This window comes from Lepidochelys olivacea (genome assembly GCF_965140295.1).
Source record: "Lepidochelys olivacea isolate rLepOli2 genome assembly, chromosome: 4".
NCBI classification, from domain to species: Eukaryota; Metazoa; Chordata; order Testudines; family Cheloniidae; genus Lepidochelys; species Lepidochelys olivacea.
The window spans coordinates 81,861,742-81,933,830 of record NC_140414.1 but is presented as its reverse complement, the minus strand read 5'-3'; the positions used below and the strand labels follow the sequence as shown (position 1 = coordinate 81,933,830).

Below are 72,089 nucleotides of genomic sequence, written 5' to 3'. Positions count from 1 at the left end.
AGGTTGGCAGGTACAGAGGCCCAGATTCTCAAAGGTATTTAGCTTACTAAATTCCATTAAAATCAATGGAACTTAAGAACCTAAGTACCTTTTTGAGGATCTGGGCTACAGTCTTTATTTTAGGTGATGTGTCTAGCCCATATTGGTGGTGGCATTTCAGTTGAAGTGTAACTACACATTTCAAAGAACTAGTGTTGTTAGTGGACCTATTGTGTGTCTGATCCAGAATTCGCCATTGCTGTCTACTCTTAGCCAGAATCACTGTTTTTTGAAGTATTGTAGATGAAAAGGAAATACAAGTAGCTCTAAACTACAGTAAAGACAATATTTGCTGCGGGTCAGAGACTGCATCGGCTGTGGGCTGGAGGAAAGTGGTGAGGGACTAGAGGGAGTGGGAGATTTGTAGATGTCCTGATGTATTTTTTTCCCCCTAGCAGAGGTAGATTCACTAACCTCTATCATAGGGAACAAATGTCCTTTAAATGTTTTTACCTATTTACTTCCTCTTTTATAATCTTTGAATAAATACTGTCTTTGCATTGTTAATGTGATTTAAATCTGGTGAGCTAAGAACACCACAAATCTCACTAGTACTGGGGGACACTCAATAAAATGTATTAAGTAAAAAAGGCCTTTCATATCTCCAGTTCAGGAAGAAGATAGAGGAAAAATAGCTTGACTTAATTGCTCCTTTGTCAGAGCAGGGCTTTAGGACCAGCTGGTAGTTTTCTCTCCCTCCCACCCCCATGAAATTGTCCTGGAACAAGGTTGGCAAATGTTGGGGTCTAAAAGGCCACAAGCAGGTTCATCCTTTCAACTGAGCTGTATTGTCTCTCCCTTTAATCGCTTCTACATAAACTATATATAAACGACCCCAATGAGATAGAAATATTTAGAATGGTAAATAAGAATGGTATATTTTACATGCATATAATTCTCATATTTCCTGCAGGGTTGGGGAAGGAGAATAAGCCTGCTGTCCAGAGCTGGATTTTCCACTAATTGTGAGATCAAGCCCATCGTAATGTGTTTTAATGTGACTTTATACCACTGGCGCCAGCTTCTTCCTTTCCCCAGGGGTGTTCAACCCCTGCTCTGTTCCAGGCCTCCACTCCATCCCTCCTCCAAGGTCCCCACTCTGTCCCACTTCTTCCCACTCAGTTCCACGTCCTCCCTGGAGCCCAACCCACCTTCTCTCCCTCTCCCCAACACCAGCAGCACACCATGGAACAGCTGATGGTGGTGGGCAGGAAGCTTGGGACGGGGGGAGGGATGGGGAGGAGCTGGCTGCTGGTGAGTTCTAAGCAACCCCTAACTTTTTTTTTCCATGAGTGCTCTTGTCCTGGAGCATCCACGGAGTCAGCATCTATGCTATTTTCAAAAACAGGGCAAGGGCTCTAGGTGTAACTGGAGATTTCTGGATACACATAATTTTTTACGTGTTGCAGCTGTGGCCAAGGGTTTATGCAGCAAATGGGATTTTCAAAAGAGGTGCAGCTAAACCTACCATTTAGGCACCTGAACACTGAGTATGGTCAGGCTCTGCCTAACTCATTAAATACAAGTGTGCTCACAATGAGTTTCCATTGGTTGCTAAGGCTCTAGCACACTAAAAAACAGGTAGCAGAGGGATGGGAACCCTGAGGGCAGTGAGCTATTTGAGGCCATTGGCATTACCATTCCCAGTGAAGAATCTCACCTTTAACTGACAGTTCCTTGAAATAAATATAAAGGAAAGGGTAACCACCTTTCTGTATACAATGCTATAAAATCCCTCCTGGCCAGAGGCAAAACCCTTTCACCTGTAAAGGGTTAAGAAGCTAAGGTAACCTAGCTGGCACCTGACCAAAATGACCAATAAGAGGACAAGATACTTTCAAGTCTGAAGGGGGTGGGGGGGAGAAACAGAGGGTTAGTCTGTCTGTGTCACCTGTACAAATTGGTAAGAATTCTTATCAAGCCTTCCCCAGGAAAGGGGGTGTAGAGCTTGGGGGGATATTTTGGGGAATGACATCTCCAAGTGGGCTCTTTCCCTGTTCTTTGTTTAACACGCTTGGTGGTGGCAGCATAGGGTTCAAGGACAAGGCAAAGTTTGTACCTTGGGGAATTTTTTAACCTAAGCTGGTAAAAAAAAAAGCTTACAGGGTCTTCCATGCAGGTCCCCACATCTGTACCCTAGAGTTCAGAGTGGGGAAGAAACCTTGACATTCCTCATCAAAAATTCTTCAGTCAGTGGGTTTACACTGTCAGTAAACAGGGATTATACTCACTCAAATTGTCATTCAAAGATTCTTCCCTATCAGAGCCTGCTTAAGGGTAGTCACTGAAACATTGCCATGAACCCTGTGACTATTATTTTGGTCAAAGCAACTTAGTTTTGCTGGATTAATAGTGCTCTCACAGGGACTGATCTCTGATGACAAATCTCTATCTGAAAAGCTGTCAGTGCTGCATTCTCCATTTTTAAGAGAGTTTCACTGAAGGTAGTTACAGCGAAAATGGATGTATGTAAAATATGCCTTTTAATTGATTTAAAGTAGTATGTGTAATAAATACCAATTGAATATAAAAATAAGCAAAGAATCTCATGAAATCAATTAAAAATAAGGTAATCTACCCCATGCAATACATCACAGGCTTTACATTGGATTAATATGTATATAAAGGTCAAAAGACTTTCAGTGAAGAATTTGAAAAGAAAAGTTGCTTATTACATGTCTTTTAGAGCTGTACTACACCAAAGGAACGACAGTCTTCTAAACTCAGGGTACACTGACATAAGCAGAACAATGAAAATACAAACATGTCATACTAATTTTAAAAGTTCCATGTTCTTCCTATGTGCTTATCTACACCATACTATCTGAGCACCTCATAACCTTCTAGGTTTTACATTTTTAGTTTCTTTTTGACTTGTGGTAATTGTGTTTAAAACATCACACATGGATAAACTTTTAAAAATGACATTTTCCTACAACCTGAATGAGCTATTCTGGACTTGCTATGTTTCCCACTGCTGTTTATCCACAAAACATAGAAGTAAACAATTTTTTTTTTTTTGGATTAGCTACTTTTATCTTCCTGCATGATTCTTTTCACTAGAAAATTAAGTTGTGGTAGCACACAACCATGATCTTAAACATAACTTATTCCTGTCTATTCTGATGGCAAAGTCATATTAAGTAACAGTATTAAAAAACAAAACAAAACCCTCCTTGAGGTTATGTTCTACCCCATCCTAGTCAAACAAAAGTGCAGTGCTTGATACAAGTGCTTCTATGGTGAAAAGCTGCAGTGTCAAAACACTGGATCTTCACCAAGTAATTTGAAAAAAGAGAAGAGGAAAATGTAAGCAGGTGGAGAATAGAAGGGAAAAGATACTGTTTACACATGAATATACTGTAATGAACAATGATGAGAAAATACAAGATGTGCATTATATTTTTCTGAATCCTACAAAAATACTAAACGTTTTAAAAGTATGGCTGTGTTCCATCCTATTTCCAGTAAGCTTCAGTTCTCTCTCTAAACTCTATACTTTCTTTTGAAGTATCTCAAGTAACATGAACATGACTTCAAAACAGTCTTGCAAGAAGCGTACAGCATTTTAAAAATCACTTTTATACTGTTCATAGATTAAGCACAGAACATGCATAAGGAGTTTTTTATGGTTTTGATCAGAGTAAATTATACTTTTGCATTCAAGACTGTTTCAGCTGGAAGTACTGTAAGAAGTTGAAATCTACCACCTTTACCTTCAAAATTCCACTTGAAATAATTAACTTTTAACTGTCTATACAATGACTAAAGCATAATGTTAAAGTAATAAGTCACTTAAAATGTAAGGTTGTATTTTACAGCTTATGTTGCTTGTAAAGCACAGTGAGCAATCATTTCCATTTATGTGTGTGATATAATGTAAAAATAAGTTTTAATATGCAAGAGCAAAAGATTTACTCCTGTCTCATTCAAAAAACTGTGTTTGAATTTACATCATAGTTTTCCTAATTGTTCTTTTAAAATAACTTAATGACATTATTTGATGGTGGAAAAGTACTCATTATGTACACGGTACAGTGAAATGAATTACTGTATATGCAAATTTGTTTTGTTGTTCATCCCTTTTCTCCAGTTGTACCTGGCAACTTCCTATGCAGGAAATACAGCACCATCTATTAGGGAGTAGGAGGCAAAGATATATCAGTCATAGATGGTGTATAACTTGCAGTCTGCCTCCTTCCTCCCAGTTCTTTACCTTAGGCTGTGTTAAAGCAAACCTTCCATGAGGTATTACAGCCTTGGGTTCTTTTCTTCACACAGCTTCCTCCTACCCTCCTCTTACCACTGGGCATAGAAGTCCCTCCATTTCATTGTCTAGATAATGAGTGTCCCTTGAATAGATGTGTGGACAGAGTTGGCAACGGGCTTTGTTGCAAGGATAGGTTCCTGGGTTAGTGTTTCATTGAGACCACATCACACGATCCATTGTCTACAGCCAAGCTCTAAGATACAACCACATTTGCTCCAATCCCTCAGACAGAGACAAACACCTACAAGATCTCTATCAAGCGTTCTTAAAACTACAATACCCACCTGCTGAAGTGAAGAAACAGATTGACAGATCCAGAAGAATACCCAGAAGTCACCTACTCCAGGACAGGCCCAACAAAGAAAGTAACAGAACACCACTAGCCGTCACTTTCAGCCCCCAACTAAAACCTCTCCAGCGCGTCATCAAGGATCTACAACTATCCTGAAGGATGATCCCTCACTCTCACAGATCTTGGGAGACAGGCCAGTCCTCACAGACAGCCCCCCCAACCTGAAGCAAATACTCTCCAGCAACCACACAACAAAAACAGTAACCCAGGAACCTATCCTTGCAACAAAGCCCGTTGCCAACTCTGTCCACATATCTATTCAAGGGACACCATCATAGGACCTAATCACATCAGCCACACCATAAGAGGCTCATTCACCTGCACATCTACCGATGTGATCTATGCCATCATGTGCCAACAATACCCCTCTGCCACGTATATTGGCCAAACTGGACACTCTATGCAAAAGAATAAATGGATACAAATCAGACATCAAGAATTATAACATTCAAAAACCAGTTGGAGAACACTTCAACCTCCCTGGTCACTCAATTTCAGACCTAAAAGTTGCAATTCTCCAACAAAAAAGCTTCAGAAACAGACTCCAACAACAAACTGCAGAATTGGAATTAATTTGCAAACTGGACACCATTAAAGTAGGCTTGAATAAAGGCTGGGAGTGGATGGATAGTAAAAACTATTTCCCCATGCTAATTTTTCCCCCTACTGTTACTCACACCTTTTTGTCAACTGTTTGAAATGGGCCATCCTGATTATCACTACAAAAGATTTTTTTTCTCCTGCTGATAATAGCCCACCTTAATTGATTAGTCTCATTACAGTTGATATGGCAGCACCCATTTTTTCATGTTCTCTGTGTCTATATATATCTTCCTACTGTATTTTCCAGTGCATGCATCTGATGAAGTGGGTTTTCACCCACGAAAGCTTATGCCCAAATAAATTTGTTAGTCTCTAAGGTGCCACAGTAATTCTTGTTTGGGATAGTGTTTTGGAAGTTATAGGAGAGGTCATCAGCAACAATATGGCAGCAGTCAATTGCTTTTGTTTTTTTAGAGCAAAGTAAGTATATTTCCAACAGTAGAAAATATAAAAATTGCTTTTGATGTAGTATTGTTGGGTTTATGGTTTTTATCTCTTGCTTCCTACAGAACAAGTTACACAAAGGTTTTATTGAAAACACCTCTAATTGTAAGGCAAGTGACAGACATAAAATCAAAATTGGGAAAAGGGAGGTGGGCCAGAGACTCCATGATGTGAAACAGGGACTTCGCTCCCGCTTTTGATTTTAATTGAAAGGTGCTTGGATACAATGGGGATGGGCAGCTAACAGATAAAAGCATGCCCTCTTTCAAGGGTCTTAAGCCTTGAAACTGCACTCACAAATTTTCTCATCCTTGGGTTTACATGCTGAGTTCTCATGTACGTTTTTTAGATACAGAAAAACATTGAGCTACTTGTATTTTGCATGCAAAGTCATTTTTTAAAATATATAACTCAAACTTTAATCTCTCTGCAGTAGAATGGGGAAAAAAACCTTTTGTCACAATTATGCCTTAATAGTTTCTTAAATTTTGAATATATACTGTGGGTATCTTATGAGTTGCCTCTCTTACCTCTAATGAATTATGAATTTAAAGGCCATTCAGTACCCTCAATCCAGTTGTGGAATACCTATTAACATCAAATGAGAGTTATGTGTATGGACTGAAACAGTACATGGCCCTTTGATTTTATTACCATTTATTTTCTATCCAAATAAGAGGATAAAGGCCTGAGACTAAAGTATAAAATGTGTCCAGTATGTCATACACTGGAAACAAGTATTCCTTTCAAAGCCAAAGATTTACTTCCCTGTAAATTCAACTTGAAATAATAGAGAACATGCTAAAATAAAACAGGGATTGGGTATGACATTAGCATTTTCTGGGTTTAAACATTCTACTTCTCATTTCCAATGTGACCTAGCTCTTATCCTCAAACAATTTTACCCAGCATCTTAGCAAAGTTCACACTGCTTTACAAGGAAATCTGTGTGGCTATTAAAATGTGAAAAAGTAATATTTCCTGCACAAGGCTGAATGACTGGCCTTTAAGAGTGACACCGCCAGTCAAATCATTTGAAAAAATTAGTTACACTTCTGTTTACAGCATTACTGCAATAGAAGATCCCATCCATTGAAAAGGAAGTGTTTATTTAGAGGATCTTATATAATGGGCTAATAGTTATAACAACTTGATACACCATTTTCAGCATATCCCATTTTTCCTATCTGTATACAGATACAGGTTGAAACAGATTCCTCAGGGACTCCTAGTAAAGATGGCTATCCTTTCTTATTGTTTTCAGTGGGACTGAAGTCACAAGCTACCCTTGGGAAAGATGGCTCCCCTTTCACGCAAGGCTTTGCTATGATATTCTGCAACCTTCAAACCAGCACGTAACATAAGCAATCAAAATTTCTGATAAAGTACTAAAATCTAAAAAAAACTGTTTTGTTTCATGTTTTGCCATGACTGACATAGTAATAGGTTTCATAGTGAAAACCTGTTTAAGAAATACAATAAACCAGGTTAAATACCAGAAACACACTAATGCAAACATAAAAATCTCCCAAACGAGCTGTCAGCAGGGTATGAACCCTAGAAGGCCTCACTTTAGTGGTTTCAGAGAGCATTGTCAAGCATGTAAAATGTTTTCTGAGAGGCTGAAATTGGGGTGTACTATATTATGCACCTACATTTAATTCCTAGCTCTGCTAAAAATGACTGCAATCTGGTAGATATCCTGTTTGTTAAAAAGGGGTGCACCATACTTGACTGCCTCCTAAGGTGGGGCTTTTAAGTATTGTTGAGTAATAAGGGCTGTGAAACACACAAGGATGAACAGCACTGGAAAAAGAGTAGGTGGGATTAGAATTCATGCCCTAGTACTAGTTTCCCCTTCCTCACACTGCAAACATCTTCAATCCCTCCACTTGCCATAATACATACTTGGGAGGGTGTTGGGGAGGACAACATCCCTGCCCCATTACCCCCTCAAACCTTCCTGTGCTTGCCATTTTAAAAACCCAGGAAATTCCATGAACCAAAACTTTGTTTAAAAGAGATTCAGGTGATTTACACCAAGATACACCTCACCCCCACCACACACCCCCTAAAAGGCAAGGAAATAACTACCCAAATCCCCAAAACACTATTTCCACCAACAAGTACAGGCTCTGGAAACTTTAGTTATAAACTTCAACTAGTCAATTAAAGTATAAACAGCTTAAGTGTGTGGTATTTTTATGAGGCAAGCATGAGGTTGTAATTAAGGACTGGGGTTCTATTTAGAGAGATTAATGTGTTGTGCCTAAAGTTTCCTTATCAATGAGGGGAACAGTAGGAAGTTCCTTGTGATGATAGAGAATTGTCAGTAGGAACATGCTGTGTCAACATTAGAATAGGGTCAAGAGGTGGGTGTCTCACACCTTATTTAATTACTTTCAACGGTCTATGGAGGCAGTGGGGAAGTCATTTCTAAGTGAAGCTTTTGTATAAGGAATTAATGAAAAATAGGTATCTCAGTAGCATCCTTTTTACTGAAGACTAAATACATTTAGTTTGCATCTCTAATAGCCTATTTTCTTCAGTTGCTCCCATTTCTCACAGGTTTTCTGCTTCTGAGCTAAACAGCTTATTTTATGCCTTTGGCTATTTGCTCTTCACAGTACCTATAATACATTTTACCAGCCCATTTTTTTCTTTTTGATTGGCTTTACTTGAACTAGATTTCCATTTTCTATCAGATAACTCTTTGGCTCAAATAACAGTGTTGTATCAAAAATCACTTTAGTTCATAAGACTTCTGAAATTTCTTGCTAACTTGCTTGGAATTACCTGTTTTATTGAGCCTTTTCTAGTAAAAATCAAATATTATATAAAATCTCCCTTTTATGTGAAGTCACCCTCTTCTTTTTCCTTTATGCTGCTTTTCCTGGTGAGGGTTGCAGTGGCAGCATGTAAAGTAGGGAGGATCAGACCTCCTTTTCCTCTGCAACAGGTTCCAGCACTTCCTGGGGGATTCCCCAGTATTCCCAGGCCAGCTGGGAAATATAATCCCTCCAAAGTGTCCTGGTTTGGTCTCAGGGCTGCCACTCAGTGGGACATACCTGGTATAATTCCAATGGAAGCTTCCTAGGGCGCATCCTTATCAGGTGCCCAAACCACCTCAACTGTCTCCTCTCAATCTGGAGGACTAGCGGCTCTACTCCAAGACTCTCCCAAATACCTGAGCCCCTCACCTCATCTCAAAGAGTAAGCCCAGTAACCCTAAGGAGAAACCTCATTTCTGCCACTTGTACCCACGATCTCTTCCTTTCGGCCATTACCCTAAGCTCATGACCCTAGGTGAGGATAGGGATGGAGAGTGACCTGTAAATAGAAAGCTTTGTCTGAATTCAGCAGCACCACGGATCGGTACAGCAGCCGCATCACTGCTGCCGCCATACCAATCCGCCAGTTGATCTTACACTCCCGCTTGCCATCACTTGTGAACAAGACCCCTAGATACTTGAACTCATCCACTAAGGGCAGCTACTCCCCCATTAACTGGAGGGAAAAAGCAGTTATTCATCTTTTGTAATTTGTTCTTTGAGATGTGTTGCTCATATCCATTCCAATTAGGTGCACGCACGCTGTGTGCACGGCCATTGGAAAGTTTTTCCCCGAGCAGGATCTGTCGGGCTGGCAGTGGAGGCCCCTGGAGTGGTGCCTCCATAGCACTCAATATATGACCCTGCCGACCCAGCGCCCCTTCAGTTCCTTCTTGCCAGCCACTCCGACAGAAAGGAAGTGGGGGCAGGTTTGGAATGGATATGAGCAACACCCTAGAGCTGATGCATCTGTTACCCGGTACAAGGAAGGCTGGGGGCAGTGGAAGGGGATCCCCCCTCACACCACTTGGGATTCAAGCCACCAACAGAGGGAGGCGAGGACCTGCCCCACTACAGTGACCACTGAATTTAAGCTGTTGCACTCCAGGCGGTAGACTGAGGCAAGCCAGGCCTGCAACGGCCTGAGCCGGAGCCTGGTGTGTCGGGTCACATACGTGCATTAAACCATGTGGCTGAGGAGACTCATGCATCCTCATGCTGTTGAGGTCGGGAATTGCTGAAGGCCTTGAATGATGCCCGTGATAGCCCAGAAGCAGGAGTCCGGTAGGAGGACCTGTGGCTGAATAGAGTCCAGCACCACCCCGATGAATTCTATCCTCTGGGTCGGTTCCAGGGTCAATTCTCCATATTGAGAAGGAGACCCAGCTGTGACGATGTGACTCAGCAGGGAGGGGGGAGTGTTGACCTGGGAATGTGCCCTGGGGAGGGGAGACCTGAGAGCCTGTCACCTGAGCCAGGAGGGGGAGGGGGAGGTGACACCTCCGCCCAGGAATGTGAACAGAGGCTGCAGCAGGGAACCTGCTGGGTGGGGTTAGTTTCAGTTTGGGGCTGGGTGGAGGAACACAGGGAACCCCAGGGCTGGGGTCTAAGCTCCCTGCTCCCCCAGAAGGACGTGATTGAGGGGTCCTGGTTGTACCCACAAGCTCTGTTTGGGACTGTTCCTGTTGTCCAATAAACCTTCTGTGTTACTGGCTGGCTGAGAGTCTCAGTGGATCCCAGGAAGAGGGGTGCAGGGCCTGGACTCCCCCACACTCCGTGACAACTGGTGGCAGCGGTGGGATGTACTGCACCCCGTGAACGGCGCTTCCTGCAGTAAGTGACTGGGGAGCAGTAAAACGAAGGGGAATTGACGGGGACCAGGCGTGCTGAAGATTCAGAGAGAGACGGTTTCGGGGGGCGGTTAACCCCTGGGAATGTGTGACCAGAGAGAAAGACTTTTGCAGTAACAGGGTCCCCCAGGGGATTGCAGCGAGCGGTCCCAGGGGCGGAGGAGTCTGCAGCTCGACCCTGGCAAAGAGTCGGTGACCTCAAGAAGGACGGGCACACGAGGGGCTTTTCCTGGAAACCGTGGGAAGCTGCCCGGCCTGCGAGTGGCCAGCAGGGAGATGTACGCTAAACGCCTGAAGAGCGACCTGGTGGAGCTGTGCAGGCAGAGGGGGCTGCGCATCGGGAGGTCCACCAAGGAACAGCTGATTGCCCAGCTGGAGGAGAGGGATCGCTTGGATGACCCGATCCCTGTCCCTGAGGGAAGCTGCCCGGGGGACGCAGCGTGGGCCCTGGGGCCTGACCGGGCTGGGAGGGGTCAGACTGCTGCTGAGGACATCCCGAGACCCTTCCTACCTATGTCCGGGGGAGGGGTTGGGGGAAGCCCAGCGAATACCGAGGGCACCCTGACCCCGGCACCCAGCAGGGGATCCTCCCAGCGGAGCTCCCCATCCCTGGAGCGGAGGCGGCTGGAATGGGAGAGGGAGATGAAAATGAGGGAGCTGGAGGATCATGAAAAACAACGTCAACATGAGGAGAAACAACGTCAACATGAGCAGGAGGAGAAGGAGAAACAACGTCAACATGAGCAGGAGGAGAAGGAGAAACAACGTCAACATGAGCAGGAGGAGAAGGAGAGGGAACGTCAGGAGAAGGAGAAACAAAGGCAGCATGAACTGGAGCTGGCCAGGCTGAGGACCAGTGGGGCGCCGGCTGCGGTGAGTGAGGGGGGACCCAAGACTGCAAGGAACTTTGATAAGTGCTTCCTGGCCCAGCGGAAGGAGGGGGAGGACATAGATAGCTTCCTGACGGCCTTTGAGAATGCCTGTGAGCTGCACAGGGTTGACCCTGCAGACAGGCTCCAGTTCCTCACCCCCTTACTGGACCCCAAAGCCGTGGAGGTGTACAGCCGGATGACAGGGCCGGAGGCAGGGGACTATGAACTGTTCAAGCAGGCCCTGCTCCGTGAGTTTGGGCTGACCCCCGAGATGTACCGGAGAAGGTTCCGGAGTCAGCGTAAAACGCCTGAGGTCACCTACCTACAACTGGCCAACCGGATGCAGGGGTATGCCCGCAAGTGGACAGCTGGGGCCCGAGCTAAAGAGGACCTGCTGGACCTAATCGTACTGGAGCAGCTGTATGATCAGTGCCCGTCCGACCTGAGGCTGTGGTTGGTGGACAAAAAGCTAGAGAACCCCCAGCGCGCAGGGCAGCTGGCCGACGAGTTTGTGAACAGTCGGTCAGGGGGTAGCCGGGAGGAGCCCCAAAAGAACAGGCCCCCCCCGATGCAGAGAGAGAGTCACCAGGGGGCCTCCCAGCGGGGAAATAGGGAGAACCCCCTCCCAAGGGGAACGCCTGGCGTCGGGCCCCTCCGACCTGCTCGAGGGGACCAACGTGACCTGAGCTGCTATCACTGTGGCCAGAGAGGCCACGTACGGTCCCAGTGCCCCGGGCTCAGGGACAGACTGAGCAGACCCAACCTACCCAGGGTTAACTGGGTAGGGACCCAGCTGGACGAGGGGCAGACGACCCAGGAAAGGGGGCCTACCAGTTTACCACCTGCCCCGGAGGGAAGAGTACCCCAGGCCAGCTCCACCAGAGGGCTGGAGGCTCTGGACTCAGGGTGCTCAGTTTACAGGGTGGGCGCGGGGCTGTCCCTCCGGAGAGAGTGCCTTGTTCCCCTGGAGGTGGATGGGAGGAAGGTCAATGGATACTGGGATACGGGCGCGGAGGTGACGCTGGCCCGGCCCGAGGTGGTGGCCCCAGATCGGGTGGTGCCCAACACCTATCTGACCCTGACAGGGGTGGGCGGGACCCCATTTAAGGTGCCCGTGGCAAGGGTACACCTGAAATGGGGGGCCAAGGAGGGCCCCAAGGATGTGGGGGTACACCACCATTTGCCCACTGAAGTTTTGATGGGGGGAGACCTAGAGGACTGGCCAAGCAAGCCCCAGGCCGCCCTGGTTGTGACGCGTAGCCAGAGCCGGCGAGGGGCACTGCTCCCTGACCTCGGGGAGGGTATCACACCGGAGGCGCAGGACCCTACCCTGGTGGGGAGGGAGGGCCGAGGGGCACGGCTTAGAGAGGCGGAGGCCTCAGACCTGGCCAGCGAGAGGGAACCGGGCCCCGTCCCTGCCCCAGCTGCTGAGTTCCAGGCCGAGTTGAGGAAAGATCCCTCCTTGCGGAAGCTCAGGGACCTGGCCGACCTCAGGGTGGGACGGACCATGAGGAGAGGCTGCCAGGAGAGGTTCCTGTGGGAGAAGGGGTTCCTGTACCGAGAATGGGCTCCCACAAGGGAAGTAGAGTCCTGTGGGATCAGGAGGCAGCTGGTGGTCCCCCAGAAGTATCGCCGCAGGCTCCTGCACCTGGCCCATGACATCCCCCTCGCAGGGCACCAGGGAATCCGGCGCACCCGGCAGAGGTTGCTACAGAACTTTTACTGGCCCGGGGTCTTTACCACGGTCCGGCAGTATTGCCGATCCTGTGACCCCTGTCAGAGGGTGGGGAAGGCCCGGGACAAGGGGAAAGCGGCTTTGAGACCTTTGCCCATCATAGAGGAGCCTTTCCAGAAGGTGGCCATGGACATCGTGGGGCCTCTCAGCAAGACGACCCGGTCGGGGAAGAAATACATTCTGGTGGTGGTAGATTTTGCCACCCGCTACCCCGAGGCAGTGCCCCTAGCTTCCATTGAAGCCGACACCGTGGCCGATGCGCTCCTGACCATTTTCAGCCGAGTGGGGTTCCCCAAGGAAGTCTTGACAGACCAAGGCTCCAACTTCATGTCGGCCCTGCTCCGGTGCTTGTGGGAGAAATGTGGGGTCCGGCACGACTGGGCCTCAGCGTATCACCCCCAGTCCAATGGGCTGGTGGAGAGGTTTAACGGGACGCTAAAGATGATGCTGAAAACCTTTATGAACCAGCACCCGCAGGACTGGGACAAGTACTTACCTCACCTGCTGTTCACGTATAGGGAGGTGCCCCAGGAGTCTACCGGATTTTCGCCTTTCGAACTGTTATATGGCAGGAGGGTGAGGGGCCCCCTGGACCTGATGAGAGACGAATGGGAGGGGAAGGCCACTCCCGATGGAGAGTCAGTGGTGGAGTATGTCCTGATCTTCCGAGAGAGACTGGCTGAACTCATGGGCCTGGCCAGGGAGAATCTGGCCAGAGCCCAGAGGAAGCAGAAGGTCTGGTATGACCGCACGGCACGGGCCCGTGCCTACGCCACCGGGGATCAGGTGATGGTTCTCATCCCAGTGAGAAAGAACAAACTACAGGCCGCCTGGGAGGGCCCTTTCAAGGTCGTCAAGCAGCTCAATGAGGTAAACTATGTGGTGGAGCTGTCAAACCGGGCGCACCACCGCCGGGTGTACCATGTGAATATGATGAAGCCATATTATGCCAGGGGGAATGTGGTGTTGGCCGTGTGTGGACAGTGGGAAGAGCAGGGAGATGACCCTTTAGTAGATCTATTCCCTGGGACCAGAGCTGGTTTCCCCCTGGAAACAATTCCCCTCTCGGATCAGCTAACCCCTGCCCAGCAAGCTGAGGTCAGGGAGGTGCTGCATCCGTACCGACAGCTGTTTTCCAACCAGCCTGGACGCACTAATCTGACTGTCCACCGGGTGCAGACAGGGTCACACCCGCCGATAAGATGCTCCCCCTTCCGAGTCACAGGGAAAACTGCTCAGGACCTGGAAAGAGAGGTCCGGGACATGCTGGCTTTGGGGGTGATCCAGCCATCTGCCAGCCCTTGGGCCTCGCCGGTGGTGCTGGTCCCCAAAAAGGACGGGTCGGTCCGGTTCTGTGTGGACTATCGGAAGCTCAATGCCATCACTGTATCTGATGCCTACCCCATGCCCAGGCCGGACGAGCTCCTAGACAAGCTGGGAGGAGCTCGGTACCTCACCACCATGGACCTTACAAAGGGCTACTGGCAAGTGCCGCTGGATGCAGATGCCCGACTGAAATCGGCCTTTATCACCCCTCTGGGGCTCTATGAGTTCCTGACCCTGCCTTTCGGCCTCAAGGGAGCGCCGGCCACCTTCCAGCGCCTAGTGGACCAGCTCCTGAGGGGGATGGAGAGTTTTGCCGTGGCGTATATTGATGACATCTGTGTCTTTAGCCAGACCTGGGAGGACCACGTGTCCCAGGTTAGACAAGTGCTGGACCGACTCCAGGGGGCTGGGCTGACTGTAAAAGCGGAGAAGTGCAAGGTGGGGATGGCGGAAGTATCTTACCTGGGCCATCGGGTGGGGAGCGGCCGCCTAAAGCCGGAACCAGCCAAGGTGGAGGTGATCAGAGACTGGCCCGCTCCCCACACCAAAAAGCAGGTCCAAGCCTTTATTGGGATGGCAGGATACTACCGAAGATTTGTGCCCCACTTTAGCGCCATAGCCACCCCCATCACTGAGCTATGCAAGAAGGGAAAGCCAGACAAGGTGGTCTGGACCGAGCAGTGCCAGGAGGCTTTCCGGGCGCTGAAGGAGGCTCTGGTCAGTGGCCCAGTTCTGGCAAACCCAGACTTTGACAAGCCCTTTGTGGTGTTCACCGACGCCTCAGACACGGGACTGGGGGCGGTGTTAATGCAGGAGGATGAAAAGGGGGAGAGACACCCCATCGTGTACCTGAGCAAGAAGTTGCTACCCCGGGAGCAACACTACGCGGCCATCGAGAAGGAGTGCCTGGCCATGGTGTGGGCCCTCAAGAAACTAGAGCCCTATCTCTTCGGGCGACACTTCACTGTCTACACCGACCACTCTCCCCTGACCTGGCTGCACCAGATGAAAGGAGCCAACGCCAAGCTCCTGAGATGGAGCCTGCTCCTGCAGGATTACGACATGGACGTGGTCCACGTGAAGGGAAGTGCCAACCTGATAGCGGATGCGCTGTCCCGGAGAGGGGGCCCCGAACTTCCCCAGGTCACTGGTCAGCGTGACCCCGCTCAGTTCAGTCTCGAAGGGGGGAGAGATGTGACGATGTGACTCAGCAGGGAGGGGGGAGTGTTGACCTGGGAATGTGCCCTGGGGAGGGGAGACCTGAGAGCCTGTCACCTGAGCCAGGAGGGGGAGGGGGAGGTGACACCTCCGCCCAGGAATGTGAACAGAGGCTGCAGCAGGGAACCTGCTGGGTGGGGTTAGTTTCAGTTTGGGGCTGGGTGGAGGAACACAGGGAACCCCAGGGCTGGGGTCTAAGCTCCCTGCTCCCCCAGAAGGACGTGATTGAGGGGTCCTGGTTGTACCCACAAGCTCTGTTTGGGACTGTTCCTGTTGTCCAATAAACCTTCTGTGTTACTGGCTGGCTGAGAGTCTCAGTGGATCCCAGGAAGAGGGGTGCAGGGCCTGGACTCCCCCACACTCCGTGACACCAGCCATTCGAACGTACACCTGAACAGGTGGAGTTGGGACTGCACATGTTCTCTGATGCAGCCCCAAAGTAACAAGTCATTAAGGAAGGGATACAATTGCACCTGCCATTGACAGAGGAAGGCAGCCACGACCAACATGCATGGTAAATACTCGGGGGGCTGTTAAAAAGGCCGAACGGAAGGACTGTAAACTGGTAATGTTCGCGGTTGACCATGAAGTGCAGTAAGCGCCTATGCACCAGATGAATTGCTCTGTGGAAGTATTTGTCCTTCATGTCAAGGGCAGCATACCAGTCTCCAGGATCCAAGGAAGGGATAATGGTGCCAAGGGAGACCATGCGGAACTTAAACTTTACCATGAATTTGTTGAACTGTCCAGAATGGGCCGGAGGCTGGGGTAAGTCTGGTACGCCGTCCTCGGGCGTCTCTTCAAAAGGCCTGCTTGGAACCCAATGACTGTTTGGTCAGGCCCTGGCCTTGTCCAGGTGAGGGGTTGGAGGGCTTCCTTCTGCCATTCCGTCCCCATTGCCTGTAAAAGTCCTGCCTCGGCCGGGGAGGGTAGAAGCACTGCTGCGGCTGCTGGGGCTTGAAGTGTTTCCACTGGGATTACTGCGCAGTATACTGCGCAGTAGTCTTGGTGGATGCGGATGTCTATGTGGGGCGGCCCGGAAATGGAGGTGCCTGCGATGGCCTAGTCAGGGGAGGAGGACAAAGAGGCCAAGTGGGGGAGAGGGTCGTCCCGATCTCCCTGTTCCAAGGGGGCTTTCCAGAGTTGGAAGGGGTTCCAAGGTGGGGAGGGGGCACGACATCTCCTCCACACCCCAAGGAGCAGGCCGACTGGCCAAGGCTTCCGGCACCCTTGTTTTAGAGGTGGCCAACCAGGAAGCTCCAGACTGTGCACCCTGGGCCTGGTGGTACACTCACGGGGTCCAGAAGGGCCACTGGGGGGGGCCCTGTCCGTGCACCAGCCATGGTCCTGCCCCCACATCAGGGTGGCTACGGTCCAACTGGTGGCAGTCCCAACCTGAAAAGCGTGACTGTCTCCGAACCCAAGGAACGAGATCGGGACTGCGAGGGCCAGGGCGGCACCGAGGTAATATCCACCAATGAGCGGTGCCGCAAGGCTGGGGAGCGGTGCCAAGACCTGGATCAGTACCAGGACCTAGATCGGTGCCAGGTCTGGGACCTGCTCCGCAAAGGCAACTGGCAAGCGGAGCGGTGCCATGATTGGGAGCGCTGACGTGATCCGGAACGGTGCCGCGAGTACAACCTGCACCGCGATGGGGAGCAGTGCTGGGACCTCGAGGTGGTACCTAGGCTCGCCCAATGGAGCCAACAGATGGATCAACGCCAGCTTTCCTCAAGACAGTGCCATCTGCTGAGCCACCGGAGACTTGGCATGGAGCAGAGGAGACCTTAGTGCCGTCATGGTGATGAAGAACCTTGCATGGTGATGAAGAACCAAGGTGTCTGGGGTGGACGGCAGCTGAACTACCACAATGCCATGAAGTGGGGAGTCCAATGGCCCTGTACTCAATGTCTCCCCCAGCAGGGCCAAAGACAACAGTGCCGCAACCACAACCTTCTCTCTTGGGCGCTCCTTCCCTGGACGCACTACAGAGGCCAGCTCCAGGGGGGTGGGTCTCTGCAAAGGAGACCCCACCCTTCTCTGGCTGCCAGTGTCACTTCGGTGCCAGGGAGTGGGAGTGGTGCCGGGTTGATGTTGCCAGTTTCGGTGCTGCGGGTCTCGGCCAGAGTCCATCTGCGGTGCCACTTCCACCACCGTCACTGGGACGCTGCACACCAGAGAGCTTGGTGCCAGGTTCTGCCGCGCCGAAGGAGGCTGGGGTCTAAAAGCTGCCTCCATAAGGAGCTGCTTCAGGTGAAAGTTCTGCTCCTTCTTAGTCAGAAGACAAAATCCCTTGCAGATCCTGCACTTCTCGGCTCGGTGAGCCTCCCCTGGACACTTCAGAGAAGAGTATTGGGGGTCACCTGTTGGCATGGGCTTGGAGCAGGACTTGTAGGGCTTAAATCCCGGAGACCTGGGCATGGGACTTTGGGGATAGCTCAGTGGTTTGCGCATTGGCCTGCTAAACCCAAGGTTGAGTGTTCAATTCTGGAGGAGGGCATTTAGGGATTGGGGCTGTCATAAATACAAAGGGAAGGGTAAACACCTTTAAAATCCCTCCTGGCCAGAGGAAAAATCCTTTCACCTGTAAAGGGTTAAGAAGCTTGGATAACCTCGCTGGCACCTGACCAAAATGACCAATGAGGAGACTAGATATTTTAAAAGCTAGGGGGAGGGAGAAACAAAGCCTGTCTGTGTGTGTGATGCTTTTGCCGGGGACAGAACAGGAATGGAGTCTTAGAACTTAGTAAGTAATCTAGCTAGATATGCATTAATTATGATTTTTTAAATGGCTGAGGAAATAAGATGTGCTGAATGGTATGGATAGTCCTGTCTTTGTGTCTTTTTGTAACTTAAGGTTTTGCCTAGAGGAATTCTCTATGTTTTGAATCTAATTACCCTGTAAGGTAGTTACCATCCTGATTTTACAGAGGTGATTCTTTTTTACTTTTTCTTATATTAAAATTCTTCTTGTAAGAAACTGAATGCTTCTTTTCATTGTTCTCAAGATCCAAGGGATTGGGTCTGTGTTCACCTATGCAAATTGGTGAGGATTTTTATCAAATCTTTCTCAGGAAGAGGGGGGTGCAAGGTTTTGGTGAATATTTTGGGGTGAAAGACATTTCCAAACGGCTCTTTCCCAATAATAAACCCGGTAAGATGTTTGGTGGTGGCAGCGGAAGTCCAAGGGCAAAAGGTAAAATAGTTTGTACCTTGGGGAAGTTTTAACCTAAGTTGGTAAAAGTAAGCCTAGGAGGTTTTCATGCAGGTCCCCACATCTGTACCCTAGAGTTCAGAGTGGGGAAGGAACTTGACAGGGGCAAAAATTGGAGATTGGTCCTGCTTTGAGCAGGGGGTTGGACTAGATGACGTGATGAGGTCCCTTCCAACCCTGATATTCTATGAGAGCCCCAAAGACAGATAGTTGGGGTGCAGGGTAACCCCTGCCCCCAACCCAACTTTCACTAACTACAAGAAAGAACTATCAACAAAACCAGAACTACTACTATCTAACTAAAGGTAGGGAAACTTGGAGAATTTGCTGAGCAAGACGCCACAGTTCCAATGACCATCATGGACGGTAAGAAGGAACTGGAGGACCCTGGGTCAGCAGCGTCGTATATTGAGCGCCATGGAGGTGCCACTCCAGGGGGTTCAACTCCTGGCCCGACAGATGCTGCTAGGGAAAAACTTTCTGACGGCCATGCACGTGGCATGCACACACCTAACTGGAATCAATATGAGCAAATCACTCGAAGAAGAGCAGTCCACTTTCTTCCGGGAAAGGATCACAACCTCTGATTTGGAGGTGCTGATTCTCATCTCAGCCGCTTCACACTGAGCAGTGAAATGTTTGAGTGCCCATCGGAGATCACAGTCTGAAAAAGCAAGGACATCATCATCTGCAAACAGCAGAGATGCCACCTCCAAGTTCCCACACTGAATGTATTCCACAGCTCATGTGCACCTTGATATCCTGTCCATGAAAATCATGAACAGGAGTGGGGACAAGACATGCACTTGGCGCACCTGGAATGAACTTGACAACACCAAGAATATGAACGCAACTCTCATTCAGAGACTAGAGGGACCGGATAGTATGCAAAAGCAGCACCAGTACCTCAAACTCCTGCAGCATTTCCCACAAGACATCTCTGGGAATGCGGTCATATGCGTTCTCCTGGTCTACAAAACAAAGGTAGACTGGATTAGCAAACTCCCATGATCCCTCAAGTATCTGCGAGAGAGCAAAGAGCTGGTCCTTTGTTCCACAGCTGTGACAGAATCCACATAGATTCAGGAGGAACAGAGGTTCAACTAATGGGCATAACCTCCTCTTCAGCAACCTGGAATAGATTTTGCTGGGGAGGCTGCGTGTGATCCCCCTATAGTTGGAACAGGGTCTCCTTTCTTAAAGATTGGGACCACCACCCCAGTTTGCCAGTCCAGAGATACTGCACCTGCCTTCCACGCACCAATGAAAGTGTGTTAACCATGACACCCCAACATTGTCCAGGGTTTTCAACATCACCGGGCGAATCTTGTCCACCCCTGCTGCTTTACCATGATGAAGACACTTTTCCGCTGTATCAACCTCAGCATCAGAAATAGATCTGATCTCACTGGAGGTTTCCAGTGCTGCCTCCTAGAAGGGGAGCATGTCCATCGGGTTGAGTTCCTCAAAGTGCTTCTTCTACCTCTTGACGATCTCCTCAGTCAAGATCAGCATTTCACCTCCCTTACTGAGTACAACCTGTCAAACATCCCGCCGACCTCTCCTAAAGTGACAAATGGCTTGCTAGAACACCTTTGAGGCCACCCGATAGTCATTCTCCAGGGTCTCTCCAAATGCCTCCCAAGCCTGGGCTTTCACTTCAACAACTGCCACAGCCGCAGCCCTCTTAGTCAGCCGGTACCTCTCAACCGTATCAGGAGTCCAGTTCACAAGCACTGCTCGGAAGGCCTCCTTTATATGTGAGGAAAGCTCTCAAGTCAGAGTCCACTAGCAGGTTCTAGGGTTGCCACCATGACAGGCACCAACTGCCTTCAGGTCACACCTTTTCATGGCTGCCTCAACAATTGAGGCCCTGAACATGGTCCACTCGGACGCTATGTGCAAGACCTCCCCCGGAATGCAGAAGTTCTTCCGGAAGTGGGAACTGAAGTCTTTCCGCATAAGGTCTTCCACCAGACATTCCCAGGTGACCCATACTGATCGTTTGGGCCTCCTGTGTCTAACCAGCCGGTGTCCCATGAGTTGAATCCAACTCACCACCAAGTGGAGATCAGTTGCCAGCTCTGCCTCCCTTCATTCGAGTGTCCAGAACATATGGCCTTAGGTCTGACAAGATCATCAATCTTTGGCCCAAGATGCGCTGGTACCAAGTACATTTATGAGCAACTGTGTGTTCTAACATGGTGTTCGTTATGGACAATCCACGACTAGCACAGAAATCCAATAACAACTCACCTCTCGGGTCCAAGCCAGGGAGGCCATACCACCCAATCACTCCCCTCCAGGTATCTCCATTGTTCCCCTATGTACATAAGTGTTGAAGTCCCTCAGTAGAAACACAGAGTTGGTCGTTGTGAAGTCTCAGATTTAAAACAAAACTTGATTTTCTGCAGCTGTTCACAAGCTACTTATCTGCAGTCACTTCTGATTACTTAGTAGGCCATCCTAGGACATCCCTTTGATGCTACATTTGAGTCTATGCATGAGGCTTTCATGTGCTAATATGTTTAATTGTTATACTCACTGCTTCCTACTAATAGGAAAGTCCTGGAAATATGCTTTCAGCAGAGCTTGCTTTTTTATGATAATAAAAAAAATTAACTGCAAGCTTTGATACAAAATGTACCATTTACCATTTTAAAAGAATGCAGTTTTTTAATGCAGTAACTTATTTCTAATACATTTAAATTATTCAGGCTTTGTGAAAATTTATTATTAAAGAGATGAGCCAATAACCATGAAAACTATTTAGTTTAACATATTTCTTGCTCTGATTTCTAAATTGCTTTCTGCAATTTATAGCGAGAGACTTTTTCCAAATGTTGCCCAAATAGCAGTAACAGTGAATGCGTATTAAATGCCTAATCCAAAATCTACTGAAATCATTAGGAGTCCATTCATTGACTTCACTGGGTGTTGGATCATATCCTAAAAATCAGACGTTTTAAAGAGTAGAAGCTCCTTTTCTGATCTGCTGATGTTATGCCTGCTGCATATCATGCCCTGAGGTTACGCAGGACTGACCACTTGTTTCAATGGGGAATTCTGATTAAAAAGTAATTTAATATTTGATTGTCTTATATAGCTCACTGCTCTTTGATCAGATTGTTAGCCTTTCAAGTCTGATATATTTTTCTCTATGGATTCCCAAATTGCTGGAATAGGGCACAAAAAAACCTCTGCAATAAAGGCACAAACAGCTATAATCCTGTAACCTAAAAACGGCGAGATGCATTTGTTTCAGTTTGTATAGCTTAGCATTTAACAACTTGTTTGGCTTTAACAACTGGCTAAAAAGAATTCAAGAGTTTCCAAATTTTGCCCTTTTGTCAAAATTCATTTAATCATTTTTTTAAATTTTTGAATACTCTAGTTTCAAGGCCAACCCTGTTAGCAAGATGGACAGTGCCAAAAAGTAGTGTTTTGGGTTTTTTAAAGGAATTTAATATAAGCTAGTTTAAGCAACTATTTAAAAAAAATCTGAAAAATGTTTATTTTGAATTTAGTCATTTCCTTGAAGTGTTTACATCTCAAACATTGCAGAATTATGACTGTGCAGGAGAACCAAGAAAGTGACAAATGACTTGTTTTCATTTTGCACTTCAGTCAGGTTGCACAAAGTAAAATTGACAACAAAGCTTGAAAAACATGTAAAGGCTTTAGGTTTTACAATCTGAAGTGTTGTAAGGGGTAAAGGAGACTCTGTAAAATGAAGAGATTATCCCTTTAGTAGTCTGTCATCTAAATAAACCTTGTACTCGTGTTCTTATTTTCTATGTAATTTCAATATTTTCATTTTGTTATAAAGATGCATTAGTGCTTCATGGGATAGGGGTCACAAGGTTTTATAATTGAGCCTTTAGTTAGCTTTTAGTTTGCTTACTATTTTCAGCAGATCATATTTTAGTAAGGAAATGTAAGGTTTTTTGGTTACCACTCCTCCCCCTCTTCATTTCTTCTTTTTTCCATGATCCTGGACAGCAGCCACAAAGACATATCATATGCAAACATAAATTTCCAGAAGCTGTTAAGAATAAATAGCACTGTTGCTTAACAGATTTACACTGATTGTGAATCACAACAGAATTATGGTCCTTAGTATTGTTATACAATAGCACACTAGTAACATCCTTTCGGGGATCTATTAAGTGGCACTCGAGTCATTAAAACAGATTAAAATATGCATTAGAGAGATTTGTAAAATTATAAAACAAATGTTAGTGTCTTCTACTACAAGTCTAGCCAACAATAGTGAACTCATTAAATATGATTAGATTTGAGTGTACAAATACATTGATCCTCATAACAAACCATTAAACATGGATCTGTATAAATAAAATTAAATAGTGATTTTTTTTCTTAAATTTTATTGAACACAAAATGTTCACCTTCCATTATATGAGAAGTTATATTAAAACCAAATTATTTAAAATATATTGAGAGGAGTTACATTTTTCAGAAATCACATATAACAATAAATATTTGAACATCTGAAATGCTGAGAAATTAACACCACGCCTACATAAGGAACAGACAGACTCCAATCAAAACCAGAAATATTGCACTGACAGAATATTACAATACATCATGAACTGTGACAGCTACACCTTAATGACAGATACATTATTTCCTCCCCCCTCCCCCTTCAGACTAGGTCTTCTCCCAGGAAACTAGCATGCTAATGATATGTTACCATTGTTTAATTTTCAGAATGCCAGATATGTTAATTGCTAATTCTGAAAGATCCTACAGTTAGATAAAACAGCTACAGCTACAAGGAATGAACAGAAAATAAAATTTTCTCTAACCCCACCTCACAGTTTTCCTTTCCAAACAGAATCTAGGCACATTTTTTTATTGTGAAATGTCACCTGAGAATGAATCTCCTAAAATAATATCCTTTGGAGCAGAGAACTATAGTACACACAGTATGAAAAGACCAATGTCACTATAGATGAAAATCTCAACATCCTGGAATAATCTTCATTCCTGGTCCATTTTCTGCCCACTTAAAGAAATCACACTGTTTATCCTTCCCAAAAGGACACACAAAAAAATTCTTTCCATTATTAATCCCAATCTTCAACACTGTCCTCATAATGCAGCGTTTCCCATGATGGCAGAATGGAAACTGTGAGTCTGCCCACTGTAAAGAGAAATTATTACTTTACCATGGGTGTTACTGTGTCTAATGGTCAAATTCCTTTTTATGGACCAATGACAAAAATTCAGATGTACAGGATAAGCCCTCCCACTTGATTCCGCCATGCAAGTGGCAATCAAAAAAAAAAAAAAAGCTCCCCTTAAAACCGCTTATTTAATTTCTTAAGAGTCTGGTAGTTTGACTTCCATAGCTATAACTGAATTTACAGTAAATAAATTATATGCACATAAAACTTCAACTTGGTATTAAAATGCACCTTTCTTCTGAATGATGAGTGTTTCAAATGAATTATTGTGTTATAAGTTCTTCTCAGTGGTCTGATAAGTCGCATGCATAGACCAATAGGTCTACGTTGCAATTTCCTCATTTTACTAAGAATGACGAAGGGAAGCAAGTGCTGTTACTAAGTAGACTAATGGGACATTTGAGAGGGATCTTTCTTGATCACATGGTCCTAAAGCCACCACTCCCCCCCGACCCCATGTACAAACTGCAGTAGAACAATGTGTCTAAATTGACCGCACTCTGGAGGTGGTACACACATTTGCTTTACCCAAGTGATAGCCTCAAGTAACCAAGCATGTGAACTGGGAGTTATATGCCTACCCTGCTAAGACACTTTTGAAAATCCCATTAGGTAACTACCTGCACCTCACCTAAATGCTTTTGAAATTCTGGCCCTTAGTAGCCTAAGTCGCACTGAAAGTTAGTGAGACTTGGGTACTTTTGAAATTGTATCCAAGATAAAATTTCGTTTTTCTATAGTGCTCAGATATAGAAGATTGCAAATATGCATACAGTCATACTCTGATTCTTCAAAGCTACTACAATGGAATTTTTTTTTAATTTTTCAATTACTACTGAACTGTGTACAGGCAAGGTTTACACTCTGAGCTAGGGGTGTGATTCCCCTGCTCTCATTGAGCCATCACAAGTATAAATAGCAATGTAGCTGTGATGGTATGGGTGGTGGCTGCGGAGGTATGGCTTAACCAGACCAGGCACATACCCTCTGCTGCCACTGTGGCTACACTGCTATTTATACTTGCACTAACTGGATGAGAGCCAGCATGAGTATATGTATGCAAGCAGGAGAAGTCACGCACCTAGCAGACAGCATAGATGTAGCCAAAGTGGGATCTCCCTCAGACATTACTTTTGAATAACAGTAATTTTAAAACCTACAACAATCCAACCTTCCTCAGGTACAAAACAAAACAATTGTTAGGCAGAATCTCATCCATTTTCCATGGTACTTTTTTCTATTTAATAAATAGGAAATTATATTAACTTGTGTACATTAGATATTAAGCTGATAATTAATATTTTTTAAAATGTTTAAAAATATTTGAGGAACAAAAGGATTTAGTTAAAGCAAAAAAGGGGGTTTTGACTGATGAATAATAGTTTTATTTGTTTCATTGGAAAGCTTAAAACTAAGGCCCGAGGTCTTGTACTTACTTCAAAATAGTCACACTGAGTCCCTCTGGGTAGAGGACAAGTATAAAATTGTCTGCCCTTGTTTTCTCCCTCCTTTCTCACAACTCTGAGACTGCAGGGGCGGTTGTGTTTACTGCAGCGAGGACTGCCCGCATTTAATGTACAAATACCATCTGTCATGTTAACTCGATGTTCACTGTAATGACAGATTACAATATTAAATAATTTAAAGGGATTAACACCACCAAACCCCCCCTCCCCTCCCCACACACACACACAGGCTTGTAAAACAGAATTGTCAATAATGTATCTTTGCACAGAGTGACAGCTGGATAGAATTTTTTCTAATCCACCCCTTTGGTTCTTTATATATAAAATGGATGGATTTCCCTGACGTTGAATGCTAAATTTAACCTTCTAAAAAAATGAAGTAAATTCCAATCTAAATCTAGAAGCTGTCTTACCTCAGGGCTTTTACATATATACCAGTTTTCCACTATGAATGGGATTTTATCTAGTTTGAAATTCAGGATGTCTTAACAGCAAGAATGTTTACATTTACAATCTTCTCTCAGTCTCTCATGCAATGGAAAACCATCACAAATAGCTTAGACAAGGCCATTAGGGTCTTTACCTACTTGTCCACTTTAGAGACAATTTTCCACGCTCTTTGATAAAAACTACTGTAATTATCCCAATCATATTCCAATAAGGAACTGTCTAGCTGACTGAGCGGAAACTTTTCTTGTAAAGCTGGTAGGGAAGCTTTGTTCTCCCTTACTGTTATTATTAAGAATAGTTGGAGATTATATCTGAATTCAACACACAAGGGCATATTTCTTCGTTACCTACAGTTTAAATAAGGTGAGTTTTCTTTAAAAGTATTTTAGAGAAAAAAGGAATCTGTTTTAACAGATACAGGTTACACGTCATGTTTACGGAGTGGAACAGCCTTCCACTAGTGATGTAAACTGGGGTGAAAATGTAAGATTCATTCATCTCTATCTTAAAGAGCAAAAATCTGACCAGGAAATTTCAGGCATATTATGCGCAACACAAGTTATCTGAGTAACCTTGTGTTCCCATTACCATGTCTCCCTTCTCTGCCTTGACCACCTCAGTTGCTTCCAACCTGTTGCATTTTGTCTTATCAGGGTCTGTGTTTGTTCAGAGCTCAGCCCACAATGTTTATTTTTAAATGGGTACATGTGGGGAACATCTACAAACATTCATTTTCCAACAGAGGTTCATGTTGGAACCTCTGGTTTGGAAGACTGGTGAAAATCACTGAGGAGCCTAATGGTCTCTTTGGATACAATCACATTAGTACAGAAGAACCTCTGACCTAATCCTATTTAAAATATGATTGTTGGCCAATTATTTTGCAATATTAAGGTAATGGGAATATACATATTTAAGCAAAAGGCAGAAGTTACCTTTGGTGTTTGGTCTATAACTCAGTGTCATTTGGTCATTTTTTTAATGAGGTTCCATGAAAAATGTCTTCCCTCTCCCTTTAGGGGGTGATGAGCCCCATGTACTAAGTGCACATGTACTTGCAAATAGGAGGAGTCTATTTCATTAACTTGTTTTCCCATTTAAAAAAAAATACTCAAAGATAACCAAGGAAGGAGGAACCACCACCTGGCAAACAAGTTAAAAGGCACTCTATCAACTTGACTTTTCGTAATGAATTTTCTGCCTCCTGATGATGTGTTATAGATCTTTCAGCAAGGTGAAGTGAATGAAGTAAATTGCTAGTGCAGAAGATCATGGGACTGATCCTCAGCTGGGGTAAATCAGCATAGCTCCACTGACTCATCTATGCTGATTTACCACAGCTGAGTTCAGATAATCATCAAGCTACAATGAAACTGACCAGATGCTAAAAGCTTGATTTTTTTCCAATGGGAATCTGGGTTGCTCAGCACCTCTGAAGTCTGGACATAAGTGCTGTCAAATGCACAAAGTAAACAAATAGGAAGAGAAATATTTTCCCCATTCACTCATTTCCATTTTAGTAATCTTAGATATTTCTCTTAACTAGAGTAGGTCACAAATTTTCAAACAAGTGTGATTTTCAAATTGACTGCATCCCTTGAAGCTGTACTGAAAGATATTTATTTTATGCTGTCCAGGAAAAATTAAACTGAATATGTGTGACAGAACAGGCCAATGTTTAACTTGTGCAATTTGAAGCAGGGTTTATGACCTTGTAGAACCATTTTTATTTTTTTATTTTTTTTTTTGGCAAGTGAATGCAATATAGTATAATTTTGTCCATTCCCAAGGTAGTGGCAGCAGCAACAGCAGCCAAAAAATAAAATGAAAAAAAGAGGTTTTCAGAAGTAGTTTTTTGTTTTTACACCTCCGGCAGGGATCCAAAGATGGAATAACTCCATGGGAAGCAGAACTATCACTCCAACCTTCTCTTAAATTTGGTAGTGAATTTTAACAAAGGCGCTCAAGAGGCCCCTCCATGCCCATCACTGGATGGATTTCTCTAACCAGTTAGAACTGAGAATCTGGCTTTTAAATGTGCAAAATATAATAAAATAAGTGAGCTGTAGCTCACGAAAGCTTATGCTCAAATAAATTGGTTAGTCTCTAAGGTGCCACAAGTACTCCTTTTCTTTTTGCAGTGGCCTGTTAATCTTCGCAATAAAATTAATTCTTGTTTTAAAACAAAACATTGCCTAAATGATCATTTTAGTTTTTTTTTAATCTAAGTAATATTGGTACCGTTATACTTTAATAATCAAGAATGAATGAATTCCTACACCCCAAGGCAATTAAGGATATTTTCATTTTAGGCAAAAGTCAGGGTCCAAGGCCCAGTGGATGTTTGCACCGAATAATATAATTACAGAGACCAATTAACCACAGAGACCAGAGATTACCAGGGAAAAAGAGCACTGGTGGCTAGTTTTATGACTGGTTCCAGTGTTTCTAGAGTAGCCCATTTTCAGTTGCTGTTCAGGATACATTACTGTGACTAGTCAAAGGAAAATGAAACAAACCAAACCAAAGGAATTTGAAATTTATACAGTTCACTTGAATGGAAGTGCCACTGGAAGTATCTATTGTATTGGATGCATGTGTTCTGATTGTGCCCAGTAGAATGCTCATGCTAATCAGAATGGGGCTGCATTGAAGAGATGTTCCTTAACCTCAGAATCTAGCAGCGCTATGTAGTGTACCTAATCTGAAAATTAGAAAAAGAATGTTTTGTTTTTTTTTTTTAAAAAGTCACAGTGTTTGTAAGCTACATTCATTTTTACCTGTGTGGGTCCTTTTATATAATATCCAAGTGCCGGAAACACCCTTGTGAGATAGGGAGATTTCTTCCCAATTTTACTGGGAAGAATCTCCTCATTTTACTGGACTATATAGTGATTGCTTTTCTTTCTGGCCCAGTTAATGTTTAATTATTTAATTGTTCTGGAATGGCTCTAACGAGAGAGACCCACATCATAGTATCCCATAGTTCAATCCCCAAAAATTTAAAGATATTTCATCCCATCTCTTTTAATTACTATCACTATCATTTCTGGAAATGTCAATGGAATGGAAGCAATACTTAAATAAATACTGTTCAAAGTTCTCTCATTACAGTGTGATCACATACTGGGCTCTTGGATGTGGAAAGCACTGGTTCATCCAGCAAAGCATCCAATCACATTGTTCCTGCAATGCTTGCCACTAATTCCTGGCTCTTTGGAGACAGGGTTGCAGACAGTGAAACATGTTTGTGTCAGGCTTTGACATCAATGTATCAGAATCCGCCAAATCAGTGGTTTCCAGCCTTTAGTGGTAATAGATGGGTACACTTTCATCATCATACCCTAATCTTCTTTTGCTGTCTCCTTTTGTTTTTTTTAATCTGTTCTTATTTTATTCCTTTTCTGTGAATTTTTCCATTTTGGCTTTGTTCTCTCCCTCTCCAATCCCCGAACTCTCACTCAACTCTCTGACTTGCCTCATTTCCACTGAATACATTGCCCCATCTCCAGTGCTCTCCAGGCCAATGTTTCCCCCCGGGTTTTCCTCCCTTCTGCCTCGGAGCCTTCTGAAGTTACAGCAAGTACTTTTGGTGTTGCTCAATCACACCAGCACAAGAGAAATAAGTGAATTGGCTTAGGTTCTTAAAGTAAAACATCAAAGGCCAAAACCAAATTTTCCCCCAAACACAGACTTACATTAATTTCCAGTTTGCAAGTTTATTTTTATACAAGACTGATGTACTTTATATGAAAAGCTTGTTTAAGTTTTGGAAAATAACATACCTATTTGACAAACTCACGTTACTTTTGAAATCTGAGGCTGAATGATCAATCTTCTGTTTCTTCTGCACTGGATTAGAAGAATCAGATTGATGGTGGGAGGGTGATGCTGTATTTACTGCAGTGAGTGAATTTGCTGAATGAAATTCATACTTTTTTCCACTCCTCTGGCAGGTGTTATTCTGGCAATAGTTGTAGTTTCTTGGAGAGTCACAGTGAGAATTCCCATCTGGCGTTTGACTATCACTTCTGTCATTTTTTAACGGAGTGAATTTACTGCTGAGATCTGTCAAAACTAGAGTTGTCATTCCAAATGTGGTTTTCCTATTGACCTTTATTTCTGTGTTTGGCTTTCCAAAGCAGTTACAAGGGTACTTGACTAAGCTGCTATTAGAGGCTGTAGAATCTTTATCATTCTCTACCTTTGAAACTTGGAGAAAAAATTCTTGGTCAGCCATTTGTGTGAAAGTATGTCTATAGGTCATCTATAGGTCATCTATAAACTGCATGTATTAACATCCGCCATACATTTATATAGACTACTTCACAGATTAGATATACACAGGATTAATTTTCCTCCATCACAGAAGTTCAGCCACTTTTGGAGTCGAACATGATAACTGTTTAACAGCAGGTAACAGTACTACACAAGTGTAGAATACTGTTCACAAGTGTAGAATACTGTTCACAACTGGAACTCCAGGGAGAAATTAATTATATAAAATTGAACAAATTAAAAAAAAAGGGACCAAGAATCTTAATGTCTATAAAGACAGGTAAATGATAAAGCCCTACACTGGAAAAAAAAAAAAACAAACAAACAACCACTTTACATACTACTTTCTGCAACATGAGGAAAATTTGATTTAAACAGAAAATATGTAATTGAAATTTTGTAGATAAAAATGTTTCACTGAATTAACCAAATCCTCAAGTTCCAGACCTCAGTCTTTGATAATATCGTAAGTGCTACATGATTGGAATGGGGAAGAGGTGGAGGAAAAGAAACAGAATAATCAGGACTTTGTTCTAAAGCCTTAGGCTACAATGCCTTTGTTGCAGAGAGACTGCTGTAAGTTTTAGAAAATCAGCTGGGTGTATAAATTAAAAAAAAAGTTAATTGGCAAATCTGAGTTTGCGGACAGGTTTCAGGTTTCTCACACTGGGATTCTGGAGGAAAAGAACCAGCAAGCTCAGCCTCTGCTGGCAACAGAAATCTGTGCTAGCTGCAGAGATAAACACTTTTCTTCATTCCTGGCCTGGGGAAAGACATCTGTGCCAGCGAAACATGACATAGGAGTCAAAGCATCTTACTCCCCACTACAAAAAGACACCCAGAATGAATTAATAGCCACAGTTAAAAAAAAAAAAAGTATTGTAGAAACAAACATCAGCACTATGATTAAGATTTTCAAATCAACTAAGCAATTTAAACACATTGTCAAAACCAACTAGGGGACTTTAACACACAAGTCCCACAATCTATATGATTCTTTACCCTTTACATTTCTTGCACATATACATAGGAAGCTTAAGCATAGTGTAGAGTAACAGATGCAAGTGTTTTTGAGGTAAAGAGGCACATGCGACTGTGGTGTAAGCAGTCTTCCTTAAAAACACATTTTGTCTTATGATGTAGCTTCTTAGAATACATGTAGCAACCCAAGGATTTTTGAGTTGGGTTCTTAACGTAGGCTGTTTTTCAGAGTTCCCTTTGTATACAGATCTCCTTTTCACATGGAAGAATTGGGAAGGGCTCCCCTGTCCCACATAATGTCTCTATGCAGGCCTATGCAGTAGAGTTGGACCTGGGAAGCGATGGAGCCCAGGGATATCTGCTCTCCACCTCACCATCCCTGCCTGGTACACAGATTTCCAGACTAATCCAGGCAGGAGGTAATATACTTCAGAGCTCTTTTCCCCACACTGTCTGGGTCTCATCCACAACTGCTACTGAGCAGTTTCAGGGAGATCTAGTCAAAAGCAGCATGGCTGTAGTAGGAGCCACCCTGCCTACAAGAGGGAGCTAGCAGAGCCAAGAGTCATCCCTACTCTGAACAGAGTGGAGTTAAGCATACACAGCACTTCATAAAATTAGGCTATTAGTGGGCAAATATTACAGGATTCAAAGGGTCAAATAAGTTGCCCCTCTGTGTTCTTGTGCAAAATCTACACCCATGCAAACAAGGTAATAATCAGATATGCAGTTACTCATGTAAAAATAACCTGCAAGGTTATATTCTGGTTTGAAATTCACTGAAAATCTAGCCTTAAAGTTTGGTTTAAAAATTAAGACTGGAGTTTGCAACAAACATTCTCAATGTACTGGTAAAATACCACTTTCTACAACATGATAATACTGTAAACAGAATACAAAACCAGCACACAAAAGCCATCATTACCTTCAGGCCTTGAAGTCAAACAAACATCACAGATCTTAGCAGAAGGTTTGTTTATTAGAGTGCAGAGAGTACATGTCCACTCTTCTTCAGGTTTCTGAGCTACATGTTCATTAGAACATGACCCCCTGCCATATGCCCAGCAAATTAAGCTTTTTCTAGTTGGCAATTTGCTGTGAAACAAAACAAAACAGAGTTAACCTTTTGTGAAGTTTATTCCACAAATTGATTGCATCCAGCATATATTGGGAGATGTGGGGCTGGAGAACAAGTGGTACCCAGGGCTCCAGCTGCATATCATAGCTTGGATTAGACAGACAACTCCTTTACCCAAAGGACAAATCCTGCTCAATGCTGAATAGGCCAATAAAAAAAAAAAAGGTCAAACTAAAATGGCATCTCAGAGGATCTCAAAGTGCTTTAACAGCCGTTAATTATTATACACTATGTACTGTATCATCATGCTATAGCCTCTTGCAACCAGCAGCAATAAGAAAGAGCATGTAGGGAGGCAGTATCCAGTAGTCCAATTCTTGTTCTCCTTCCCCCGCCACAGTATTCATCAACAATTAACCAAATGGGGAAATTAAAGCAGCAGATTTGAACAAGATCATACAGTGAATCCTTACTAGCGTAAGGAATACAACCTTAATTTCTTTATTCCGTTATCCTGGGGTAGCCACTAGACCACACTACTTTCAAAACAGCAAACTGAAATGGGAATCTAACACTTACAAATAAGAAGCATAAGCATCTACTTACCTTTCACTGAAAATGAAACAAAAATATTAAATATAAAAATCAGTCTTGTACAATATCAGTTTTATGCATACGGCTGAAATAGGTTTAGTATTTAGGAACCTGTTCAGAATCAGAGCATTAAACAATCAAATCCACTATTTTTTTGTCATAGCTGTAAATCCAGATACCACATTCCTGACTCCTGATTGATGTGCCAAGTTGTACATAGATCTTAATTCATCTCCAGAAATCTGACATGCAACAATACTCTTCCCTCTTTTGTTGGTACACTTCAGTACTATAGTGGTGGATGTGAAACAGTAACAGGATTTCAAGGATTGGTATCTGTGATGGGATCCCTGGGGTGCAGCCCAGGACTGTGGGACTGCTGTGTCCCCTTAAGTGTCCAACCTGGGCTGTCTCTCACAATGCTTTGCTAGTGACAAGCAGCAAGCCCCTCTGAGCTCTGCTACCATATTAAGCATGCCTAGGATTGTATTTTATAAATTTATCAATTGTGAGAGGTAAGAATTATTTACTTTTAAAAAGCTTCACCCTCTCTTTCTTCCCCTGATATTACCTTGTGGATTCTGGGAAGCCACTTCAGCAGCAGATAATACAATAGGTACTAATTTTTTTAAAAGGTTTTATTAATGCTGGTAAAAAAAAAATCCATCAAAACTGACAAAAAATTGGGTTTTTGACTAAAAGTTTTTTGCAAAAGTGTCTTTCCACCAGAAATATAGGTTAATCAGAAAACAAATATTTCATCTAAAATTAGAAATTTTTTAATTTGGAAATGCTACTGAGATGCCTCATGGAAGTTTTAGTTAGCTGCTTCATGCCCCTTTCCACTGCATTAGTCCAGTTCCCTGGCCAGACTATATTTTCCATGATGCACCATGGCCAGAGACTTCCCTGGTATATCACCTCTCCTCTCCAAGGGGAGAGACCATATTGCATCATGGGACATGTAGTCAGACCAGGGAGCCTGGTTCATAGAGGAAAATGAAAGCATGAGGCACCCTAACTACGACTCCTGTAAGTTACCATGGCAGCATTTCCAAATCAAACTATTTTTGATTTTGGATGAAGAATTTTGGTTTTTGAATTTTCACCAAAAATTGAAATCGTCTGTAGGGAAAAAAGAACAGCTCTAGTGACAATCTGAGGAATGTGTCTGTACAAAATCTGAATTCTGGTTGATATTATGAAGTTGTTACGATGAAAACTGCTGCATCACGGAATGCATCTAGATTTATGTATCCACCATTGCTGATAAGCCTTTAAAACCGTCCCTCCCAGCCCAGGGACTATAGCCAATTGTTAAGGATGATCAGCACCCCTCCTTCTGGGGAGACCAGAAGAGTAACTGCATCCTAGGGAAATCAGTTCTCTATAACTTCTCTCAGCTGGGGACTAGGGATTTGGAGATTGAAAAATTACCAGCTGCAGAACAAAGACACCAAGGTGGTGTTAAGAAAAGGAGTACTTGTGGCACCTTAGAGACTACAAATTTATTTGAGCATAAGCTTTTGTGAGCTACAGCTCACTTTAAAAAGGACTCATAGGAGGATGACAGAGACCCCTCCAGGAAGTGTGGCCAGGTGAGAGGGAGTGGATGAATCAGAGAGGGCAAGCTAGGAAGAGAAGTCTCAAAGGGCTAGATCCAAAAAGGGGATTTAGATTTGACATTGCAATATTTAACATTTAGGCACCCTACTGACTAGTGGAATCCACGGCCTTGAGGCAGACATGCTCTCTGTACAATGCATTGAGAAAGTCATGCGCCTAAGAATGGCATCCAAAAAAACCAGCCAGATGAGTGTGGAGCTGCCTAACCTAGCCAACAGGAAATGCCAAGGAGAGGGGCAGGTATTAAGTCCCACCCCTCAAAAGAGTCTTATGCACTTATGTCTGGGCTGGAGGGAGGTCCCTATCTCTTCATGGGATTTACAGCCATGAACCTTCTCCTGGAGTTACCTAATTGCTTTCTCACAAAAAACAATTCTGGTAGTGGTGATGGCTTATTATTTTTGCACGGACCTGTGTATTTCTTGTACAATTAGGTAAAGAGCAATGTTACATGTTACCCTATTCATGTGTCCCTTGAAGAGGTAAACTGTGGGCCCAGAACACCCACGTGGTGTTGGAGCTCTGGAAGAAGATGTGTTTAAGCTACAGGAGGAAGCCTGAAGCATCAGCATCCTTCCAGGAGTGGGCAGCTGGCTGTATGATTGTGGCTCTCATAAGTGGGTACTAGACATAGGATCTGCACCCCAAGAGTATGTCTAAGGACCCCAAGACAAGAGCAGTGCCTGGACTCTCTTCAGACTCTTGAGGCTTAAAACACCCAGGGATTCAGTGGTTGGATTTCCTAATAGCAGTCTGGTGAGTGGCCAAGATGTGTGTTTAACTGGATCTGTGACAGCTCTAGGTGTGAAGACTGCTTAGTAATCTAAAATATTTTTATTCTTAGTTCACTGGAATTTTGTCATTTCATTATCTTAAAGACTGAAGACTTGCTTGGATTTGATAAGGTAAAGAACATTTAAAAGAATTCCTTTAAGTCTTTAGGATACTTTAATCAGACTGTCACCTGTAACAAGGCACAATGCTCCCTTCTGGCTTTAAAAATCAGAGCATCTTGGAGCAGTAAATCAGCCTTTTCATAAAATCCTTGACACTTGAAATAAGTGTGTTTTCATTCTGGGAAAGTCTAATAGAAAACACAAAGCAATGGAATATAGTGTGCTCTGACACTTGAATAACAATAGCATTGGGAGAAAAGGGAGATTATTTTGGTCTATGGCTACCTTTACCAGATAGCTTTTTCAAATGACAAATTGTATTGTTGCTTTCTTTTCTTTTACTGTTTCCTTAAAAGCAAAATATTGCACAGCTTTACTTTTATTGTTGTCTGTGAGTCCTAGCATATCAGTTGTTCTAGGAGGGCGATGAGAAAAAAAGCAGATTTTTTCTGCATCATTCTCTGTTTACCTGATGCCACAGAACACAACTCTCACCCCAACCTGCTGCTAGTCACTTCTCATTATAACTCTTTTCCCCCATATTTTCAGAAAGTTATCAGCATGTGAAATATTTATCTTATAGGCTGAAATTTTCTTTGTTTGATCTGTGCTCAAAGGTTTAAAAAAACCCCAAACATACCTTTAGCAAAATCCCTTCAGCTATTTGAGTTATAATTGCCTGAGAAGGTGGTGATGGTGGTGGGGATTTAAATGTTCTCTAATCTTAGCTAAAATTTTTATTTGAATGAAGTCTTGGGTAAAATTTTCAAAGGCACTATAAGGAACTGAAAGCTTAGTGAAAATGAGGCACTTGAAAATTGTATCCCTTGCTCCTCTTGATATCAATGTATTTTCTCCCTTCCCACCTTTCCAAGTAGAAAGACTGCTGCTATCACAATTGTCTAAGCCTGAAAATGTCTCAATGGCACACACAGAGTAAAATTCTCCCAAAACTCATGAGGGAAAATCACAAGCATGATTAAAATAAAGAGTTGTAGATTCCCATGATTTGACAAGGACTGCAAAATTTTGCTCCATTATAATATGTTGTACATTCAAAGTTTTCATTTAAAAAATAAGTTTCTATAATTTTATTCATTATAACTATAAAGCCGAAACAAATTACATAACATACTGCTGCCCAGTTCATTCACTTTTATATATCACAGCCAACCAATAGGAACATCAACGATGTGAATTCATTCCCTCCCTATCCTGTTCAACTCAACAGCGTGTAAATGGCAAAGGCTAACTAGGAACATTTAGCTGGTAACAGTAAGAAGACAGACCAAGATTTTCAAAATTGAGGATTTCAGAGTAGCAGCCGTGTTAGTTTTTATCCGCAAAAAGAACAGGAGTACTTGTGGCACCTTAGAGTAACAAATCTATTTGAGCATAAGCTTTCGTGAGCTACAGCTCACTTCATCGAATGCATAGAATGGAACATATAGTAAGATATACACATACACAAGTTGGAAGTTACCATACAAACTGTGAGAGGCGAATTAGTTAAGATGAGCTTTGGGTGCCCAACTTGATTCAGTTTAAAAAGGGCCCAAATTGCAGAGGGTAGATGCTCCGCATTTCCTAGAAATCTAGCCTCTGTAAAATGTCAAGTTTGGCAAACAAACAAAGGAACAAAACAAAAGAAATTTAATGTAAAACCTATGTCATAGTAAAAGAGGCTGCACAGTTTTAATAAAAAGGTATGAAAGCACAGAAGTTAAGATTTCTACCACCACATTGACTCAGCCACATTACATATCTTGGGTACTTTGTGAAATCTGTTTAAACAATGGGCTCGGCACTGCTCCCCCTTAATATCAATGGGAACAGGATTGGGCTCAAACAATAATATATTAAGGAACAGTTAAGCCAGGTCTTGCTCACCTTACTCATGTAACCAACTATTTACTTCAATGCAACAACTCATCTGACTAAGGACAGCAAGATTTGCTCTTTAAGAAAAACAGGAAGAGAAAACACTACATATGTACATTGTGGCAGGGGGAACTTTCTGTAAGCATCTTCTCTAACGTTTTCCATTTCCTCACTTCAAATATATTTCAGCTGTGAAACCTGAATCTTACATAAAATTCTTTGTTAAATACTTTTACTGTACATTTGTATAGTATGTCAGTTATACTCACATTTTTGAAAATAAAAAAAAATTACTATACCCAAATCTTTCAACCGTAAGTTATAAAAACATCTATTTAAAAAGACACGAAAAGGTTAATGAGTTTATTTAAATAAAATAATGTATTAATTAAAAATTCCTCAAATGCTGAAGTGTGATTCTGTTCTGAAAAGCACTGTGAGCTTCCACCATTATTGCAGAATTATACTATTATCTTTTAACAGCTTCTATATCAAATGGCTTAGTTTAGAAGTAAAACTATTTTCCCCTTAACTGTGACCCCAGTAGATACACCTGGGGTCAGAGTCAAGTAGGGTTCTTTCTTTCATATACATCAGCATTAGTTAAGGATTTTGTAAGCCAAACCGTGAAACCTTACTGACTTCAAAATCTGTTCTTAGTGACATTTGGGAAGTCCCATTGCCTTCAATGGATTATTAGTTATTTATGCTGTGGTAGTGTCCAAAGGACTCAGTCAGGACCAGGGCCCCAGCGTACTAGGCATTGTATATAGAAAGGCATGGTCCCTGTCCTGAAGATTTTATGATCTAAGATCCTGATCGACATAGACTTACAGAAGTGCTTAACTTTACACAAGTAACCCCAGCGGGATCAACAGGACTTATAGGTATAAAGTTAAGCACCTGCTTATGTATTTGTAGGATCTGGATCTAATTTAAAATAAGATGACACAAATGAGTAAAAGATGATTGACTGACAACTAGAGCGAGAGCAACGATAACTTATATATTCACATAGTTATGTAAATTCACATTATGTAGGCTAACAATTGATGGTTCAAATAATTTTAAAAAGTTTGAATAAGGTATTTCGAATCGGAATTTAGCCAATAATTGAAAAGGTGTGGAATTTAGTCAACAACTATGCTGATGTACAAATAGGAATTGAATTTAGCTCACTCTCTTAGCTGAACTAGTGCTGCTGTGCTCACAAGAAAAAAAACAAACAATAAAAGCCCCTTTTTGTCAGTAAAGGCAGCATACAGAGTTTTGAATACACACAGGGAGCAGTTCTATTCAGCACTTTTCAGAGTAGGGCCACGCTTTAAAGAGTTATAAAGCAAATGCCATACCTAACATCAACAAGCTGAGGTTTATCCTTTTGACACTGAGGACAGAAGTATGTCATCCTGTTATTCTCTCCTAAACGACAAACCGTGATCTTTCCACTGCACTGACCACAGTTAGGGCGTTTGTACACCTTGTAATGTTTGTAGAGAGCTGATCCTGTTTTGCGGCACTGAAATAGAACATTTTTATAATGCGATTAGAAAGAGATTTGATCCAATGCAAGACTTCTGTATCTTCCAATATAAAGAGAGAGAGCGCACACACACGAACTGAGAACTTTGCAGCTAAAAAAATTACACAGATAATACTCTTCGATTGTCTTTGCATCAGATTCAAATATGAATACCACTTCATTCAAATATTCATAATTCAATTCTTCTTGGATTTCTGTTCCGCATTTAGAGTTATGTTCTCATTACCAGCCAATTCTTTCTGTAATTTGTAACATTTGTTTAAATACTTGCATTTCTTCCTATTTCAGTATGGTTTTAAGAATGCCCAATAATGTTTGTGTTCACAAAACAAGACCCAAAATATTTGCATCATGTAAAGTTTAACTGGAATTTGTATACACCACAGTATTTACCATTTTAGAAACAATGATAAAATGTTACTACTCTTACTCATAACACTGCAAAATGGGTTAGCTCCGGAGCTATCTTAGAGAGGACTTAGGGGCTTACTTCATTCTTTAAAAGCTCTTTGAGGTCCTTCAACAGCAAATGCTGTATAAATTCAGAATATTACACCCATTTTAAAGATTGAGAAACCAAGCTACAGAAAGGGTAAGCTACTTGGCCAATGTCATGCAAAAAATCACTGGCATAGCTAGGAACAGAATCCACATCTCCTAGCTCCCAGTTCTGTCTCTTAACCACAAGACTACCTCTCTCTTGCTGGTTTCAATGGATTCAGGGTTTTAAAGCCCCACTCATCCCTGGGTGAATGAGAAGACTGCCTTGTTGAATTTCTACAAAATGTAAGTTAAAATCTAAAAAGCTAGGTTAAATCTACTCTTTGTATTTAAATAACACCATACATCTTATTTCAAACTTTATGAACAAAGCAGTGAGGATCCAATTACTCTCAAATATCTCACATTATTTGCTTGCTTTTTCTCAAACAGTTAATAGTGGCTGAACCAAAAAGTCCTTCCCACTTCCAGCATGATGACTTATTGCATCTTTTTACTGTTTCCACTAGATGGCTACATACAGCTTACACATTTTGGTGCAAAGTTTCAGTGCATTTTCTCTCTTAGAACTTATCGCCCTCACCTTATAAAAGAGAAGAGTAAAATCAAGGGTCATTTTCACCAAGTGATGTGTCTGTTCATCTGTCAATTGACAAGCCTATGAAAAAGGCAAAAATGTTTAAAAAAATAGATTTATACAACTATAATACACTGGAGCAACTACAGTAAAGAGATTTATAATTAGAGAGTGTCTCTATGGATACCCCCAACAAACATGGTATTACACAGCTACTTGGTCTCATATATTCTCATACTTTTTTGCCTCCTCTGCTGTATATTTACATACACAAATATGCTTATTTACTATTCTACAGTGTCTGACTTTGTGCTGCTGCCCCCAAAACAGCTACAAATTGTCAGTGTTTTACTTCAGTGTTGACCTATTGGTCTCCAGTATGGGTTTCAGTTTCATGTAGTAATCTGCACTTGCTGCCTCTTGGTTTCTTGCTGGAGTTTATAGGTTAACACCAACACCTCAGTGATTTAGAATCCTGTATTAGAGAATTTAATTCTCGTGTGTGACATCTCTGCCACCTGCTTCAATATGGAAATAAAACCCCTTCCAACTGCATACCCCTAGTTATCACTAGGGCTTCGGGTCTGTCACAGAGGTCGTGGAAATCACGGATTCCGTGACTTTTGGTGACCTCCATGACTTCTGCAGCAGCCAGTGTGGCTGACCCCAGGGCTGCCCAAGCAGCTGGCTCTACGGCCAGCTGTTCAGGTGGCCCTGGGAACAGCCACACCGGCTGCTGTTGGAGTGGCCCCACAGCCAGCCACACTGGCCACTGCTCGGGTGGGCAGCGGTCCCCGGGGCGGCCGGAGCAGCCACTGGCCCCGGCCCCCCCCAGCAGCAGGCAGACCACAGCAGCGGCCCCCAAATGCACGCCTCCCCCGCAGCAGCAGCCCCCCAATGCATGCCCCCCCTCCCCCCACCGCAGCAGCAGCCCCCAAGATTTAGTTGGGTATTTGTACTAAAAAGTCATGTATATGTCACAGCCATGAATTTTTGTTTATTGCCCATGACCTGTCCATGGCTTTTACTAAAAATACCTGTGACTAAATCGTAGCCTTAGTTATCACCTACCACCCCACACTAGAACCCCTATGGGGTATCATCAAACAATTACAAGCCATACTTGATGGGGACCCCATTTTCAAAGAAATATTTTCTGAACTCCCACTTCTGGCCTTCAAACAACCCCCCAATCTCTCCAGCCTCCTAATTAGAAGCAAGCTCCCTACAGACCAGGACACACCAACCAAAGTGGCACCAGATGCTGCCAGAACAGATGCAAAACCTGTAGATCTATCTCCACTGCTATGATGATCAGCACCCCTACAACACACACTTCAAGATCCATGGGTGCTACTTGTGCCTATCACTACATGTGGTATACCTCATCCAGTACACTAAATGCCACCAATAACCAATAACAACTATGTGGTGAGACAATCACTATGCTCTCAGATGAACTCACACAGAAAAATGATAAAAGACAAAAACATTGTATCACCTGTGGGTGAACACTTTTGACAAGGCGATTACTCTACGTATGTCCTCTCGGTCCTCATCCTCAAAGGAATCCCGCAAGACAACTTCAAAAGACAAGCCTGGCACCTTAAATTCATAACTTGCTAGATACTAAAAATCATGGACTGAATCGAGACACTGGATTTATGGCTTATTACAACAATCTGTAATCCATTTAAACCTTCCCCCTCCCCCATAAGCTTTTTTTCCCCCCCTTCTATGGCTAGGAGAAGTGTAATCAGGCCCTTCACTTTGAAAGGTGCCTTGAACTGCATGTTAACTACTCATGCTAAACAATCTGTTTACCTTGTACTCCGCTGTGACACGGAGTACATTTCCCAGACCTGAAGAAGAGCTCTGTGTAAGCTTGAAAATTTCTCTCACCAACAGAAGTTGGTCCCATAAAAGATATGATCTCACCCAGTTTGTCTCTCTAATATCCCAGGACCAACGCAGCTACAACAACAGTGCATATCTCTACGGACACACTTGAGTTAAAGGCTCCTCAGTTTAATCAGGAGAGTGCCTAGAGCCACACATTTTCTGTTATGGGTCGCTGAACTTTGAAATGCACTTCTCCCCCAGAGCCCGGATTTATTAACTCCCAGGACACACCCCACAGCACTTCTGTTTCCCCTGTAACTTAGGGTGGGACTACAGAGAGATAAAAAAAAAAAAACCCACACATGGGAGGCCTGGGTCAGCTGACTGAGGCTAGCGGGGCTCCGGCTCCAGGGCTGAAAAATCGCTATGTAGACTGTCTGGCTTGAGCTGGACCTTGTGAGCGTGAAGGGTCTCAGAACTCAGGCTCCAGCCCAAGCCAGACAGTCTACATAGCGATTTTTCAGCGCTGGAGCTGGAGCCCCGCTAGCCTTGGTCAGCTGATCCAGGCCAGCCATGGCCATGCCACAGGTTTTTTATCCCTGTATAGATGTACCCATAGGGAGCAAGTGAAGAGAGGGGCAAAGGGTTTCCAATTCTGAACGTGACTGTCATTAGCTGGTGAACAGAGTTATCATGTGGAAGCTGCATGGGGCACCAAGGCTCAAACCCTGAGCAAAACTAACAATGGAGTAAACAAAAGTACCTGAGAAATGGACAGGAATACCTGAACTCTAGAACTGTGTCTACACTGGGGAAGCATATGAAAAGATTCCGCCCACCAGTTCAGTTGAACCAGTGTTAAACCAACAGGAACTGGAGTGTAGACAAGGCTCTGGTAGTTAAACAGTTTTTAACCACCATTTTAGTTAAATTTGCTCTAACTGAAACAGTGGTAAAATTGATTCCAACTTCTGGAGACTTGTTCCCACTGGTTTTAACCTTGGTTGAGATGAGCCAGTGACAGAACCAGTGGGAATTTTGGGGTAATGTTTCACAGTGAGGACAAGGCCTAAAGCCCATTCCTACAGGAATACTTAAGTCTTTAACCAAAAAGGCCCAAGTCCTGCGAAGAGAACAAGAGATCCCCTCACTAGCTTCAGGAGTTCATTTTGTAGGATCAAGGCCTAAATTTGTAACTCACCTTTTAAATTTCATACAGTCTAAGGCTAGATATGTTTTCATTCCACTGAGTTATCACGATTTTCTCTCAAACACTCTGATCAACCTTGTTTTAGCTAAGAATCCAGGTGGTCTTAGATTGTTTTGAGGATATTTATTCATACCTGTCATGAAAGACAAGGCCTACACAATCTGAGGAAGGTCTGGAGCCTCAAATCATATAGAGTCTCATGAGGTATGGTGAATGCACTGCATGGGAAAAGCTTGAGAGCAGAGTCTGAGGGACTAAAGTAACTGAATATGATGAAGAAAATGTTGTAATTTAAACTATCTAGAGTCCAGAGATTTGTGTGTTTGAATTTATCAAGCAAAATGAGAACAATCTATTTTATAATGGACTGGCATGGCAATTTCATGGTAGCACAACATGATTCAAGACAGCAGGTCAAAGTTTGAAAATTAAATTAATTTCTGGTCAAGAAGGGATGTGAGTTAAAGAGATAGCATGTCTGCTGCAGCAACTCTCCCATCCAACCCATGAGCAGTGTTGACAGGCTCCAGAGAGTGCCACACTAACCCTCCTAGGGCAGGATGGTCAAGCATGACAGAGTCTGGGAGATCACTGGAATCCAGGGTGGCATTAATTAGGGGAAATGGAGGGTGGAGAAGATTGTTAAGACCTTACAAGGTCCTCCCTACAAAAATCTAAACTAGACCAAAATATCTTGTAGATACATGTTTATGGTCTTAATAGCTGCTTGCAATTGGTACAGAAGGGAATCCATGAAAATATTTCACCTACTTTAACAGCTGGATGGAGACCACTGTCAAAGAGTGCTTCATTTTTTATGATATTTCCCACTCCAGGTAACACTGCCTGATCCAACAACACATCACATAACATGCGACCTTTCTGCTGCTTAATCTCACTTTCTGCTCTTAAGAAACTAAATTTTGGAGAGCATACATCTAAGTCTTCCATCATTCTTACTTTCTGTTCACTTTCAGCAGCATTCCTGCAAGACAAGACAAAATAATCTATCTTTCATTGTAACTAGACAGTACTTACACAATGTGTAGTATTTATGAGTGCCCTAGCACATTACACAGAGATCAAAAAGCCACGCAGATACTCGTGACATGCATAGAAAAACACAGAAGTCTTACCCTTTTTCAAAAATATGGTGGTTTAATAACACATACATAGAATACACTAGTGCCAGGCCATGTGCATAGGCAAGCATCCCATCCTTGTTCAAGTCAGCTCTAAGAATAATTATCAGTCCGTGCCGAGCATTTACAGTGTTAAATGCATTTCCTAAGCAGAGACTCTCAGTTGTAACTAACTATAGGGGAGGATGGTCCAGTGGGTAGGGCACAAGCCTGGGACTTGGTTTCAATCCCTTTCTATACCACAAACTTCCTGTGTGGCAAAACCCTTTAAGCAAGATTCAGAAAGATACTCTCTCTCAGTCACAGCCTAATCCTGGGGAAGCCTGAACTCGCTCTGTACCTAAGCATTTACACTAAAAAGTTCCCTAGGTGCCTAAGCTTTTGCCTCTGAGCATATGTACTGCTGCCTCTAAGCATCCTGGCACCTATCTCCTGCCTGAACCCCAAATGATTCACAAACCAGGGGAAGACAGTTGTTCATCTACCTAACTGACATGTGGGCCCCGATCCAGTAGGCATGTTCAGAGGCCACCTAACTCCTCACAAAACACAGGGGGCGGGGGGTGGAGAGAAGAAAAAGAGGAGGTGCTCTCATAACTTTTAGCCCAGTGATTAGAGTGCTCACCTAACTGACTCACCACTGGGTTGTGGGAGACACCAGTTCAAGTCCCTCCTCTGCCTGAAGAGGATTGGAACAGGGATCTGCCACCTCTCAGGGGCATTGTGCATGGGATATTCTGAGATAGGGCTCCCGCAGTCTTTCCTAGTGAAGCTGTTCCATTGTGGATAAATCATAAAAGAAAGAGCCACTGGAGTAAGAGGACTGGACCCTGTCTCTCTCACCTCCTAGGTGAGTGTTCTAAGCACCAGGCAACAGAGTCACTCTCATTCTCTCTCTGGCCCAATTAATATTTATTTATTTACAAGTGGAACAGCACCTCCAGGCAAGACTGAGGAAGACACACATCAGAATATCCTACAGCTAAGTGTTTAGGACACCCCTCTGAGAGTGGCAGATCCCTGTTCAAATCCCGTCTTCTCATTAGGCACAGGGGAGACTTGAACTGAGGATCGCCCACATCCCAGGTGAGTAATTTAACCTCTGGTTATGAGGGAGCTCTTCCTCCCCCAGCTTCTTGCAGGAAATGTCTTAGGCACCTAACTCTAGAAGAGGTTTCATAACTGAGAATCACAAGCAGAGATAGGCACCTAAATACAATCTAGAGAAGAGCACTGTCTCTGTGAGAAGGGCGAAACTTCGGACACACCCATGTCACTGGCATCTCCCATTCACTAGCTTAGGCAGGAAGTCGCTTAGAGTGCTGTTTTTTGGCAATGGCAGTCTAAGATGCCTGTCTCTCCCTGTTCATTGTATAAAGAGCCCAAGCAATTAACTCAGGCTTTGTGAAGGGCAGTGTTATTCCTGTGATTTGCTAGGGACCTAAAAGTTAGGCACTGCAACTCTCAGTGTCACAATGCTCAACTCCCTTTGTGAGTCTAGCCCTTATTTTCTGGGTGTCTGAGTTCCCCCCTTGTAGAACAGGGATACTAGTGCTGCCCCACATCACAGGGTGTTGTGAGGATAAATAAATTAAAGACTGAGTTTCTATGCTCAGATACTGTGGTGACAGGGGAGAAATATGAATGATAGATTAGATATCTGCATTAGGGAAATTTGCCCCAAATCTCTCATGGAAACATGCAGCTCCAGCACAAAACACAGTTCGTTGAAGTGCAATTTGTTTCATGAACAGGTTCTCCAAAACAGTTTTGGGATATAGAGGAACCATCAGATTCATTTCATTCATGACCTAAATCAGATTTGAATGCCCACCATTCTTATGAACAAACATATCTGTATGGCACCATTTAAAAACTGTGTGTGTCATTCCAAATGCAAATATTCCTGATGTTCTGAGACAGGATTTTTGTTTTTCATTCTAGCCAAAGTGTAAAAAAAAATAAAAATAAAAATACCTTTTTAAAGTTTTACTTACAAAGAGGGCAGCTGATACTGAATAGAATAATAAATAAAACAATAAAAGAATTCAGTGTCCAGAAGTGAAAGCTATTGGATTAAGATATCAACACCACATTACACTGTGAATGCTCAGAAGGAGACCAGCACCTTATTGTGATAAACATTTACATGTTAAAATAAAGTTTATCCATAAATTAAAGGAAAAACCCCCACAAACTTAGTAATAGATGCAAGAAAGCCCAGATTTACACATATTTATATTTAAGGCCTATTCTAGAATAGAAAATATATATATTAAAATCACCTTGAATTTATACAGCGCCTTTCATCTGAAAGCTTCACAGTGCTTTACAGAAAAACCTCACAAAGATGCTATTCCTCTACAGCTTCCACACAGGTGAGAAGAACAGCGCCAATGGCTGGGAATATGCCCCAAAACATGTGTCACAAGCACTGCTAAAAAATACCTGCCTACATTTTTTTGGGATAGATAGATTCTGAAATATTGAAGCACAAGATAAAACATACCATGTACTTCTAAGTATAGGAAATATACAGTAACCATTAAAGGCCCAGACCCTCTCCTTGCAATCAGATCCATGCAGAAGCAAAAGTCCACCTGTCTAAATCTGATTGCAGAAGCGAGAGTTTAAAGGGCAAAATACCGGTGGCACATTCAGTTGTTAGACCAGGGAGCAGAATCAGGAGTCATGGGTTTGAATCCCAATCTGCTGTTGACTCCCTAGATGGCTTTAAGCAAGTCACTTTCTGTACCTCAGTTATGTATTCACAAAGTAATTAAAATTACTTACATACCCAGTAAGGACATTGGGAGCTTTAATGAGGTATACTTACCTTCCTTAAAGCTGGGAGGCATATTTAATTAATTTTTATGAAGTGCTTTGAAATTCTCAGATGAAAACCACTATATAAAAGCAAAATAATCTTTTCTCAACTATATGGTGAAAACCTTATTTTTATAAAAAAAACACAGATTGAACACTGAAGAAATGCTTTAATTTTTACTTTACCTAAGCTCTACTGTTGCGTCAAAGAAACAAACCATATCATCAGTAAGCTGTATTTCCAGAATTGGTGGTGCTCCATTTCGGTCTTTGCTTGCAGTTGGATTAATACACATGGAACCGTTCATGCCAAAGTGAACCCTAGGCGACAAACACATTTCTGAAAAAAAAAAATCTGCATCTTAACAACACTCTCAGGCATGTTAGTAGTCTATTTTCTAGCTTGGCAATTAAATTCACTAAGTATATAAAATAATTCTGATCATTAGCAGCAATAGGGTGACATGAAGTGCTTGTCTACATGGTCTCTCTTTCCTCTCACACAGGACTGTGTTTACTAGCAACTAAGAAGCACTCAAGTATATAGTGACTTTATTAGATCTTTATATAACCAATAATTCAGTTAATGATTTAAATTTGAAACACATTTGTGCAACCATAATACAGTGCAGCATCCTGGGAGTTTCTTCACCTGTACTTCTGCACTCTTACAGCCCCTGGCAGGCTCCTCCGGGGACAATGGGAAAAAAATACACTTGTTTTCTTTCTTGCTGACTCATTTTAAAATTAAGACTCACTAAAACAAGAACAGTGTTCTTCTCAAAGAATATTCTATCAGCTCTTCTTCTGCCAAGTATAATGATCCAATATAGAAGACAAAATTGCCAGCTATTTCACTACCACAACTTTCACCATATCAAGCACCTTCCAGTTGTTCTCAAAACAATATGACTAGCATCTGTCCTGTGTGTAGGTGGTTCTCTCTTTTTCCCACCTCTCGCCAGGGCAAAGATTGTTTAGGTTTTTAAAATTCTTAAAAATTATTATTTAAAAATAAGTGCTGGTGTTTATTAGTTAAGGTGAGGTTGAAGACTGAAGGCACAAAAAGTATGAAGTGAAGACGTTTGAGGTGGTTGTTAGACACTGCAGAAATTCCAGTCTTAAGCCAGCACACAGAAAGATCTGCCTCCTTCACTGGTGAGTTTTACTCTTGAAGCAACATGCCAAAGGAGTGGAGTTTAGTATCTTTTAGGTACCACAAGTGCAGATCATTCAATGCTTTTAAAATGAGGACAGAGATCTTGAATTTGATGCAATATTCTACTTGGTATCAGTGTATTGAGCAAAGGACAAGTAAATCTGATTTGCAGCCCTGATTAAAGTATTCCTTCACAAGTTAATCCAAACATATCGTATATGCCCCATGACCTCAAAAGGAAAGTCTTATTTCTAAGCTTCTCCTTTAAAAACAACATTTTTTTTTCCCAGAGGAAGGTTAATTATTTTGTGGTTTAAAAGGAGGTGAACAACAGACGGGGGGGGGGGGGGGGAGAGAAGAGAAGGAGAGGCTTGGAACAAAGACAACATCGCAAATATCTATTTGTTTTTAATCCGTCCCCTGTAATGCCACACATCTGTTTACTCTTATTTTTCCATAAGTACTGGAAGGATGGTTTTAAAAAAATATTTACAGTTAACTTAAAGGTGACAGTGTATCAATTAATAAATATTGACAAACTACGTTGTTAGTAATTGATTACAAATCCAAAAGAAGAGCAGTATTGTAAACTGATTCTCAAGAAGTATATTGTGCCTTTCAGAAGCTTTTTCTTACCATTCAGTTGAGTTAAGTTAATAAATATAACTATTTTGGAAGTAGTTGTTACTGCTATATGCTTCTAATTCTCCGGGGAGATATTATAGCATTACACAAGATTAAGCAGTTTTGGGGATTTTTTTAAATGTAGGCTTTAAACTCTGTGTTGTGTTATCAATCATAAATGCATTTAACATTTCCCAAAAGTTCTTGATAAGAAAAAAAATAATGTGCATGTTTGTAATTAAGTGTCTCACTTATGGAGGCCCTGTTTAAAGGTACACTACTGTCACAACGATTAGCTGTCATAACTACTTCTCAGTTATAGCTACAGTAATAAAATATTTCACAATCACTTCTATGCATAAATTTCTTTTCTATTAAAAGCCTTAAGAACTTTACAAATTCTACCCCAGTGTGCCTCATTATCCCTGATGTGCTGAAACCATGAAAAATAGCATTTTTGTCATTTTAATTAAGGAGAAAGTAGCATGGACCTACCTTAATTGAAATCTTGGTTCTGCTGTCTGATGACAGCTAGTGTTAAAAAGCTCAATATTTTTTAATAGAAAAAACTGAGCTGTTGTAACTGTTCAGTTGTGTGCAAGACTTAAGTTCTTGGAGGTTTTGTTTGTTTGTTTTCTAATTGCAAAGCTCTCATTAGTTCCTAGAAAATAGTTGTGCCTATAACATAGTTTGTGCTGTTACTGGGCAAGAAAAAAACTGGTAACAGAATTTTATTAGAAGGGTGCATTAAAGTCCTGGATCTAACTCCCAATGAAATCAATGGGAATCTTTCCACTGCTTTTAATGGCATTTTATTTGGGCTCTACAAATCAGAATCCTTTCCATATGGGAGTGTGTCTAGGTTTTGCCTTTTCTAAAGAAAATAAAAATATCTGTATTTTTATAGGTTCTTGAAGATTTCCAGATGGACTTATTCAGGTGAGGTCCAAGGGTTATTCTGAAGAAAACAGATTGTTGGAACATCTTTTGTATAGTATCTCTCACAACCCTAAATGCCATTTTCTTTACTCTAGAGCAAATTAGTCTCTAGTCACTGGTAAAATGCATCTACAAACTGTGCTAATTTACAAGATTCCCCACCACTCACCTCTTCAGGTTTTAACGGATTAATTTATTTCTTACTTTTAAAAGACACGACCATAAACACAAAAATATCTAATGGTAATCCTCAAAAATCAACTGAGAGGAAAAACAAAATCAGGGAAAACGTAGGAGATAAGTTCAAATTCTGCTTACACTGTGGCCTTTGGTGAATTCACTGCACCTGTTCTATTACTACTACTGTTGGATGCTTGTTCTCAGACTAAAGAAATTCCTCAAAAGACTTATTCCCTACATTATTGTTCATCAATCAGGAAGTGGATTGTACTGTCCCTTTTATCAGTAATAGGTGGATCACAAATTCAACAAAACATGAATTTCCCTCATGTGCTAATTGTTATCCATGATGTACCTTGTTCATCTATAAGTCATTCAATCGGCATAGAGGATTTCATGGCCAGATCTTCCTTTTCCCTGAAGTGAGGGAGACAGAAATCTACAGTGTTTGGCTCTTGGCCAAAGAGCAAGTGTTTCCTTGGGCCCTTCCCAGCTCCTCCCTTGCACACTCACTTGTGTTAGAGCTGTACATAGTCCAGCTTTAAGAGAACAATTTTAAGGTAATTTTTTCATGGTAATAAAGAATGTCTGCCCGCTAGCTTCAGGATGAATTTCATAGGTGCAATTTATAAAGGCAGTCCAGAGCAGTTAGTGATGTGATTGAGTGGAACAACACTTAAAAAACAACAACAACAAGGGACATCAGTTTCCAGTGTTAGACATCCTTTAATTTTCAGACCAGGATTCAAAAGTAACAGATAGGGTTAAATGAAGCATCTACATAATTTTAATTGTTGTTATACTTAAAGCTTTGATCACATACTTTCAGTAACTAATTTTAAAAGGTAGTTTAAAAATTAAGATTACTTACAGTCCTGCAGTGCCATAGGATTGTATTCTTATACTACAATGGGGGCACGTACTCTCTTTTTTTTTTAAATGGACATACAATGAAAATAACTTTTGCAAAATGGTATTGTTGATAAAGAAAATTTTAGTTAATGCAAGTTTCATATTCATGTTAAATATCTGAGAACTCTAGTTGTTTATATTACACTACAGACCATATAAACTAGGTTTTATGCTCGTTTTTCAAAAGAGTCACCCCAAACGTTTTAGTTTAGGTTTGACACATTTCACGTGCATTGCAGTAGACATTTGCAATACACATATCGCATACCACACTGGAAACAGGGAGAACTATAATTAGATCCTTAGACAGTATGAGCCCAATTTTCAGAGGTGCTGAGTAGCCACTATTTGAATGGAAATCATTGGGAGTTACCTACATAAGTATTTTTAGACTCTTTAGTATATTGATTATGAACCATTAAAGTTTAGAAAATTACAACAAATGTCATGTAAGTGTTACCAATTTTAGAAGTCTTACTTTTGTGCTGTGAAGTCTGTGGAAGACTTTTTTTAAAAAATTGGGTGGGCTCATTTTGGTTACCATCCCGTGGGAATACTATAGTGTATTTGTTTATTACACACAAAATGAATGTTAAGCATGCAAAGCCAAACACTTATTTAAGAAGTACCAGAATTAATATTGATTATGAGAGCTTGATTTGACCTCCTTGTGCATGTGTAATATCATCCAGTCTTGCCTAACATCAAATAGAAAGTCTGGAGCAAAGCAAGGACTAGAACCCAGCTTTGCCAACTCTCAGACTTTGCCACAAGAAAATATTCTCTCTCTTCTTACAACCCTCTGCCTCATCACTGTCCAGTTTATATGGACAATCACAATTCTGTCATTTATTTCCTAACTTTTGAGTGCTTTACTCTACCACCTTAATATTCTTTTAATGTTTTTGTATGTCATTTTCTAGGTGTGTGATTTTTTTTTTTAAAGCAAACTGAATCAACAGAAATTCTATCAGTGATCAGTATGGGTGGAACCCAAGACCTTTAGATTCACAGCACAGAACTCAACCACTTGAGGTAAAAGAGAAGTTGGAACAACAGTATGCTGTTCCCTTGTATGTGGACCAGCCACTAGAAGGGAATGTGACATGCTTTGCCAATGACTAGAAGTGTTGGATAGCTAATGTGACAGCAATTTTTAAAAAGGGCTCCAGAGGTGATCCCAGCAATTACAGGCTGGTAAGCCTGCCTTCAGTACCGCGCAAACTAGTTGAAACTATAGTAAAGAACAAAATTGTCAGACACATACATGAACATAATTTGTTGGGGAAGAGTCAACATGGTTTTTGTAAAAGGAAATCATGCCTCACCAATCTACTAGAATTCTTTGATGGAGTCAACAAGCATGTGGACAATGTCCATTGGATATAGCGTACTTAGATTATCAGAAAGCCTTTGACAAGGTCTCTCACCAAAGACTCTTAAGCAAGCTAAGCTGTCATGGAATAAAAGCAAAGGTCCTCTCTTGGACTGGTAACTGGTTAAACATAGGGAACAGAGAATAGGAATAAATGGTCAGTTTTCAGGATGGAGAGAGGTAAATAGTGGTGTCTCCCAGGGGTCTGTACTGGGACCAGTCCTATTCAACATATTCATAGATTATCTGGAAAAAGGGGTAAACAGTGAGGTGGCAAAATTTGCACATGATACAAAACTACTCAAGATAGTTAAGTCCCAAGCAGACTGCAAAGAGCTACAAAAGGATCTCACAAAACTGGATGACTGGGCAACAAAATGGCAGAAGAAATTCAATGTTGATAAATGCAAAGTAATGCACATTGGAAAACATAATCCCAACTATACATATAAATTGATGGGGACTAAATTAGCTGTTACAACTCTCAAGAAATAGATATTGGAGTCATTGGGGATAGTTCTTTGATAGCATCCACTCAGTGTGCATAGCAGTTCAAAAAGCGAACAGAATGTTGGTAATCATTAAGAAAGAGATGGATAATAAAACAGAAAATATCATATTGCCTTTACATAAATCCATGGTATGCCCACATCTTGAATACTGTATGCAGATGTGGTCGCCCCATCTCAAAAAAGATATACTGGAATTGGAAAAGGTTCAGAAAAGGGCAACAAAAATGATTAGGGGTATGGAATGGCTTCCGTACAAGGAGAGATTAATAAAACTGGGACTTTTCAGCTTAGAAAAGAAATGACGAAGGAGAGATATGATAGAGATCAATCAAATCATGACTGGTGTGGAGAAATGATATTAATAGGCAGCAGGTTTAAAACATCAAAAGGAAGTATTTCTTCACACAACGCACAGTCAACCTATGGAACTCCTTGCCAGAGGATGTTGTAAAGGCCAAGACTATAATAGGGTTAAAAAAAAGAAAACTAGGTAAGTTCATGGAGGATAGGTCCAACCATCAATGGCTAATAGCCAGGATAGGCAGGGATGGTGTCTCGAGCCTCTGTTTGCCAGAAGCTGGGAATGGGTGACAGGGAATGGATCACTTGATGATTACCTGTTCTGTTCATTCCCTCTGAGGCACCTGGCATTGGCCACTGCTGGAAGACAGGATATTGGGTAGATGAAGCAATATGGTCATTCTTATTTTCTTATGAATCGGAAATCCTAATTCTAGTCTTGTGGCTGGCAGGGAGTATGGTCTAATGCTTAGATATCACAGGCAGGCACATATATTTGATGCATTCATTCTTAAAGAAAGTATGGCTAAGTGGATGAGCCCTGGGTTCTATTCCTAGCACTGCCAGAAGTGACCTTGTACAACCTCAGTTCCTTCATTTATAAAATTAGGAAACAATACTTGCCTGCCTGAGGTCTGGCTCAGTAATAAGGGTTGTGAAGTGCACAGAATTAAACATTCCAGTCAGCGGAAGAGCTGAGCCTAGAGCTAATAATCTCCTTCTAGTAATTTCCCCTAGACTGAACAGTGGCATTGTTATTGAATGCCTGTTCCCATCCACAGTTCTAGCTCTGAGCCTACCATGTAGAAGGCGTGCGGCCTGCTCAGTACAATTGGCTTGAAGAGAGCTCTGTGCGGCAGAGCATCAGCACTGCACATGGAATGTTCTAAGATTTTATCAGCAAGCCTCTAACAAGCTCAACTGAGGGTCTACAAATGGTCATTTTTTTAGAGCAATATAACTCAGCCAAATCAGGATGGATTTTTATGAGAACAGCAAGACACTTTTCTGACCACAAGACCTCCCCTGCCAAAGTTCAAGTCCTAACACCACAACAAGGAAATGTTAGAGCTCTTTAAAAAAGTGTCTTTAACATTAGTGAAGCTACCTATTTCTCCCTAACCTCATTCTCAGAAATGACTGAATTGTTTTCACTTAAACTTTCCAGAAAAACATCAGCCTGAGACAGACACCTAGAATGCACAATTGCAGCCCAAACAGTTAAAGTTTGGGCGTTATAAGCAACTGAAAATGGGGCTAATAATGAAAGTGTTAGGCAGCTGTAACTCTAGACACTGCTACCAGCTCTGCCTACAACAAACTGCAGTTTCATTAAGAATATTTTATTTAAGAAATACCTAACACAATTCATGAAATAAAGTGGCACTTACCCTCTGCTTTCAGGAGAATAAAGCAGTAGGTTGTGATGTTATCATTATCACCTCCTTTCACGACGGAAAAGCAGAATCACACTGTCTAGTATATCCAGCACCTAGATACAAACTGCATAGAGAAGTTTCTCTACAATACTAATTAACTTTCACATAATTGAAAATGATAGTACTGAGAAAAAAACCCTGAAAATGTACATGGTTAGAGAATACATACAGAGGGAATACTGTAATTTCTCTTACCTCAATGCTTTCTGTCCAAAATACATAAAAAGCTCCTTCCCCAGAGTTTCTACACCAGTGTACACACATCCTTTCAGCAATCTCAGGAAATCCTGACAGGAGGTTTTATTCCCAGTCACAGCATTCTGAAAATAAATTCACACATACACACACACACAAAAAACATGTTTAGGAAAGAAACAGTCCTAAAGTCAATATCAAAATTTTGCAGTCATCAGTTAACACCCAACTATACAGACAAAATCTGCCACCCTTAATCATACTGAGTACAACCTTATTCCTCCAACCATCCAACTGAAATCAATGGAACTACTTGCAAAGTAAGCTGCTATTCAGTGTAACCAAGGCCATCAAACACTGGCCCATTTTACTCTGACCTGTTGGTTTCCAGAAAATATTATCCTAGAAAAAAGATAAGTAATTGATTATTTGTATAAAAACATAATTTGACAGATGTCACCTTAAATCTCTTACAGACACTTACAGAGTGTCCTGCCAGATCAATGCCATTCAGAAGTTCTGACAAGGGTATTTTGTTGGAGAAAGTGTGTGATACCATTTTTTGGTATTTTAAATGCAAAAACCTTTTCAAAATGCCTCTGACTGGAGCCACTGACAGTGCTGATATATGTTCTGTGTACTAGATGAGACCTCTTGTTGTCCAGCAAAAATCTGCATATAGCCCCACAGGAGTACGTTTCTTTTCAAAGATCAGGTTTTCAACAGCTAGGAAAAAAGGGTGTTGGGAAGGGGACACTGGTGAAGGAATGAAGGGAATGGATCATTTTAAAGATCTGAGTAAAAAATTAACATGGCTGTTACTCTGAAACTACTCACACAGTAAGTGTTACTCCATTTATTCAAATGGAGTCATAAGTACTTACACTAACAATTAATTTGGCCCAGGGAACTACTTTTTAGTGACAGCATTCCAGAGTTTATGTTTTGGTGTATGGATCAAGCATTACCATAATCAGACTAGTTTCAAAGCCACATTTGTAATTCACAAGTATCCAGGTCTTCTATCATCATTGTTGCAAAATCTCTAAAGACAGTGCTACTATGAAAAAATTAACATTTTTCCACTCCTAACAGACAGGAGCCCAAGTGAACAGTTATGACGCAGGTCTGAGGCAAAACTTCAAGTCTGTATAAAGAATACACAATTAGACCTACATTTTGCTGCCTTAGATGACCAGCTATTTTGTCAGTCTGGTACAATTGCTCCTTATTAACAAAAAAACTATTCTGTTAAAGCAATTCCATGCTGATATTTTTAGTCAATTCATTTGCCATACTATTTTAAAATCATTTCTCTATTTTTGAGATATGTACAGAAGTGTCAAAATTATGAGTTATTAACAGGACCAAGACTGTTATTTCTCACTCTATGTTTTCTTTTTAAATAGCTTTGTGAAATAAATAACTGTAACTTAGTATTCCTAACGATAATTATAAAAGTACCTATTCAATCAAAATAAGTTGGATAGCCCATTGTTTATTGTATTCAATATCACTTTGCCTGTTGACAAAGGGAAAAGTAAAAAAGAAAATGTATGAGCCTTTGCCTATGAGACTGTTGAATCAGTCTCAAGGTGTAATTTTTAAAACAATATATTTAAGCCTACGCAAATCCCTGTATAGACACTTATTTAGAGATATGCAAAGTTCATTATAGTTTATCTTAAGTCAATTAGCAATCAGTTTAACCAGAACAAGAGTTTCCACTCACAAAAGAGGTTCAATTAAATGGGTTTTTTAAAGGATTTAAATTAAACTATTTCAACTTCTGTGTTTAGATAAGGCCTTCCATTCTTCCCAAAGCAGAGGCCCTTTATGCCCCACTTAAGTCCTTGCATGGGCCACGAAGCAGAGGACCATCACAAGGACTAAGTGGAGAACAGACCTTGTGATGGTCCTCTGCCCAGAGAGAAAATTCACCCTGAGATGAATTTCACCAGCTGAGAATATGACTGTTACTATTTTTCCCCTTTGCTAAACTCATGAGAGCATAATTTATTGAAAAAGTGAAAATACTATTTAAGTCCTGAAACCAGAAGGTTATAAGAATTAATTGATTACATGATCTCCTGCACTACATTCTTTTTAAAGTTGTGGGCAAGAGCACTGCTGTGGAACCTCAATACAGAACATTAATCTGTGTGTAGGCTTACATATCAAACATATGAAAAAAATCCTTCTGTGACTTTACCATTGCTCAGAACATAAGGGAAGCACCAAGTTTCCCACACTTGTGCAGAAATGACAAAAAAAAAGCCAACTCAGCAATCAGGAATGGAGTACTGAATCTTCACATCTCATTAACCAGACCTGCTCATGTATATTTTAACATCTTTTTATAGAAAAAGATTCAACAGCATACAACTTGTGGGGGTTTTCTCCAAAAGATCCCAAACACCCCACAACTTGTATGCCATTGAATAGTTTTATATTGGCAACAAAAATGGGTAAAAATTAGCAGAGATATTACATACTGAGTAAGTGGAAAGCAGATACCCCATTCTTTATTTGGTTAAATACCGTATATGCTCATTCATAAGCCGAATATTTTTGGTAAAAAATGACGCATCAAAGAGCAGGGGTTGGCTTATAAACAGATCTACACCAAAATTTAATCATTTTAAACTAATATCTAATACACTGTCATTTTGTTTACCTGGAGCGTCTGCAGGCATGGAGCCCCTCCGCTCCCTGTGGCCGCGGTTCACCATTCCCAGCCAATGGGAACTGTGGGAAGTGCACCACTTCATAATGTCCCGACCCACCAGTAACTTACCCTAACGGGCCAGGAGCCAAAGTTTGCCAACCCCTGAAATATAGGGTCAGCTTATGAAAGGGTCATACAGTTTTTGCTATTTTTACCTATCGTGGGGGGTCGGCTTATAAACGAACAGACTAATGAACGAGTATGTATATATATATTAGTTTTTTAAAAAACTAAGTAAAAATTCCTTTTCTGTGGACTAATGCGTATCATTCTCCTTCTAGACTTTTTATTGTACACTTCTGAACCCTATATAATTAAAAAGCAACCAATGGTCAGCAACAACTTCTACAATTTTCCTTGTAGGTTTCCTGAACGCAAATGATATTAAAACAATTGCCATCTTTTTGATTAGACAAAAAAGTGACTTGAAAAGATTTCCTTCATTATTTCCTACACGGGTTCATGTTTCTCCTGCTCTCTCTCTTCAAATTCATCAGATTTGCTGTGGCTGATTTATTATATCGATGACAAGAATATATTATGGTACACTGATTTTAAAAAAAAAAGTGAAAAATCTCAAACAACTGCCAGAAACCTCTGCTGTAGTTAACTCTGCAATGATTTTTGCAGAAGCAAGTATGTCAGCTACACTAATGATCTTGCTTGAAGTTCAGATCAGTCAGGCACATTTTATCATCCCCAAAACTATAAGAGAATTTTTACAAATCTAGTAAAGCTCTCTTGCATTCTTTCAAAGCTTAAAAGGAATGTCATCTGCATCACTTGTATTGGTGTAAAACCTTTATATCAGATACAGCACAGTATTGCAACAAATGCCTTCTCAACATTTATTTAAAATTAAGTCCACTTAATCTGGTTTCCTAGCAATAAACAGAGAAGGTAAAGTTTTCAAAAGTGACTAAGTGGCTTAGGAGCCTGACCGTCATTTTTAAAGGATTTAGGCACATAGGGCAAGATTTTGAAAAGTATTTAGGTACCTAAAGATGCAGATAGGCACCCAGTGGAATTTTCAAAAAACACCTAGGAATGTACAAATTCCCACTGAAATAATTTTAATGGTCCATCAGGGGTACAGACACTTTTAAAAACCCCACTAGATACCTCTCTGCATCTTCAGGTGCCCAAATTCTTTTAAGAATCTGGCCCTTTAAGTGCCTAAATCTCTTTTGAAAATGAACATGTACTTTTGAAAACTTTACCCTGACTGGTTTCAGAGTAACAGCCATGTTAGTCTGTATTCGCAAAAAGAAAAGGAGTACTTGTGGCACCTTAGAGACTAATAAGGAGAGTGATCACTTTAGATAAGCTATTACCAGCAGGAGAGTGGGGTGGGGGGAGAGAAAACCTTTTGAGGCGATAAATACCCATTTTTTTCATGGTCTCTGTGTATAAAAACATCTTCTGTATTTTCCACAGTATGCATCCAATGGAGTAAGCTGTAGCTCACGAAAGCTTATGCTCAAATAAATTGGTTAGTCTCTAAGGTGCCACAAGTACTCCTTTTCTTTTTACCCTGACTGTATTTAGTGGGGAAGCAGCAAAAGCATTAGTCTTTGTATCAGCCTACTTGAAAGATTACAATGCTTTTTCTTTTCTGTGCCCAAAGACAGATGGAGGGCGCTATTAAAACAATGCCTGTTTGGAGGAGCCATAGAGAAGATTTACACTTGGGGGATGAAATCAGGCTTTCTTGCATAAGCACCATAGATTCTCCTCAAGTGCCAGGGAGCAGCACGTCCTGAGACCTTGGAACAAGGCTCAGCATTCCATGAAAACATTCACAAACTTGTGTAAGGTTGTGTATGTTTGGTGTCGTAAAATGCCCAGCGCTTGGGCTCGGCCCTTGAAAGATTCAAAGGAAGTCAATGAGGACACTGAAAAGCGCCAGAGCCATGCACAAGTGCAGCAAGGGACAGCCTCTCCCGCTGTACTTTATTTACATAGGGGGCCAGAGGGATTGGCAGGAGCTCCCCCCGCGTCTATAAACATCGCGTCGCTCCCCCTTTTAGTTGCTCCCACAATGCGGGGCTCAGCCGGGGGTCGCCTCCACCAGCCCCCTTTGCAACCTGGCGTGTGGCTGCCGCCTCCCTCCTGGGGGGCCGAGCAGCTGTGCTGTGCCGCCCCCCGCTCTGGGGCAGCTGTTACCGTCTGGCGCACGCCGCCCGAGCTGCTCCCGCCACAGCCGCTGCTCACCCCGGTGCAGGCGGCGGGGCCCAGGGCCGCAGGCCGGGCTGGCAGCAGCGCGCTGCCCCGCACGCCCCGCACTGCTTGGCCCCGGCGCACCCGGGCCCGGATCCTCTCCCCGTGCAGGGCGCAGCCAGGACCTTCCACCATCCCGGAGCCGCTCAAATCTCCCGCTCAGTGGCTGCCCCGCCCCTGTCTCCGCAGCGCCCTGCAGGAGGAGGAGGAGGAGGGCCGCGGCCTAGGACTGGGGTGGGGCCAAGCTGGACGCCCGCCTGATCCCTCTAGATGGGACACACGCAGCCGCAGCCCCTATCTCTGTCAGGGAATTTCCCAACTTTCTACTTGCCCCAGGCCAAACACCCTTGCCCCGCCCCTCCTCCGAGTCGCCACCCCCTGCTCACTCCATGTCCCCCCCCACCTGCTCTCACCCCTCCCTGCCCCTCACTCATTTTCATCAGGGCAGGGTTAACTTTTTGTGGACCTAGCATTAAACACATCTGTGGGCCCCCAAGGGGTAGGATAGTCAGTCTCCAGCGTGGAGGGCGGGCTGGGGGGCAAAGAGGCAAGGGCATGGCAGGAACAGCCCTGCTCTGGGCAGCCCAGCAGGAGGGCACTGTTTACAAACCAGCAGCTGCCAGACACCCACTGGCCTGCCCATCCCTGTGCTGCCAGCAGGCCCCTTCCCCTTGAGGACGGGCAAGCACCCACACTGCTCCCCCGCCCAGTGCCCCATCCTTATGCCCAGCGCCCCCTGGCACAGAGACTTCCACCACAGAGCTCTATGCCCAGCCCACACCCCTCCCAGAGACCTCCCCGCCACTGGCCTCCCACCACAACTGCACAGCACCCTGCACACCACACCGCTCGCCTAGCACCCCCCACCCATAGACCCTCCCACCGCCCACCACCTTCCTCACAGTCCCACCATCACAGCCGCACAGCACCCCATATTCCTGAGGGGGGCTCTGCACCAAAAAAATAAAAATTCTGTGCACAATATTTTAAAATTCTGCAAATTTTATTTGTCAATAAATAAATGTGGAGGCTGCAACATAGCTGTGGGGAGCACAGGCTACTGGTTGCATGGAGGTGGGAGATTACCCTGCAGCCTCCCCCCACCCCACCCTGGGACAGGGATTTGGCAGTGAGGCTACACCTGCCCCTGACACAGTGCAAGGGCCAGGCCTGCCCCAGAAACACCCTGGGGCCCTGTCCCGCTGTGCCAGGTGCACCAGGTGTGGGTGAGCAGGCTCAGGCTGGCAGCAAGATCCAAGTACAGAGGGACTTAGTGTGGGGGGATCCAGGTCAGGGTAAGAGAGTTCTCTGTGGGGCAATCTGGATGCAGGTGGCTCAGTGGGAGATCTGGATGCACAGAAGCTCATTGCAGGGGTTTCAGGTGCAGGGGCAATGGGACTCTGCAAGGAATCCAGGTGAAGGTGTTTTGGGCTCAGCAGGAGGGGTCTAGGACAGTGCAGGGAAGGTGGGGTTCATTTGGGTGGTGGGGTGCAGGTGGTTGGGGCTCAGTGGAGAGAGTGTCTGGGGGGGCTCATCGAGGTGGTACAGATGCAGGGGAGGTGGGGCTTGTCAGAGTGAGGGTTCGATGGGCCTGCTTAATGAGAGCCCCAGCTTCTGCCAAGGGGATGCTACATGCTGGGCTCCAGCTTCCCCCCTGCCCCTGCTTCCCCCCTCTCTTCCCCATCACATGCCCCTTCCCCACTGCTCCACCTCCTCCCCAGGCTTGGAGGAGCAGGGGTGGGAATGAGGGGCGGGGGGCGGCGCAGGGGCAGCTTTCCTGCCGGGGGATTGGGCTGGCCATGGCCCCTTCTGGCACCAGGGTAAACCCAATACTGATTTTCATGGGGCAGGGTATTGGGGTGCTAGGGTAGGTGAGGGCTCTAGCTTGGGGTGTGGACTCTAGGGTGGAGCTGAGGATGAGGCGTTTGGGTGTAGGAGGGGGTTGGGGTGCAGGGGGATGAGGGGGATGGAATGCAGGAGGGGGCTCCAGTCTAGAGCTGAGGGGTTCAGATGGCAGGAGGGGGATCAGGTCTGGGGCAGGGGGGTGAGGGCTCCAGCTGGGTGTGCACGCTCTGGGGTGGGGCTGAGGATGAGCGGTTTGGGGTTCAGAAGGATGCTCCTGGCTGGGACTGAGGGGCTCAGAGGGTGGGAGGGGGATCAGAGCTGGGGTAGCACGGGTTGGGCATGGGGAGGGGGTCAGGGGTGCAGGCTACAGGTGGCGATTACTGGAAGCAGCGGCATGTCCCCTTCTGGCTCCTACGTGAAGGCATAGTCAGGTGGCTCTGCGTGCTGCCCCATCCACAGACACCACCCCCGCAGCTCCCATTGGCCATGGTTCCCAGCCAATGGGAACTGCAGAGCCAGTGCTTGGGGAGGGGCAGCGTGCAGAGCCCTTTGGTTACTACTATGCATAGGAGCTGGAGGGGCGACATGCTGCTGCTTCCGGGAGAAACGTGGAGCAATGGCAGGCAGGGAGCCTTCTTTCACCCTGCTGCGCCGCTGACCGGACTTTTAACCGCCTGGTCAGTGGTGCTGATTGGAGCCACCAGGGTCCCTTTTTGAATGGGCATGCCAGTCTAAAACCGGACACCTGGCAACCCTAATCTTTGTGCAATGGTCAAAAATGGCTTCCTACCCTGGATCTGAGCACAGGGACCAAATGGGATCCCTATCCCTCCATCCCTATCACCCATGAAGGGGCCTAATAGGCTTCAACCCCAAACCTGCGCCTAACCCAGTCTGCACACCCTCAGCCCCAGCTGGAATCTAGGCCAGCGTCCAAATGTCTTAAATGCTCCCTGTCTCTGTAAAAGTACAAACCAAAATGCAGGATCTGAATTTCCCATCACCAGAACTCCATGTCAGCCAGCATCCAGCTTTTGGGTCTTGGCCCCCATCAGTATGAGAAAAGGTGGAAACTGTAGTGGGACATGGTGAGGAAGGCACATTCATTCAGCCATTTGCTGATCTGTCACAATGAAAGCTTCCAGAAAAAAGGACTGGAGCTACTGACCTAACACATCATTTCTTCCCCCTCTCCCCCCAATCCTGTGGCTCTCTCATGAATTCTTTCCTATTTTCATTGTAATGGTGTATTCTAAATAATGATTCCCGGATATTATCACACGAATCCCTGAATGGTTACATAAGCACTGCTATTGCACATATTTATCCACACAATCTCCGGGCCCTCTGAAAAGAAGATGAGACACCTGCATGGAAAGGCAAATTTCATAGCCAAATCAAGAGTGTTGACAGGCAAACTTTAAATGTGTATTTAAAAAAAAAAAATCCCTGGCAATCTCAGGAGCATCCCACATATGTTTTAATAATCACTAAGGGAAAATATACTTTAGAAACTATTAACATGATTTGGACTGTATGTGACCTGGCACAAGAACTGGGAACAGAACTAAAGAATTCTGATTTCTAGTCCTCTATGCTAAACACAAGGCAACACTGCTCATGCATTTGTGCATACCTTAGGAGACTTGCTGACCCTCTCCACACCCATGCATATACCTATAATTTTCTAAGGATGCTTGAATAAATTGCTAAGTACAGTACTTTGCAAAAGAAGCAGGTCAGAAAAGATAGCATATGGATAACTTTGTTATGCTGTCTGTTTTCTTTTACTTCAAAGTTATGTAGCCATTGTAGGCAGCATTATATCATAGCCAGATATTATACAAAGCCCAACTAAATATAAAAAATATCCCCTATAAATAAATCATACAACATGTTGCCCAGAAAATTAAAAAGTGTATGATGTGGTATGCATAGCTATGTACATCTATTGTTGGTTGTTTAATAAACATGCTAATTCAGAAGTTATTGAGATTAATTACTAATTGAAAAAACAAGGCTTGACGAACTGACAATTATTGGCCAAAGAATTAAACTCACTAGCCAGAGGAAGCAACCACCAATGTTCAATGTGTGAATCTCAGGCCCCTTCCTCCCTCCCGCCCTCCCCCACCCCCACCCCCACCCCCACCTCTGCTTTCCCTGCACCCTACTTTGGGGCTCCAGCCAAGATTTACCAAAAAAAAAAAAAGTTAGGCTCCTAAATTCATATTTAAGCATCTTAAAAAGTATTGAGACCAGCAGCTCCCATTTACTTGCTAATCAAAATGTAATTCCCCCCACCCTGAAAAAATAGTTTATAATTGGACATTTTATAAATGGCACTAACTATCCTGTTGTGACATGTTACAACAGATCAGGTTTTAACTGTCACATCCAATTACAGGGGAAGTAGGTGTACCCAGGGCTTCAATAAAAACCATTTAATAAGGATATCTTTACTTTCTTACTCTTCTCACATACACTAATTAATTTTATTTTAACAAGGGGATCTGTAGTGACCCTCCCTTCACATATACTTTAATTCCCTTTCTAATTGAACTCTAGATGTATCCAAACCATTATTAGTGAGTATTATATTATTTGGTGATACTTTGTAAACAGTCTGGAGTTTGTTCTCATTAAGAGAAACATTTAAGGATACAAATACCTTAAATGAAAGGGATGTAATAAAAAGCACTGCAACAGACGCTGGGTTTAAAACAAATGCTAAATATTGAACTTTGTAAATCTCTGTGTTTTTGTTCCACGGTGAAAAGTACAAGTACATCAATGACAGCAGTTTTATAAACAGCAGCTGAGCAAAAATACTAGTCATACAGTTTTTTAATTACGTTGGAGGTGTAGTGAAGATCAAACATGTAAAATTGTGTTTTACAGGGTGAGAAGTAGAATCATCCTAGCTGCTGTGATAACTGCAATACTTTTGAACATTAGGAAATTCAAAATTGTGGTCCTCAAGTGTTAACCATGTACTTGCCATTTACTTGGGCTACAGAGGGGGATTGTTAGTATTATCAGATTGTTAGTATTATCAGAACACAACATACAAATAAAACATCTTTGACAACTTTTTCTGTGGTCCATTGTTAAAATGTAGAATATTGTTGTGAATAGAGACAGGGCACTGTATTTTGGCTCTGCAAAATCCAGTGGAAAAAAGAAAAAGCCCTTCCCAAGGGTAAGTCTACTTGCAGAATTTAAATAACAAGTTTAATTGTTTGGCCATTTCACATAACGCTATCCTTCCTTTCTGCTCTTATATCAGCAGGACCACATCATTCAGAGGTACTGTGATAACAGATGTGGAAACTGGTGGCAAATCTAAATATTTACTATTTCAGCAAAAATTTAGGACTTACTTTTTTAAATCTGCAAGTGAGGAATTCCACAAATGTGCATACAATTCTACACAATTATTGTAACTGTGTGTGAAAATTGTGCAACTGTGCAAATACTCATTTATGTATCTAACAGGAAATTGGATGCACTTACTTAATTTGTGTAGGCATTTGTAATAATTGCATGCAGAAATTAGGCATACACTGCACAAACATTTTTGTACACACAATTGCATACATGTGGTTTTTGAAAACAAACCTTGAGTATGTTATCCCATTTATGAGCTCACTGGGGAAAAAAACACAATTTTTCTTTTTTAAAATCATGTTTCCCAGGCTTATATAGAAAATGTATGTATCCCTTTTTGTTGTCTGTTTCCCAAGATTTATATATGAGGCCTGATTCTCCACTCTGTTGTACAAGTTTTATGTTGATGTAGCACGGGCATAAAACTCATGTAACATAGTGGAGAATAAAGCCAGATAATTCCTCTAACCTTGGAATAATTTCCACTGTCTTACTTTGAATCTCTCGAGTTCATCAATGTCCTAAGAACAAAACAATTAAAAATCCATAAAAAGTACAATTTATCAAAAGTTTAAAAAGAAGTAGTGAGAAGCAAAGGGACATGTGTTGAAACAAACAAATCTAAATTAATATAATTTAAAAATAATTTATAATCGCTTCTATTTCTCTGAAAACAACACACACAGAACTGACTTTTCTAAACCTAACAGTCATAAAGGCAATTTTAACAGTGAGATCCTTCATATGGCCATAACTTTTTTCTTCTGGGATGGTGAAAGTATATAGTGAAACCAGGCATTCATGTGGGTGAAAAAAAAAATGTTGGATAAGAATGCATAAGCAAGGCTGACATGATCCATTACATGGTTGCCTAGGGAGCTTATGAGAGGGGTGAAACACACACAACATTTCATACCATGTAATCCTACTGAAATCCTTTCTAAACCTTGTAAAAACATTCCCAAATCCTTCTAAATGAAGTCTGTTAATGCAATTAATCCAAAGTTGTGGTGTTAAAGCAGTTTACCCTGCTCATGGAGCCATGAACCTGCCCTGCTTGGCTGAAGGTTATGTACAGTCCACAGAGATGCAAAGTTAAATCACTCTTTGGTTATTAGCCCATAATATAAATGACAGCATGTATGGTATGAACCCGTGTTCGTGGAAAGCCATTTTAATTCTATTACAGAAACTATACTATTCTGACTTACTCTGTTGTTGAAGGCTAATACAGTTGTTATTGTAAAATAAATTTTTTTAAAAAGTGGAGATAGGAGGTTCCTAGTAAACTACAGTAAAATCTCTATAGCTGAAATAGAGAGTTTAACTCTGTTGTGATTTTCAAGTTGAGTGTGGGCTAGTCTGTATTTTTTAAATGTTGCAGTCGAGACAAAATGTAACTGTAACTGACATGATATCATCATCTGATTATTCAATATGACTTTACACTGATAGTAATAAAACTCATTTGCATCAATGGATTATAAACAACAGCGATAATCTAAAGTCACTGGAGTTATCACAATTTACACCTGCTGAATATCTGGCCCCAGATTAACATAATTTTAGGATTCTAATTGATATAGTAAAGACAAGAGCTTTCTTTTTTAATTTTAAAAGTCATGGTTTATATATCCACCCTGATCAAGGGCCCACAGGGAAACCCATACAACATAAATATGCATTCAGTTATGTAATACAAAGTTATTCCTATTTTGTGGTTGTCATAACCACCTCCTTGAGCTATGGGCTCATGATTAACAATATAACACTTGAGATGCAGTGCAGGACTAATCCCAGCTGCTAGTGATTCCTTGTGTGGCCTTGTCAAGTCATTATTGCTCTTTAGGTAAAATCTTTTCCCTGTTGAAGTCCCCATGTGTAACATGGGGATAATATTTGTTTACCTTCCTTAAAGAGTATTAATTAGTTTATGTTTGTACAGTTCTTTGAAGAAGTAAAACAGTATATGTAAGGGTTTGATATTATTACTAAATATCTAGGGTGAAATCCTGGCTCCATTGAAGTCTATATGAGTTTTGTTATTGAATTCAGTGAAGCCAGGGTTTCATTCAAAGAGTTTTAACAAAACCTACTTTTGGTCCTGCTATAACTGATAGGATACCTCATTTGCACAGTGCCTAGCACAATATTCAAAAGATGTGGACGCTGTTTTAGCAGCAGCCAGAACCATGTTCTGGGCCCTTCAGCAGGCTCTGTGAATGCATCAGGACATCAAGCTTACTACAAAGCTAGATTACAGTTACAACAGCTCTATTGTATGGCAGTAAAATGTGGACACTGAGGAAGGCTAAAAAGCACTGGACTGACCTTTTCAATGCTTGTCATCTTCATCAGCTGCTTCATATTAAGTACCAGGATAATATCAGCAATGAGGATATTTGTAGATGAACTCACCAGCAACCTCCATCAGCAGTGGTTTGGTTTCAGTGGCTTTCTTGGTTTGAATATATTATTAAGATGGAAGACCAACTAATTATGAAAGAGCATTTACGAAGGAATGTCCCCAAATGGTCGGCAATCACACAGGTTTGGTGACACAATAAGATTGCCAATGATAGATATACAGATAAAGATCAAACTGGATGGTGCTTGAACTGCAAGGAAGTTACGTCCCTGATGATGATAGCACAATGGGATTCTGGTCCACGGCTGGTATTCATGGGCACTATGGTAAAAGAAATAATAAACAATAGCTCATATCTTAATGTCTTGTTTTGAAGCCAGCAGCTCAAGATTCTAGTCACAACTGTACAGGGCAGTATGGTTTATTTAGCAATGGTGCTGTTTTTCTTTTAATTTTTAGCACTAGATTAATTACAGAAAGGCACCTACTGTTTCTTTATATATATAGAAAACTGGTCAAACTGTTGCTGAATTACAGGTGACCAAAAATTACCCTGATTATGGAACCACTCAGTAACGGCTCCATTGTTCATATTGCAGCTCCAGGTTTATGACAGACTCTGTCTTCATACCCCTGATAGCTGCACTAAAAAAATGTTTTTAACCAAAATATTTTCTGAACACATTTATTATAGTACAGAAGAATTTTTAGTTTTTTGAACCCTCCGAGCAAATATTATTCAAATTATTTTTATGCTTAAAAATGAAAGTTTTAAAAAAATTCTTACTAACTATATTCTTCCATCTTTTAAAAAAGGTTGATTGCAACATATCAAACTTTACATGTTAAATAACACCAAAATCTAATGTGTCCACTAAAGCACTTTGAAAAGATTTATTTATAAAAATTGTGTGTATTGTCTTTTATAGTGACATATACGATTTTAGGAAGAAATGCAGGAGAAGAAGAGATGCGGATGAGTAGGGCCCACCAAATTCACTGTCCATTTCATGGCCATAGGATTTAAAAAATCAAATTCCATGATTTCAGCTATTTAAATTAGAAATTTCACAGTGTTGTAATTGTAGGGGTTCTGACCCAAAAAGGAGTTTTTTGGGGGTTACAAGGTTATTGGAGGGGGGCGGGTTGTGGTACTGTTACCCTTACTTCTGCACTTTGCTGGTGACGGTGCTTCCTTCAGAGCAGGGCAGCTGGAGAGTGGTGACTGCTGGCCGGGAGTTCAGCTCTGAAGGCAAAGTCGCTGCCAGCAGCAATGCAGAAATAAGGATGGCATGTTATGGTATTGCCACTGTACTTCTGCACTACTGCTTGAAGAGCTGGGCCCTCAGTCAGCAGCTGCCGCTCTCTGGCCGCCCAACTCTGAAGGTAGCAGTGCAGAAGTAAGGGTGGCAATACCATGATCCCCCTAAAATAACCTTGCGACCCACCCTGCAACTCCTTTTTGGGTCAGGACCCCCAATTTGAGAAATGCTGGTCTTGCCTGGGAAATTGGTATAGTATAGGGTAAAAGGACACAAAAGATCAGATTTCATCGGGGGACACCAGATTTCACAGTCCGTGATGCGTTTTTCATGGCCGTGAATTTGGGAGGGCCCAATGGATGAGTCAATTATGAGAACCAGGGACTTTTTTTAAAAAGTGTAATCTTAAATTTTGCAGAAATTTTGCAGGGATAGAGCTACCGCACTTGCATGGAAAGATCTTCTTATTCACCAGTAGTGAGTACATTGTTCAGACCCCTAAATATTGACATGTCAGTAATGGAATGTTAATTTATTATATTAAGTAAAGGGTTAATCATATTTATAGGTATAAGTCATGTTTCTACCTCAGCTTCTGTCTTTTCTTTACTAAATCAATAACCATCCTGGCAATCCTTATCAATTCTTGTTTCACAAGTTAGTTCTCAGTATGGTAACCTTAGCATATAAAACTGGCATAATTAGCAGTGAATTATCTTTCAAACACTGAGAATCGTACTTATTTCCTAAAGGACCTCTGTGCTATGTAAACCTCCTTTGTCCCCTTGCTGAACTAGGATATCTGAACTGATGTTCATTCAGTCTGGCACGCTTTGGTTATGTGTGAACCCCAAGAGACTGAGTGCTTTTTAGATATTAGATCTGAAACCTGGCTTGATTGTATCCTTACCATTTTAGATTTCATTAGGAAAACACTCAGACAGAATATCTGTATGCATCTTGTTTGAAACTGATAATTGACAAGACTTGCTCGTTCAGAAATAAACTTAAAACTTGCTTGGGTATAAGTAAGGGCCTCATAAGCCACCTTTCATAAATATAATCAAATCTTATGTCAACTTAATTTTATTTGAATCAGGATATTGACATTTCCCTATTTAAACCACACTCGAAGAGTCTCTCTATACCAGGGTTGTAATTCTCAATATAGCTCTTTCAGTAGTTAAATGGTCTGGCGCCGGGGCCTTCCAGGAGCTTTATTGGAATAGGTCAGTTGACCTGGTTAATCCCACTTTTATCCAGACTACATAATGTGTTATTTCTCTAGTATAAACAAAATGAGTGTTCCTATATTACCTGGGAAATTCTAAAAATAAACATTGTACAGCACTACCACTTGTTGCTAGAGGCATTTGGATATTAATTTTCTTTCAACACAGGGTTGTAATCCTGAGATCAAAAGAAAGTATTCCCCTTCCACCCTCCCAGCCTTTTCTGATTGTTTCAGTTGCTTCTGTGGTAACTTTTGTCTTTTTAAAATCATATTTTACTTTTATTAAGGAGTACTCCTAAACTGTTACATTTTCTGATTAGAAAGAGCAGCATGAGAATCAATCTGGGAGAATTGTCAGGTAAGAACAACAAACGCTGTTTCTGGACAAAATTTTAATAGATATATATTAATATTCCTAATTCTTAATCTTTGACTGGATCCAAGCATCTCAGGTCATTATAAATGGAATCGTACCATATGTTATTCTAAAGGTAGTTTCCCTAGGATTAGAAAGCAGAGCCGAAGAAAGGAAATATCTCAACACATAATCAATTCCCTGAGGAATGTCCTACAATGTTCATTTATGGGGAAAGAGATCTTCTTAAATTGCATCATCATATTAGACAAGATCATGTGTGCTTCCAAAATTATTCTTGGAAATGTGTTAGGCCTCAAAGGACTGTTTCTTTTGTTCTAATATTATAAATGAATTTTTAAAATGGGTGGTCATGAGCTGAATTAGATTTAGAAATAAAATAATTTGAAATTCAGAACAAACATAGATAAGATTAAAAAAAAATAGTGACAAAGGCCCCGTGTTCCCCTCCCAAATAAATTCCCAATCCTGCATTTAGATACTTGGATCCTGTAGTAGGCTATACCTCTCTAACACACCTTTGGGGAGAGGGTGGGCACTGCTCCAGTCTCAAAGGGCACAGACCTCCAGCTGTGATGGTCAGGGCATCTGTTCCCTTACACATGGCCCACAAAAAAGCAGAGACCTTGGACTTCAGAAGCTAAAGGGGGGTGGGGGGAATACGAGCTCTTCTCCTTTCTGAGTGGGCCAAAGCCCTTCAGCCATTTCCCTAATCTACAGTCTCATGTTCTAGAGGCCCTGAAGCTCTGAGTTATAGTCCTGCTCCTTTAGAGTATCACCCACAATTGAGCAGGGATCCTCCCTTTTAAGGGCCTGGCCTCCTCCAGACTTGACAGGCCTCACAGCTGCCTGGAGGTTGGTGCTCACTGTGCCCAGAGGAGCTCATTAACTCCTTTCTGACTGGGATGGGGATCTGACTCACCACAGGCCCATTAGCACAGATCCCTACACCTATTGTTCACAGTGCCATAGTCTAATTCAGGGTCACAATGTAAATTCATTTGGAGAAGGAAAGCTAACAGTGATGAGCAAGTGCCTTGGGGTGCAATCAACAGAATTATTGAAACTGAGGGTCCACAGGATACATATGGACAAAGCACACAGAATAGCTTTGTGAGTAGCGTCCTGACTTTCTGCTGCATCTTGAGGCCCAATCCAGTGCCAGCTGCATCCCTGATTTGTTGACATACAATAGTGCCACCCAAATTAACTAAGAGTTATACCCTGTGTTTGGAAAAAAGCCCATCACATAAAATCAACAAAGGAATAATTTAATTCAGAGGATAAAATATTAAGCCATTTAAGAAACAAGAAGCTCCTCCAGGCTATCTGCATGCTGAAAGAGACAGTATATAGAAAAATGAGTCTTTGCTAGCTGGAGAGATGCGGAAACAGGGAGCAACCACTCTATGCAGCATACTTGCATAATATTCAAACCATTCCAGGTGAATGATAGTGCTGTTCTGAGTTGGGTTCACTTATATTGAATGTTCTATATCAGAGGGTTAACATCCTCTAGAGAAAATACAAAGAGATGGGAGAAGAAGAACTTTGGATGAAGAATCTGCTGTTTCTACTTGGAATAGAAAGGTTGAGCTTTCAGACTCACCAGAAAAACCATGGGGAAAAGCATATATTTAAAGTAACAGCACACATATCTCATATATCATAAGATCCAACAAACTTTAATAACAGAGCTTTATTGATATTCAACTGGGGATTGTATTGCAAAATATAAACATGGAGGTCCATCAAGGGTGGGGAGTGAAGCTTCCCTTGGGGGAGGCTAGCTCCCCATCCTGCCTTTTCTGCCCATGGCCCCACTCACACTCCCCCCATGCTCTGCCCCACGCCCATGCCCAGGCCCCTCCCCTGGTCCCTCGTGCTCACTATGTGTGTCCCTCCCCCAGCAAGGGGCGGCAGGAACCTCTGGAGAGTGGATGAGAGAGAAGCAGCGGTAGCCTGTGGGGACCCTGGGGAAGGGGAGGAGCAGGGAGGAGAAGAGGCGGAGCCACCACAGCCCAAGCGTCTCCCTTGGCCTATTATACCCGCTGCCCATGAGGTCCATAGCAATTTCTGGTTAGCATATACACCTTCTTTTTCCCTCTCTGTTACCAGAATACTCTGGTTCTCGCTACAAGCCTTTATCCGTTGCCTGCATGTGTACAGCACTCCA

General features: G+C 42.5%; 1 protein-coding gene across 5 annotated transcripts; it reads right to left on the bottom strand.

Moving 5' to 3' along the window:
* Positions 1–23,220: 23,220 nt before the first annotated feature.
* NEIL3 (nei like DNA glycosylase 3) lies at positions 23,221–59,624 on the bottom strand. 5 transcript variants are annotated; one of them, XM_084625396.1, is made up of 10 exons: positions 59,385–59,621; positions 54,491–54,615; positions 47,042–47,176; positions 43,659–43,872; positions 39,842–39,916; positions 38,567–38,733; positions 32,065–32,234; positions 29,666–30,092; positions 25,401–25,575; positions 23,221–23,921 (listed from the first exon to the last, which is right to left on the bottom strand). In XM_084625396.1, the coding sequence occupies exons 1-10, from the start codon at positions 59,571–59,573 to the stop codon at positions 23,739–23,741; spliced, it is 1,860 nt and encodes a 619-aa protein (XP_084481522.1). In that variant the 5' UTR covers positions 59,574–59,621; the 3' UTR covers positions 23,221–23,738. The 5 variants fall into 5 exon arrangements, with proteins under 5 accessions (XP_084481522.1, XP_084481523.1, XP_084481525.1 ...); XM_084625397.1 differs by having other exon boundaries at positions 59,433–59,620; XM_084625399.1 differs by lacking the exons at positions 54,491–54,615; positions 59,385–59,621 and adding an exon at positions 54,248–54,335.
* Between the last annotated feature and the right edge of the window lie 12,465 nt (positions 59,625–72,089).

What these genes read in the sequence shown, in the direction of transcription:
- NEIL3 (XM_084625396.1), bottom strand. Translation starts at nt 59,573, where the DNA reads ATGGTGGAAGGTCCTGGCTGCGCCCTGCACGGGGAGAGGATCCGGGCC. An exon ending in TTTGGACAGAAAGCATTGAG is followed by an intron (nt 47,177 to 54,490) that starts GTAAGAGAAATT and finishes TTTGTCGCCTAG; the next exon opens with GGTTCACTTTGGCATGAACG. An exon ending in TTACTCTTCTCTTTTATAAG is followed by an intron (nt 38,734 to 39,841) that starts GTGAGGGCGATA and finishes GTTCTATTTCAG; the next exon opens with TGCCGCAAAACAGGATCAGC.